Source organism: Artibeus jamaicensis, unplaced genomic scaffold (assembly GCF_021234435.1).
Source record: "Artibeus jamaicensis isolate MK-2021 breed Jamaican fruit bat unplaced genomic scaffold, CSHL_Jam_final contig_354, whole genome shotgun sequence".
NCBI lineage: Eukaryota > Metazoa > Chordata > Mammalia > Chiroptera > Phyllostomidae > Artibeus > Artibeus jamaicensis.
The window spans coordinates 39,348,940-39,421,028 of NW_026521803.1; the positions used below are offsets into that span (position 1 = coordinate 39,348,940).

The 72,089-nt window shown below is 41.4% G+C and overlaps 2 protein-coding genes across 5 annotated transcripts in view; both read left to right on the plus strand.

Annotated features, from left to right (window-relative positions):
- The window catches only part of SERPINB11 (serpin family B member 11), a 14,190-nt gene extending 7,674 nt beyond the window's left edge, over positions 1-6,516 (plus strand). For all 3 annotated transcript variants that reach the window (XM_053664298.1, XM_053664300.1, XM_053664299.1), the window contains 4 exons: positions 252-369; positions 3,241-3,383; positions 4,053-4,208; positions 5,668-6,516. In XM_053664298.1, coding sequence (XP_053520273.1) covers positions 252-369; positions 3,241-3,383; positions 4,053-4,208; positions 5,668-6,072 — 822 coding nt within the window. In that variant the 3' untranslated portion in view covers positions 6,073-6,516. The remainder of the gene's footprint in view (positions 1-251; positions 370-3,240; positions 3,384-4,052; positions 4,209-5,667) is intronic.
- A 34,241-nt stretch (positions 6,517-40,757) lies between these two features.
- Positions 40,758-59,198, plus strand: SERPINB7 (serpin family B member 7). 2 transcript variants are annotated; one of them, XM_053664382.1, is made up of 7 exons: positions 40,758-40,925; positions 45,607-45,657; positions 46,225-46,341; positions 51,486-51,603; positions 53,777-53,919; positions 56,599-56,745; positions 58,800-59,198. In XM_053664382.1, exons 1-7 carry the CDS (start codon positions 40,758-40,760, stop codon positions 59,196-59,198), a joined length of 1,143 nt encoding a protein of 380 aa, XP_053520357.1. The 2 variants fall into 2 exon arrangements, with proteins under 2 accessions (XP_053520357.1, XP_053520358.1); XM_053664383.1 differs by lacking the exon at positions 45,607-45,657.
- Positions 59,199-72,089: the final 12,891 nt, after the last annotated feature.

A 72,089-nucleotide genomic window follows, 5' to 3' on the forward strand; every position in this document is an offset into this window, starting at 1 on the left:
GTCATTTTGCTTGGAACACTTTAAAACTAAGAACGCCCATGATATGGCAGAAGTAGCAACCAGACACTTCTGAACACTCCATTGGGAAAGTTCTTTGATTTGACTGCATGTATTTGTACGGATTCTGCTTCCTTTCAGGTGTATGCATGCATTGCTTTTATCTGTTATGGTTTTAGACTACACCAACCTGGGTGTGTTTGTTTTCCTTACATGATTTTTGTGTTGTTATGCAGTAGTCTTTTCTTTTACAGCAATATTTAAACTGTTCGGAGAAGTTGTATCAAGCCAGGCTGCAGGCAGTTGATTTTCAACAGTCTCCGGAAGAAACAAGGCAAACTATTAATGCTTGGGTTGAAAGTAAAACTAATGGTAAGAATAAGTCACGTATGTGTCTCCAAACTTGATTCATGCCGTCTTGAACTCCCCGAGTCAGTACTAACGAGAATCCGGGTGAAGTCTGGGAGCAGACACACAGATTAACAATGGAGGAAATGGGGAATATGGTGGAATGTCCCTTATAACCACTTGTCCTAAATGATCTAGCCAAGTGACCCTGACAATGGGAACACTGTATCTATGCTATAGAGGTGTTATCATACAGTCTAACACTGAATTGAGTTCAATTGAAGTCTACCTTCTCCAGTTTTAAAATGAACCCTATATAGTGTTAAACATTTTTAAATGGAGCATTAAATATTCATACCAAAGATATGTTCATTTCTTTTTTTAAAATCTAGTCAAGGAAAAAATGAAAGAAAAAAGGAGAATAATACAATGAATTCTTATTTACACAGCAGTCTCACTTATTCCTCAAGGCCAATATTATTTGCTAAACCCATGCCCTTTTCCGCCACCCCCTTTCAGATTATTTATTTGAAGGCTCCTTCCTGATAGCATGTCTGTTTTTCTGTGTATGTATTAGTTTGTGCCTCTCAAAAATATAAGCTTTTTAAAAATATGACCACTACACCATCAGTACACCTAGAAAATTAAACAATCATTTAATATTAAGAAATATTTTGAGAGTTTATGTACTCCCCCAATTGACTCTTTATTTGTTCAAAGCAGACCCAAAATATGTTTCTATATTGCAACCGATGACTATGTTCCTTCAAGCTTGATTTTTAAAATAAGCTTGCAAATGTGTGTCTTGATGGACATACATGTACATTTAGAAAAGTCTATACATGTCCGCTGTTCAGTGAATTATCCCAAAGATGAATATCCTGCTGTGCCACCAGCCAGGTCAGGAAAATGAAACATTTGTTACTGGGAAGGGCACACCACGGACACCCTCATTGTTGTCCCAGAAACAAACCCACCCCGTCCCCAGATCTTAACACTTTTCTGACTTCTATTGCTATGTATTAGCTCTGCCTATTGTAAAACTTCATCTAATTGGAATTGATGCTTAGGTCCATTATTTCATTAGGGGTTCTAAAGTTGCCATATGCCAGTTTTTGCATTCCTTCCTTCTTATAAGCTGGAATATTTCTATATGAGAAACTTCTCATAAAATATTTGGTTACCCTAAGTACAGTTCATGTGATAAAAACAAAATGAAACAAAAAGAGGATGCTGGATTCTTTTTCTTCAACACAAGTTTTTAAAATAATTTTTCCTCTAGTATCCTCCAACATAGCCAATGAGTTTTTTTTAAAGTATCATCACAAATCCATACATTTAAACATTGCTGAGGTGTTTCAAGATGTCAAAGGTCAAATTGTTCCATTTAGCCAGGGGATGCATCTTCCTGTGGCTCCTGAGTCCATTGGGCATGGCCCCTCTAGAATATGATAGCATCTTTGCTTTCCGAATTGACCAGGTGTTCCAGGCTGATCCTGGTCACTTCCTGTCCTGGACCTAGACTTACCTACTCCTCCAAGGAACCCTGGATCCTTTCAATGCAAAATGATCTTTAGAGACCCTAATCTGGGTCAAAGAGTGCTCATTGCTACTGGTTTGATCATCATTTTTAGGCTTCTTCAATGGATAGAACTAGGAACTACATATATTTAGATGAAATATATTTACAAATTTTAATCTCTCGCTAATATCACCAACTCAAATTCAGGTTCATGGGATTTTTCACTTAACATGCACCTCCATTTTACATCTATTTCTCTTTTATCGCATGTCAAAAATTCCAGTTTTCAATGCCACCAATATCATTGCACAGTGACCTCAACCAACAATACACACAGTCTCAGAAACAGTGACACTAACTAATAAAACAATCAACCCTAGTAGCTGAAGACATTTTTGCAGTTCTTTTTGTCCTGAGGGCACATCCTGTTAAACATGTGCAGTCAAACTACCACATTGAAATAATCTCTCTGCGAGTTTGCCACTGACTCATGTACCATTAATTTCTGAAGTCTCAGAACATAGATAATCATATTTCCTGATATGGGAGAGAATTAATGTTACTAATCAACAAATTAAAATTAGAATGAAATAAAAGCAAAGCATTAGAGCTAACTGCATTTTGAAGAGTATGTTAGTAATATAAATTACTAGTCGAAGATAATCACTTCTCTGAGCATAAAGACCATATTTCTAACATACTTGTATCTATTATATCACTCAACAGTGGTGAGCTCTCAAAAGTATCTTGTCAATTGATGGATGTTATTCAAACCATGTAATAGGTGATCAGATTAAAATATGTATCCATTAAATTTTTCATGCTGTTAAAAAATGCATGGACAGTTCTGTACATTTTTAGATCTGTTAATTTACTCAGAACAGTAGGAGAAAATGTGTTTTACTCCACAGGCCAACCCTGGTCCACTGCCAGGGGCTGCCTGGCAACTAACTCTGTGTTGAGGAAGAGTCTAAGGCTTACACTAAGGTGACCTGGGAAAGTGCACAGTGGACTCACTGGGGTGAGAAGTGCACAGTGGTAGGGATTTTTGTCTCTTTAATTTAGTGTTCGGCCTTGGTTTAGTGTCCTGGTGCCTAGAACAGTGTCTGCACATAGAAGTATCTTAAAAATATTTAGCTTAAATGAATAGATTGATCAGTATTGTCCACCATGGGTGTGCATCAGGGACCCACATGCTGTGTACATATTTAGAGTGTTATTTTTATTTAATAATTCATTTATATATTTATTTATCAATTATATATGTATATATTATAGAGAAAGAGAGAGTACTTAATGTTAGCTATCGTGACTATCTGTTATCATTAATAAGTTCAAATCCAAATATATTATCTATTCTTTTTTATCACAAGGAAAAATTACAAACCTCTTTGGAAAGGGCACAATTGACCCTTCCTCTGTAATGGTCTTGGTGAATGCCATATATTTCAAAGGACAATGGCAAAGTAAATTTCAGGAGCGAGAGACGATGAAAGCCCCCTTTCAGCTAAGTGAGGTATGTGTCTCATTTTCCGACTGATAATCAGTTTTGGAGACGTCAATAACTGGTTAAGGACAATCAGAAGGTTTTAGTGACGATCCTGTCTTGATTTCCCTAGGTTCCTCTAACTGTGTGTTCTATGCATTTTATGCATAGAATACACATTCTATTTCATTTCTCCTTATGAAGTGACAGTGACTTTTCTCACAGGGCTGCTGAGCGGCCCCTTTGGCACCGGGCTGCCCTGTAATACAAGAAAGACTGTTTTTTTTTCCTGACTGTTCTCCTATCTGCGTGTTTTTTCAGTAGGCACTGTGGTTATTTGCTCTGGTGGCACAACACAACTCTACATTATTTTTCTCTTAAAAGGTCTCTAAGTGAATTAAAAAATGATCCTATAATATCATTTTTTTTTCATAGAACTCCTATTATTGGGAATCCCTGGCTTCATTTTTGGGGAGGCACATATATTATTGTTTTTATTGCTATCATTATTACTTGAACTATTCAGGCTCTAACCAGGACTTGTCTTGAAATAAAAGCTCATCGCCTTTGAGGAGGAAAGTTATAAGGGTCTATCTTGTAGTTTATAATTTACCCATGAGTTTAGACTGTCAATGCAGCTATTTATGTTATGCAAGGACATCCGTAACTACTATCTAATTACAATCTTTAAAAAAATAGGGCAAGAGCGTCACTGTGGACATGATGTATCAGACAGGGACGTTCAAACTGGCATTCGTCCGGGAGCCGCGGATGCAAGTGCTGGAGCTGCCGTACGTGGGCAACACGCTAAGCATGATTATCCTGCTGCCCGTGGGCACGGCCACGCTGGAGCAGGTAACGTTCAGGAATGCCAACAGCAGAGGAAGCACGTGTGTGTGCACCACGCGTGCACGCACTCCCCCACCCTGTGTGCGTCCCACGAGGTCAGTACAGCCCCTCCCCCAGCCCATCAGCCTCCAGGTTCTGTGGCACCGCCCCAGGGACTGTGAGGGGCCCTCCTGGTCCCTGCCTTCAGGGTAATGTATTTAGGGAAAACAATCTATTTTTATATTAAAAAGGCATGAGCGTGGTGTGCAAACATACTCACATATTGGTCCTTGGAATTTTGGGAAACTCTTTGTAATGAAATTATGATGCTCCCAGGCCCTGGAAAACTGATGAAGCCAGCTTCCTTTCAGCTTCATATCCAAAAGCAACAAGCTTTTGTGGGCTGACCTCCATTTTCGGCATCCTGGTTTTGTGGGTAAACGAGAGCCACAGGCACGGAGAAGAGGCCACGGTGGTGGTGGGAGTCTAACCGTCTCCCTGGCTGCGGTGGAAGCTGCCCAGCAGCACAGGCCAGGCAAGCCGCAGATGTGGAGGGACTTGTCAGGGCTCTGCCAGCCCGACAGTTGCTAGGAGACCAGCTGGGCTTCTGGGCTCTAGCGGAAGTGGGCCACACACACAGATGATGTTCTCCCCAGAGCAGAGCGCAGGTGCAAAGGCCGTGGAAGGACAAGGCAGTGAGATGGCCTTGTGTCCTGAAGTCATGGTGACTTGGCTCAGGGCACAGAAAGGCAGAAGGAAAAGATAGGAAGAGAAGCCACACGGATCTGCTATTTTCAGGGCGGCAGGAAGGGGGCAGAAACGTCTTCAACTCCTGTAGAAGAATGATGGTTTGACTCACCAGTTTGGGGAGGGCTACGGAGAGTTTCAAATGCCCAAGGACAGCAGTGTGAAGGGTTCTCAGAAACTTCTGGAACTGGGTGGAGAAGGAGAACTCAGCAGGGGTGTGGGAGCTGACTGGTTAGGTGGAGGCACCTGGAGGTCAGCTTCAAGAGTAGGGACAGGAGGAGATTAAAGCCAGTGGAACAGGGGGTCCTGGCACCATAGAAACCAAATGACTGGTGAGTGCAAGATGGAGGTTGCTGTTAAATGTGTCAGATGTGAGAGCTGAGGAGAAGTGCTTGAGTTCATTCAGAAAGTGAGAGCACAACTGCAGAGACATTGAAGAGAGTTTAGGTCAACTCTACACACCGAGAGAGTGAATTAAGGCAAAGACGGTGGGACGGATGTACATTGGACACGTTTAACTATGAAATATTAATGAGAAGTAGACAACAGACAAGGGAAGATGTAGAAGAATGCAAGAATGCAAGACTATTTTTTTTCAGGTAAAACCTGAGCACAGTTTAAAGATAGAAAGGAAGTTAGTGGAACTGAATCATTCACACTGAGAATTATACAACAAACAGCAATTAGTGCAGAGGCTCGTGCTTGGCTCATGCAGGTCCATCTGTGTTTCGTCTTTTAGGTAGAGAAGCAGCTGAATGTGAAGACATTTGACAAGTGGACCAGCTCTTCCAACATGATGCAAAGAGACGTTGAAGTCCACTTGCCCCGATTCAAACTGGAGATCAAGTATGAGCTGAATTCTCTGCTAAAATCCCTTGGGATGACAGATGTCTTCAACGAGATCAAGGCTGATCTGTCTGGAATATCACCAGCCAAGGGCCTGCATTTATCAAAGGTCATCCACAAGTCCTATGTGGATGTCAATGAAGAGGGCACCGAGGCAGCGACAGCCACTGGGGACAACCTCACCGTGAAAAGACTCCCCATCCGAGCCCAGTTCATGGCGAACCGCCCTTTCCTGTTCTTCATAAGGCACAGCGGCACCAACACCATTCTCTTCTGTGGAAAGCTTGCCTCTCCCTAAGCGCATGGGGGTGAGCAAGGCTCAGAGTCACAGAGGAGGTACAGGGACAAATCTGTGACTCAGAGCAGCTGACACCCCTCACACCTCTGTGCTTCAGGTTGCTTGTCTGCAAAATGGGTCCAAGATCTCTCCCAACTTATTCCGTGAGCTGGTGAACCCTAAGATTATGGTAAATGGGGAAGAAGGCATATTTACAAAAAAAAGCTTTTCTGGCTCTCTTATTTTTGGGGCCTCATCTGAGCACTGTTTGGGTGACATAATCAAGCCACTGAGTCTAGAGAATTACATTCTCTTGACTTGTGTGTATCTCCCTGTGAGCTCCTGAGTAAGGGACTGCTCAGCCTTTGGACAACCAACTGAAGGGCTTCCACTTTGGTTGGATGTGTTTAAATGGTATGATTTTCCTTGCATGGGTAAATGTACCATTATGAATTTCAGTTCAAAATTCTGTACTGATTCTAATAAATGCATGAAATACCTTAAGTTCTTTGAAGCCATCTTTGTGGAGTTTTTAGCCTAATTTCTGCCAAGCCCTGAATTGAATAATAGACTTCCCTTTTATCTCTTTCCACTGGTGGCACGTGCTTCTTCTTGGCATCAGCAGAGAGAGCAGAGTACCATGAGGCTTCTGGCTCAGCCATAACCAGACGTGAAAAAACACTTAGGCTTCCAGCCAACAAAACACCAGATTTGCCACCCAGGGTGACTGACCTTAAAAGATTCTGGCCATTTCAGTATTCACTGGTGTTCTGGTTCACTTCAAGCAGAAATATTGCTTGAGCACCTACTAAGTTCCAACATCATGTTAACCCATAGGTATATACAGTGAATAACAAAGGGTCTCAGCCTTTGTCTTCATAAGCTTGTAAGTCAGCAGAGAAGGCAGACTTTGGAACGGCCATGACAATGGCTGCTGTGCAGAGTCTGTCGTCAGCACGAAGCCACAAGGACGGAGTGATAGGCATGGGGTGGTTCCTCTCAGGGATGAGCCCTGTACTCCATTTCAGGGTGTGAGGGCTCTTTTCCGAGAAGGTGACTTGATTGGATTTGTATTCTAGGAAGATCACTTGGGCTTCCAAATGGCCATCGTTATGGGAAGGATGCATTATAAACTTCATGAAATAAATCACCGAAGAGCATTTTCCATGTCAATAATCACTTCAGTGGGCCTGGGGCAGCTTGGCAGTGGAGATATGACGCCTGTTCATGGTTTATTTTGGTTACACATAGATAGCATCTTCGACAGTTTAGGTGTGACAGCGGAAGGCGCCATTAGGATGTTTAATTGGGTGATGGAATTGTTCGGTAATGTGGGCATGAGTCAGAGTCACCCTCAGCATCTCTGATGCATCTATGCCAAGAATTCCCCAGTCCGGTCCCTGAGCACTTTTGACCATCCACGTTGAAAAGATCCTTTGTTAAGACATAATAAGGCTGTTGGCTGACATTTACCAGACTGGGATTTGGCAGAGTTTCCAAATTCTATATGCAATCTACAGATTTATTTTTACAATACTGCTTTCTGTTAATAAAAATCTTTGCAGGACTTTGTATAGTCTATGTCTCCCAGACTGCATGGAGCTAACAGTCTCCCCGTGGGATCTCACTGGTTACTGTGGGTCCTTCAGCATCCCATGCCTCACTACCCTAGTTCCACAGATTCTGTCTGGGGTCCCCACTCTTCCCCAACTCAGGGTTGGCTGGTGTGGAATCTGCTACCATCTCTCTGGTGCCACAGAGGGGTAGTAAAGCCTGTGACTTTGCCACCAGGTGTGTGCAAGTACTACCCTCTGTTGGTGCTGGACCCAGAACTGCACTGGGCCAAGACCCCCTGGGTCCCTGGAGTTTGCTGTTCCTGCCCAAATGGCCCACAGACTTGGTGTGGGAGGCATTTCAGTGCTGGAAGTGGGAGTGGGGATGGGAACTCTCTCCCCGCCTGTTGGCTCTATCCTATCCCATTGTTCTCAGGCAGGCCTCCAGTCTTGTTCAAGGTCGATGGAGCAGCTAGCTGAACTGTCCCAGGAAGGCTTTCCCCTCTGGGGCCCAGGCTTGAACATGCAGGTGGGCTGTGTGTACAGATGTCCTTTGTCTCCAAACCTGAATCCTGATCCTTGGGTCATGGACACCCTGAATTCCCTCTTGCTGAACACTTACCAGGATGGTCCTTGGTTCCTCATATAGATAGGTTTCAATGGGCTTCCTTACCACCCTTCACACACGTCACACCACCCAGATTTCTGCATGACTCCACCCTGTTTTACTCTTCTCATTAGCGCTCAGTGCTCTCATTATGCATTTTATTTATTTATTTTGTTCATGGAGTATGTGAACTTGATGAGGTGAGGACTTAAAAACATTTCTTTTTGCTGTTGTTGCCCCAGTGCCAAAAGTGCCTGGAGCATAATATATACTCAATAAATATCAATTGAATGAATTAAGGAATTAATTCCTTCAATACTTCAATGTTTTGAGTGCCTATTATGTTCTAGAGCTGAAAAGTGAAGATCATTGGTCTGAATAAGACATGCTGGAGATAAAGCAGTGAACTTGACCCATGGCAGAGTTCAGCTGACAATTCTTTTTTTTCCTTTTTAAATATATTTTATTGATTATGCTATTACAGTTGTTCCATTTCCTCCATTTATTCCACTCCACCCTGCACGCCCCCTCCCACCAGCATTCCCCCCCCCTTAAGTTCATGTTCATGGGCTGTACATATAAGTTCTTTGGCTTCTACATTTCCCATACTATTCTTAACCTCCCCCTGTTTATTTTGTACCTACCATTTATGCTTCTTATGCTCTGTGCCTTTTCCCCCATGCTCCCCCCTCCACCTCCCCACTGATGACCCTCCATGTGATCTCCATTTCTGTGATTCTGTTCCTGTTCTAGTTGTTTGCTTAGTTTGTTTTTGTTTTAGCTTTTTAGATTTGGTTGTTGATAGTTGTGAGTTTATTGCCACTTTACTGTTTATTTTTAAAATCTTTTTCTTAGATAAGTCCCTTTAACATTTCATATAATAAGGGTTTGATGATGATGAACTCCTTCCTTTAACTTGACCTTATCATGGAAGCACTTTATCTGCCCTTCCATTCTAAATAATAGCTTTGCTGGATAGAGCAATCTTGGATGTAGGGCCTTGCTCTTCATGACTTGGAATACTTCTTTCTAGCCACTTCTGGCCTGCAAGGTTCCTGTTTAAGAAATCAGCTGATATCCTTATGGGGATTCCTTTGTAGGTAACCCTCTGATTTTCCTTTGCTGCTTTTAATATTCTCTCCTTACCTTACTCTTGGGTAATGTAATTCTGATGTGTGTCGTGGTGTGTGCTTCCTTGGATCCAACTTCTTTGGGATTCTCTGGGCTTCCTAGACTTCCTAGAAATCTATTTCCTTTACTAAATTGGGGAAGTTCTCTTTCATTATTTTTTCAAATAAGTTTTCAATTTTTTGCTCTTCCTCTTCTTCTAGCACTCCTATGATTTGGATGTTGGCTATTTAAAGTTTTCCAGGCAGTTCCTAAGCCTTTCCTTATTTTTTTGAATTCTTGTTTCTTTATTCTGTTCTGGTTGAATATTCATTTCTTCCTTCTGGTCCAAACCATTGATTTGAGTCCCAGTTTCCTTTCCATTGTTCTTGGTTCCCTGTGTATTTTCCTTTATTTCACTTTTCAAAGCCTTCACTTTATCCTATTTTGTGACCATACTCTACCAATTCTGTGAGTATCCTGATTACCAGTGTTTTGAAATGTATATCAGATAGGTTGTCTACCTCTTCATCGCTTAGCTGAATATTTTCCGAAGCTTCGATCTGTTCTTTCATTGGGGTCACTTTTTTTTTTGTCTTAGTGAACCTGATAGTAGTAAGGGGCAGAGCCTTAGGTGTTCACTGGGGTGGGGCAACCCACATCACTGTGTTGTGATGCTGTGTGTGGGGGAGGGGTACCAGAGGGAATGATGCCACTTGCTCTGCTCTTTGCCGGTTTTCAGTTACTTCCCCCACTACCCACAAGCAAATTGGGCCCCTTGGGAGCTGATTCCCAGGTGGGTGGGTTTGTATACATTCTTGCACCCAGTGGGTCTCTCCAACAAACTTTCCTGTGAGGCTGTGAGTTTCTCCTGGTGCCACCTCAACCCCCACAGGTGTTTTCAGTCAGAGGTTTTGAGGCTTTATTTCCCCCTGCTGGAACCCTGGGTCGTGTAGTCTGTCTCACTCCCCAGTTGTTCCTCCTAGTTCATCCACACGCAAATGTGGGGCTGCCCGCTCCTTTGCCAGCTGCCGCCCATTCTTGTCCTCCAGCTACCACCTTGCTGCGAGTCTTCCCAGTCCCGGCTTCCCATCCTTGCCCCTCCTTCTGGTCTGGATGAATGTTTCTTCTTTAACGCCTTGGTTGTTGAACTCCATACAGTTTGATTTTCTGGCAGTTCTGGTTGTTTTTATTTTTAAATTTATTATTGTTGTTTTTGTTGCTGTCCTTCTTTTGGTCATGCAAGGAGGCACAGTGTATCTACCTACGCCTCCATCTTGGCCAGAAGTCCTCAGCTGGCTATTCTAACAGGATTATTCTATAATTAAATTAAGATGGTCTCAGGCTGTGCTGTGGAAAAAATGTTTTATTTCTACATACATATCTTTTCTGATGAAGGAGGTGAATGAATCCATATACTCCGACATACATCAGATGGCTTATGATACGCCTTGTATGGAGCTAGGTTCCCAGGACATCTAAGCTACAGTTTAGGAGAGTCAATGACCACTGTGGTCAGATGACCCATTGCCGCCATGGTCACAAGAGCAAGGGGAACTCCACCCTGTCTAACTGAATGCAAGGTGTTGATAACAAGGAGCTGAGCTGTTCAGTGTTGCTGGTTTGTTTGGACACCATCAAATCAAGTACAATTGTTAGGGATGGTCAAGGGATTTTGGCATCTCCAAACCAAAGCTTCAGTGCATTAAATAAGGTAACCAGTTTGGCCAGTTATTCAGTTTAAATCTTAATTCAGGTTTTTCACTGATGTTACCACCTCTGTGTTGATCAGTGTGTCTTGAGCTCCCCCTAGTGGGCGAGACGGTAACAGAGATGTATGTAATAAGGTAATCTGTGCTGTGGGAGACTGTGACCCCCTTAGCAATTAGAACTACCAGCGTTTGAGGCATTACCACACGCCGCAAACCATGTTAAGCATTTTACCAATTTGATCCCCACGACTGTATGTGATGCCACTTGGTCACTGAGACTGAGACTTAGAGAATGTCAGTAACTTCCCCAAGGCCACACTTAGCTGCAGAGCCAGACAAGATTTGAGCCCATGAAGCTTGGCTTTGGAGGCCACGCTTAATCCTCTGCGGTGTTGCTATAATGCTACTTCGCACATTTGTGGACCTCAGAGGGCAGATTAGAGTGGCAATTTAGAGACCCGGGCTCTAACTCTGCTTCTGCCACAGCTGCTTTTAAAATCCTATGGTCCCCAAACATTTAGAGCTAACTCAACGCTAGTTTAGAGCCTGATATATTACTGCAGTTCCTCATCCTATCACTAGATGGCAGGCTTGCTGGCAGGGGGGATGGAGGGTATGTAATTTGTAATTCTCATCTGGAATCTTACTGGTAAAATCTATATTTTTGCCAAGTATAATGCATACTCATGTTTTTGGCACAAACTTTCATGATAAAATTTTTAATTTTTTCAAATTTAATTAATTTTATTTAGTTATTTTTCAAGTACAGTTTTTTGTCTATTTTTCCTATCCCAGCCTCCCCTGCCCCTTGCTCCCCACCTCCCTCCCATTTCCACCCCCCCTTAGTTCTCGTCCCTGTGTCCTTCCTATTTGTTCCTCCAAATCCCTCCCCCTTTTTCCCCTTAACTTCCCTTCCTTCTCCCCTCTGGTCACTGTCCCCTTGTTCTCTATTTCAGTGTCTTTTTTTTTTTTTCCCTGCTTGCTTGTTTGTTTTGTTGTTTAGCTTCCTGTTAAAGGTGAGATCATATGGTATTTGTCTTTCAGCACCTGGCCTATTTCACTCAGCATAATGCTTTCCAGTTCCATCCATGTTGTTGCAAAAGGTAGTAGCTCCTTCTTTCTCTATTAGAATTCCATATGAAAATTTTTTTAAATTTTTAATTAAATTTTAATTTATTTACATTTAGATTCTTGTTTATCGTATTATAAAGGAATTTCAGCATTTGTTTTTGAACATATTACGGTACAAGAAATGTTACGTAACAAGTAATTACAAAACATAAGAACAGATACACAGTATTTTAGGTACTACCCTTTTATGATGCACACCCTTATGTTTCCCTCAAAAATTTGGGCAAACAAATGTGCGTTATACACAGCAAAATATCGTAGTTCATGGGCTATTTCAATCAGGCATTATAAATATCTATTAAATTTATACTCGTTAAAGTACTTCTACTTTGTACTTAACAGCTCAGTTTTGTCTTTTTTATTTGTTCAATATATACACGCAATATTTGCAAAAAAAGGTATAAATCAGATAGCGGGGAATTTGTTTCATTCATGACTATGTCTAGAACAGTATCTGGCCAATAGTAGGGACTCAAAAATATTCGATAATTGCTTTTCTTTCTTTCATGTTCTAAGCACCTAGTTTTGCAAATTCCTTATATTTTGAACAACTGTTGGTCTTATGGAAAATTCACATTGCAAAAATTTCCTTCGTATCTTTCACCCCATTTCCAGTAATGCTAACATCTTACATAAACACAATACGGATATCAAGAATAAAAAATGAACGTTGGCAGAGTCCTACTAATGAAACTACTGACTGTTGTTTTGAATTTCTACCCATTTTTTCTCATTAATATCCTCTTTCTGTTCTGGGGTCAGACCCAGGGGTTCATGTTGCATTTAGTTATTATTTCTACTTGGTCTGTGAAAGTCCCTTGGTCTTTCCTAGTCTTTCATGACCTTGACAGCTGTGAGGAGGCTGCCCCATTATTTACAGAGCACCCACTGCTCTGGCTCTGGGCGATGTATTCCAGTTGGAGGGGGCGATGCCCTTTGGGCAAGAAAACCAGAAGAGCGACCTGGTGTTTTCAGTTCACCATGTCAGTGACATTCACCTCACTTGGATAATTTAGTGATTGCCAGCTTTCTCCACTGTCAGGTTGCTTTTTTCCCCTTTTGTGGTAAATAAATACACTTAAGGAGATTTTTAAGATTATGCAAATCCTGTACCTCCTCAAACTTTCATCCACAAACTTCAGCATATATTGTACATCAACCACCTGTTGACTGCTTTGAGATAAATATTTTTTTACTGACATGTAATTATATCTCTGGACTGTATATCTCCTCACATATTTTTAAAGTGAGAACCTATATTCTAAAAATAAATTGGAAACAAATGTCAACAATAGTTAATGGAATAAGACCTACCCTCTTAAATCTATTTAAAATATAAAGAGACTTCGTATTTACAAAAATTTACCCAATGGTATAATCATTACAAATTATAAAGTATAAATCTTAAAGAAACAACTCATTACTAATTTTCCCCCTAAATGTTACCTTCTTAAAGTTATGCCAATATCCTCCCATAATTTTCCTATGTATACATTTATATATATATTTAAATTTCTATTTTAGAAAAGGTCATATTGCATACACCAGGTTAAGCTTGAGTTTTGGTCTGACCCTATCTTGGACATATTTCTGTGTGCATAACTATTCTCTACAAAGTAATTCTTAAAAGTCACACAGTATTCATTTGCAAGATACAGCAGGATTTATTTAAATAATTCTCATTATATATTTTTCCATTTAGTTTATTTTCGAAGTTTTAAATGCATCAGATGATAGTTTGAGGTAGTAGTCTCGGGGTTACTCTCCCCCTTGGTGCCTCCCGCTGACCCTCAGGACTTTCTATTCACCCACCTTCATGAGAGAAGTCTACGCTTGTGGGCCAAAGACATTGATGAGGTGTTTCGAGGGATTTTCTAGACAACAACCCTGAGATTCAAACTTGAACTTGCATATACCTGAATGTGAAAGAGAGTAGGGTCTTTGAATTTACCCAACATGGCACTGAATAGGCAGGGTGCGAACCACGAGAGGAGCAGAGTCTGAGGTCAGCTTGGGATGTGTTTCCGTTGAGCACATATACAGAGGCGTGAGGCACCTACAGCATGGTCTGGGGAATCAGCGTTAGTAGACACGGCCAGAGAGTGTCATTCCGAAGTGGGCTTTCCAGTGGATGCTTCACCAGCAACACAGGAGAAGTTCCTGTCCAGATCCTTTGCACACCTTTCTATTGGGTTGTCTTTCCTTTTGCTACTGATTTGTAGGACTCCTTTACACATTCAGATGACGGATCTTTGTCAAACATTTATTGCAATATGTTCTGCCAGTCTGTGGACCGTCTTTCCACTTTCTCGAAGGTGTCTCTTTGATGACTAGAAGTTCTTAATTTTAAATGAAGTCAGTCTATCCATTTTTTTCTTTATAACTCAGGTTTTTTTGTGATCTGGTCAAGAAATTTTTGTCTATGCCAAGTTAACAGAGATATTCTCCTTTGTCATCTTCTAGAAGTTTTAGTGTTTGTTTTCCATAAGACCTGTGATCCATCTGGAGTAAATTTATATAAATGCTGTGAATTATGGTTTAAACTTCATTTTGAAAGAAAAGAATGGCTATCCAGTTGGTCCAGAGCCATTTGTTAAAAAGATACCTTCCCTCCTCTTCCCCCACATAATGGTGCCTTTGTTTTAAGTCAAGATCAAATTGATCGATCTGTTCTTGGCCTTTCTCTTCTGTTTTATTGGTCTATTTGTCTATCCTTGCCTGCTTTTCATTCTGTTAATTGAGATTTTGGCATCTGCTAATGTGAGGCTGCAGCTTTATTTTTATACTTCAATATTTTTCTCTTCCCTTTCATATAAATTTTAGAATCAGCTTGTCAATTTACAAATACACACATATAAAAACTTGCTGGATTTTGTTTGGCATAGCAAAAAGATCTGTGGAAAAAATTTGGGGTAATTGGCATATTTACAATAGTTCTTCAATGCATAAACATGATACATCTTGCCATGTAAGTTTTCTTTAATTTCTCTCAATTATGTTCCTCAGTCTTTTATGAGGAGGTCTTACGTGTACTTTGATTTTTGGATCCCTTTATAAATATCATCAATACCGACATTTGCTAAGTTAGCAGTAAAAATGTCAGGGCTGGAGATGAGATTCGGAGTCATGGACAGAGCTGATGGGGAGAACTCACTTCTGTGATGTCACGCCTGTGTTTTGATTTGTGTGTGTGTGTGTGTGTGTGTGTGTGTGTGTTTGTCTTGTGGTGTTGGTTGTTTTCCAAATCCTTCAGCTGGTTCAAGAAACTAGGTGGCCAGGCACCAACTCCATTTTTGACTAGAATAACTGTTTTATTCACCAATTTATAACAAAGCCTCTTTGGGAAATAGACTCTTCTAAAATGCTGCCAATGGTGTATGTATTTTGGAATAACTTCTGGTACCTTTGGTTTTTCAGGGACCATTTTGTCAGGTAACTACTGACTCTGAAGAGATGTTTCATCATTTCAGGAAATCCACCTTCAGGGGCTTCCTGCCCTGATTGTCCAAATGAGTTTCTGTGTCCTACTCTGCCAGCAGGCTGCGGACACAGAGGAGCATCTTAGGGAACCACTCTCAGGTGGTCTTGCTGCTTCCCTCCATTACTGCCCTCTTTTTCATGTCCAGGAGTGAAGAGTAGGGTCACCATCCCTTCCACCCTGAAGGTCACTGCTCATGTGATTGATGGATTGGTGTATCTTTGCAAGTGAACTATTAGTAGTTAAGTTTTGGGTTATCAAAAGTTATATGAGAATTTTTGACTGCAGGAGTGAGTGCCCCAATCCTTTCAATGTTCAGAGTTCAACCGTGTATCCTGAGTGCTTTCTACATATTACCTATGACCCTCTCAACCATAAATGCACTAAAATTCTCTCCAGTTTTCAAATGAGGAGAGCAAGTCAGGGAGAGGCTGAACGGCAATGTCCCGGGTGGCAAGGCGAGGAGCAGGAGTTTCCTACTGCACCACACCTTCTGTGTTTTGCCAGTAAAATGCACTTCCCAGAAGACACATCCTGATGTTTGGTTCAGGGGACGTGGTCTCAGCTGTGTACCTGGCCTATCGGCCCTTCTCTAAGTGGCACACTGCCGTGTGTTGTTGACAAAACCATCCTTATGTCACCAGCTTATTGTGAGATCTGGGACTTGAGTCACTTCATCTTTCAGGGACACTCTTTGAACCCTTTCAGGAGATAAAGCCCAGGCATGGACCTCTGCTCTGGGTGGAGGACGGGGCTAGCTGACTTCTCCACCTGCTGCTTGGCCTCTCTCAGCTCTGCCTCACCCTCAGGTTTACCTTCTCCCTGCGTTCTGTTCTGCTGGCTCAGATTATTCCTGACTCTTAACCTATAACTGCCCCTTCGTCCAGATACACACAGTGTGGATGGGCATGTGAGAGGAGAGTGTTTTGAACGTTTTGCTTCTGTGGGCTATTGGGTTTGCTTCTTCGTGAACTGGTAGTAGGATGACTAACACCCACCACAGCACTGCTGTCTGCTTTCGGCTGAGCGGGGAAGACACCACGAGCCTTCCTTCCGCAGCCGGACACAGAAGCCGCCTGCTGCCTCTTCCCTGACTTGCCTCTGAGTGCCATCTAGGAGAGGGGCGGGACTTCCCATGCATTGCTGTTGCTGCTGCTGCTGCAGCTGCTGCCAGCCTCTCCCTTGGGGCTGAGCCAATGGGACGTCTGGGACATTTTTCCCAAACCTTGGCAGGGGTGAGCTGGGAGGGGTGAGGAGCCTTAGGAGGGAGGAGGCAGAGCACCTGGAGTCCGCAGTGAAGGCCTCCGAAGTGCCGTGGGAGGAGGTAAGTGGCATTCTTACACATGCTGGGTTATTCTTACATCTTCTAGGCTTCTGAGTGTTCTCAGGCTCCCCAAGGTTAACAAGCAGCCCCTGGAGCTGTCTGAGGGAGCATTCAGCTGCCTTCAGTAACAGCATTGCCCCTAACCGACATGGCTACAGCCCCTGCCTCACTGTCAGTCTCTGGGCCTGTTTTCTCCTCGTGGCTCCTGGGTGGGGAGAAGCTGGCTCTTGACGGTCAGTGTGCCCCCCTTGCTTGGTGAGACCATGGCCTCCTGCACTTCCTTGAAGCCATTATAAGCCCCCCTATCCCATCTCTCTTCTCTACACGCTTGTTGTAGAGTGATCTTCGAGGCCAGAGAGAAAGTGGGTGTCGGCGTCTATCACTACGGCCAACACATCGGATATGGGAAACCAGCACTGTTCTTTGCCTTAGGTGAAATACACCAGCCAAGTGCTGAACAAAGCCTGATGCTGACAAAAGATAACTTGCACGCTGAATACATTCAATGCTTGTGCCTGAGGTTTCTATTTTTGGGAGTCACAGCAATGCTGAATAAGCATGCATGGATGAATGAAATGAATGGATATTTACAAGCTAGTCTCTTCTATTTTTTTTAAATAGCAAATGAGACCTAAAACCCTGGTGACAAGTTATATGTCAACTCCTAGGTCAAAAACAAAACCAGAGACCACAATGGAATGGTGGTAATAGTCCCCCCAAGAGTCTGCCACCTGTGAGACATTCCCCATTGATTCTATTTTCATTATTATCAATGCAATTTGGCAACTTTAGCAGCAAAGGTGAGAGGTCCGAGTTTGTTGTCATTTTTATTTCAGTAATATTAGGCACTTCTGAGTACTTGATAAACTTATTCAGAATCAAAAGTTCTCCAAAAAAAGGGGGGGGGGCAAAGCTGGGCACAGCTGAGCTTTGGACTGTGTCTGGGCTGCAATCATCTTCTTCCACAATAGTCCACTGCCTGGATCTCTCTGCTTGTGTTCTGTACTCAGTAGCCATGACTGGGAGACTGGGCTTCTCATGGGACCCTGTTATGGAGCGAGACACAGAGGAGAGGGAGGCGGACTATTTCTATTTGTGAGGTCCTGGCACCTGTGGTGATTAGAACAGAAATGGTAGCAACGGGAAACCTTGCCTTTAATCACACTTTTATTTGGAATTTTATCTGGTAGGAATTAACTAAAACTATTCAGGATGATTTTCTTTTTTAAGATTTTATTCATTTATCTTTAGAGGGAAAGGGAAGGAGAGAGGGAGAGAAATATCAATGTATGGTTGCCTCTCATGTGTCTCCCACTGGGAATTGGCCTGCAACCTAGGCATGTGCCCTGACTGGGAGTCGAACTGCGGTCCCTTCGTTCCCAGGCCCGAGCTCAGTCCACTGAGCTACACCAGCCAGGGCTTGGGATGATTTTCTTCTAAAAAGGCATCAAGTCTCCGGTTGGTCTTAAAAGTGCTCTGGAGATGTGTGTGGGGCGGCATGAAAACCCGAGTCTCACCAGGGAAGTGCAGAGAAGGCCGGGTTTGGGTTGGCGGCAGCGCAAACCCAGGTTTCCTCTTTATTCTTTGAGAACTAATTAGCTTGTTTCCCTGTCTGTAGTCGTGTTGCCTCAGGTCCTGATGACCAGAACAGCAGTAAAGCTGTAAAAGTTCTGCAAGTGACACTTTGTAGGCATAAGTCCTGTGGTCTTAGAGGCCCCCAGGAGGAGTGAGGATTGGGGTCAAGGTTAATGATGGTCACAGGTGATTCAGAGAGAAGCCTGAGCCAGGAGAACAGCAGCGCTGGTGACTGTCTGCTCCTGAGCCTTCCCTCCAGCCCAGTGCACCTCCCTGAATTGTGTCCTTCCTTCTACCCGAGAAGTTTGAGCATCATCTGAACTCGAACGCCCCCTGGGGCTCTCCACCTCCCAGAAGCACTCCCGGCCATCTCTTTGTAGTCCAGTTTTCAAATTGACTTTTAAGTCATGGACTGCTGTGGGGGAGGGGAGCAGAGACAATTGCTTAGTAATTTCCTTGTGACCCACAGTGTTTAAACCAAGGCATTGAATTGAAGGTGGTATTTTAGGCCATTGTTAGAGGTTTCCATCCTCCCCCCACCTTTTGTGAAATGATGAAACACACTTTCTTTTCACTTTGTACTGTTTTTTTTTCTTCCCATTTCCCACTTGTTTTCAAACTTTTTTTTCCTGGGAGAAATCCTGAGAAATTTTGGGACTGGAGGAGACGTGAATAGGGACAAAAATTAGAGATAAAATGAGGCCATCCCAGAATCTTCCATCCCTTTTGTATGTAATTAGGCCCTTTTAAAGGCAGACACTGGAATTTGCAGGTTAGCTGAGTGAAATTCACCTGCAATAGCCTCACACTGAAAGGTGAGTTGAGAGGCAAACGCTGCTTCATGGACCTTCCTTTCCAAGAACTTTAACAATCCTTGTTTGGGTACTGAGGAGAATTGCATCACTTCATAAATGAAGAAGTATCCTCTCCATAAGGTTATTATTATGGCCTACCAATATGTTCTCACCCAAGGTGGAAACACACAGTAACAGATTTAGTGAGATAAATGAGCCTTACCCACGAACCTTTGGAGTTGAAAGCAGAGGGATGCTTTTTGTTTTTTCAACCCAGCACACAGGGATCTTATGTAATGAGCGTGTGCTTGGAGGGATGCAAAGTGCAGACCAGAGATGTTTTCTCACGTGTGTTTTTACCAGCTTCATTCTCAAGTATGAACTTCGCCGTGTACCAGGTCCTGTAACATCATCACGCTATCGCACCGTGTGGGGTGTTGCAGCTGTTTGGAATGCATTTGTGTGTGTGCCTGTGTAGCCTACAGTGACTGGGTAACATTAAGTGAGCCCCGGTTGGTGAGTGGTTTGTCCCCAGACTCGCCTGGGGGACCCACCGAGGGATCTAGTGACAACACTCAGATGTGACAATAAGCTCAACCCAGTCTCTTGTTTAAAGTTTTTAAAGCCACATAGCCATTCATTCCTACATGATGGGTGGGCTGGGGCCTCCTCTTGGTCCCAGTTGAAGTCAGGGTGGGGGATGAACAGGGTCCCTGCCTCCACGCTGGGCATCCTTTGAGGGGCTGGCAAGGGGATTCTGGGACATGAGAAGGCATCAATTGCCCAGGTCAATTAGACTTGCGCTGAGGCTTCCTCCCAGACTCCTGTTCTACATTTCGCATTTTGCCAGTTGTTTCCAGAGTCCTGGGGTGGAGTGTGTGTGCACATGTGTGAAAAAGAAAGAAAAACTTAGAAGGACCCTCTTTGTAGCTGGCATTATCGTAGGGTAAAAGCCTTCTTCTTCTTAAATTCTCTCTCTCTTCCCACATTACTTCCCACCATCATCTGGGAAGTTTCTGTTCAAGGTTAAGAGTCAGTAAACACCAAAGGTCCATGTTCCTTGACTAGGAAGTTCAGCTGGTCAGCGGCTACAGGACAATCTAGATTCTGGATTTCCCGATTCTTATAAAATCAAATGACTCTCTATTAAATTCATGTCATCCATTAGAAATGTGTACCTTTGCATAAATAATTGAATAGCTTGAAGTCTTAATTTTCATCTGCAAAATAGTAAGAATAATAGTAGAAGAAATAATGATAATATATTGGTGCTGATGAGGGTCAAAAGAGAGGCTAATTTGCTATTATCTTTTTCTAGATTTTGTTGGTGCAATAGTTTTAAGATGTAGAGTCAGCTACAGAACTGTCAAGAATCAACTGTGTGGTTTGTCGAAGCCTGTAACCCCATATTTGACCTCCCTGGTGCCATGTAGGGTAGGGGTTGGCAAACTTTTGCTCTTGGTTTAAACCTGGCTTGCCACTTGATTTTGTAAGTAGAGTTTTATTGGAACACAGCCACGTCCTTTGTTTATTTTTTTTTTGCTACATCTGCTTTCATGGCACAACTGAAAAATTGAATCGCAGCAGATGGCTACATAGCCCACAGCCCAAATCATTTGTTACCTGTAAGCAGAACGCATTTGGCAACCTCTGCTCTGGAGGGTTCCTGATGAAACACATTCTTGAAACTACAACCTATTGCTTTAACTTTCATCTAATTGTAAGCACTGGACACGGCACTGGGCGAAATAGCAATAGAGCTTCCTTTCAAGTTCACAGTCTAGTTTGCCTTCTTGGTAGGTTTCAGTTTCTGAGGGATCCTGTCTTGTTTGCTTGTCCATCCCTAACCGGCTCCCTCAACTACAAGTGGCTTTACCAGGAGGGTGTGTCGCCCTCATAATCTAATAATCATTTCTTCATACCTGGGGCCGCCATCACATTGCCACATTCTCGCAGCATCCCCCCTCCCTCTCTCTCTGTCTCTTCTTACACACACATGCACACACACACACATGCTTTGTACAAACTGCCATTATCGACTTCAGCATATAGAGCTGACAACAAAGAAAGGCATGACCTATGTGACCCCCACATGTTCACGAATATAGAAATCTTTAATCATATCATGGCCATGACTTAGCCCAACAGAATAGCCATGCCCACAACAGAACACCATCCGCAGCGATTAGCTCTTCCCCTCACACCCGTGTGCACTTCCTGGCTGGTGAAAGTGGCAGGTGGGACTTCAGTTTCATAGTGAACAAATGCTTTGCTGTCTAGAACAGATCAGTTAATACAAAGTGAAGCAGAAAGTCATGACCTCCTTTATTAAAGATGCTCCCAGGTTCACTGTCACATGAAAAAATCTAACCGCCGTCTAGAAACTGGTTGTCCCTGGCAGTGACTTATCACCAGTCTCAACTCTTCTGTGTCTGACCATTGGAGAGGTGGCAGTTGACCATGGAAGGATGCAGGGGGGACAGTTCTCTGGGGCCTGGCCCCTCCATAACCAGATCCTCCTAGTCTGAGTTTCTAATATACACAACATAAAGCTGGAAAGGAAACGGTCCCCGGGGTCCCGGTGCCTGTGTGGGAGGGGCCCACTCCTTTCCAGCACCTCTCCCTCTCACCAGGAAGATGAACACTAGGAGGAGTTGGCAGAAAGCCAACTTCTTCAAAGGCATCTTCCCAGGGTTCAAGTGCATTTAGTGCAAAGAGCAAGAACCTTGCTGAGGTCCGGGTCTGAGAGTGTGTGTATGAAGCCTTAAATATTTAAAAAAGATTTCAAAGGTATGCCAAGACTGGAGCAGAATCAGCATTAGATGTGAATCCACTTCTTGGTCAGTAGTGATCAAGTAATTTTGATCGTGACCCCCAATAACATCGTCACTGATCATATGCGTGCCCATGAGAGAACACCTGCCCCTCCTGCGAGCCGTGCCCCGGGGTCTGTTTCAGTCTCTGCATCTGCTCCGCTGTAACCTATTTTGTGCTATGTTATCATATTTTGCTATATTTCACTTAAGAAATGCTAGCATCCACCCGCTAAATTTATTTAATTTCTCCCCATGGCTTGTGACCTGAAGTTTGAAAAATAATGTTCTTCGTGATAATGAACAGTAGTGACTCCTGCCTCTTAAAACTGACAGGTGGGCAACAATATGTATTTTCCTTCACACAGAAACACGACTCAGGGGCATAAATGAGAGTGGTGGGCTCTCTGGGTATACTCATTTTTTTTCTTCCACAGCTGATTATTTTCAAATCTTGATTTCCTTTTTACTGCACCACCTAGCTCATCTCTTTCCTTATTTTCCCCCCATTCTGACTCTTTAATTTTATTTTTCAAGCCTTTGACTGCTAGCTCCATTGGTCATTTGAGGGGCGACCCTGTCCTCTGTCCTGAAAAGCTGCCTGTGCGGTATTGGCTGCTGTCTACTCCTCCAGGCCTGACCACGTCCAGCTTATCTCATGGGTCTCGCTTTCTCCGCCCCCTCTGGCGCTCAATGAGCTCTGTTCCTTGGTTGTTCAGACATCACCCCCCCCCCCCCCCCCGTGGCACATTTTGTGCTGCCTTGTAATTGCTCATCAGTTGAAGGAAGATACTGTGTCGTCCATACCGTAGTATCCCTAAGGTATGGCATCGGGCCCATCGCCTTGTTGACTCTCCATGTAAATCTGCTGAGTCAGTGAGTGGATGAATGTTGAATCAATGGTGGTGGAAAGATGAGGATTTGCATGGGCAACTTTGTTAAAATAAGTTTTAGTATAGTTAACACTCTTCTTTGGCTTTGTGTGCAACACCAAAATGTCTGTGAAATTTCCCCCTGAAATAAGACAGTGACGTTTTCCTCTTCTCTCTGGTCATACAGGTTTTGTACCCTGATTCAGGTCTCACCTGCCCAAGGCACGCCTCTGTTGCTAAGGCTGAGTTTCTGATGGTTACGTGTACCAGTGTGGGTCAGGCCGAGGAGACGTGGCAGCCTCTGCCTCTACAGGCAGAGAGGCACTGGGAAGAGATCATGCGTATTAAGGATGCTCACTTTAGGCACGTTCCTGTGTCAAGGATCTGATCTGCATGGTTGTCTTGGCATGGTTTGAACCTGTGTATCATGGCTGTCTCGGCCTGTTCCTGTGATTAGTAGGCGCATACAAGCCTTGTTCTCTAGGATGTCAAACATCAAAGAGGAAGTATGCTTCCTGATAATGGCATTTTAATTTTAAATGTTATATTGAGTTACTTGGATTAATCCTCTATCAATGGGAAGTAATTTAGCAACATTTTGTAAATTTAACTTTTCCACAGTTGATGAAATTCAGCTAACTCATCATGGGACATGACACTTCTCAGAATAGTCACCAACAAAAGGAGATCTTTTTGTCCCCTTTCATCTCTGTAATTTTATTTATTGAAGAACCATTTTTAGTGTCTACCATGCTACGATAGAAGTTCTCTTAGAGACACAACAGATACAGACATTGCCTTCATGGAGCCTGGGGTGTAACAAACAAACATTCAACAGATAAGTAGACACAATTAAGATCATATTCACATGTCCTTGTGGGGTAAGGATTAGACACATACTTTAGGGGGTATAATTCAACCCATTCCAAGAGTTAGGAGGGAGGAAACCATAGCAAGAGTGGAGAGATGACAAATGGGCAGAACTGAGATGTATTTTGGAGAAGGAATATGTAGCATTTGGCAATGGACTGGATAAGAAGCAGTGGGGATGTAGATGTCAAGGTCACTCTCAGATTTCACACTTGCGCAGCTGGGCTGACGGTAGTTCTGTTTCCTGAGAAAGGCAAATCTGGGGGGAACAGCAGGTTTGGGGAAAGATCATGGGGGCAGGCGAGACATTTGAGAGGTCTCTGAAATGTCATGTGGGCAGTGGAATAGAGGGGATAAAGGAGAGGTTGTGTCTGGAGATGCAGCGTTGGGAGTCCTCGGTGATGGGTGGTCTGAAAGTGATGGGAATGGGTGAGGTCTCTTGGAGTGAGAGTGGGAGGAGAAAAGGAAGCAACAGTTGGAGCATAGAGGGAACAGGAGAAGCCCGTGGCTGAGGCTAAGAGGTATGGGCTCTGTCTGATGTCCATCCACTTCTGGAGAAAACATCGTGGCCTTGGGCAAGTGCAGGAGACCTGAGTGTTACTGATACATCTCATGTTCACTTGATCTCTGGTTTTGAGCATTTGCTCTCTTTACAACCAAGTGCTATGAACACAGACTTTTTAAACAGGCATGTACAACAGCAGTTTCATTAATCTTTGCCTTTTTGTGTACCAGTACATAGGGAAAGAGTCATTTAATGTGATGACATATTTCACTACATTCAGTGACATATACTAGAGTGATCTTTATTTCTTAGTTATCAGGTATTTGGTCAAAAACAAGAGTTATACAAATATAACAAGAGGATGTTTTTAATTAGACATTGAATTAGTCTTAGACCCATAATATAAGCAGATAATTATATACTAAGAATTTGATGAGATTTGCTGGAGGTTAGGTTGTATCCTTATTTTTAGATTACATCAGAAAACCTTGGAGAATGTTGGGATTCAGCAACTGTGGTCTATTGTTAAAATTATCCCATCGCCTGGGGTCTGGGTGGGTCATGGTTAGTCCCAGACTGACTTTGTTTATGGAAAGAAATGGAAAAGTGGATGAAAGCCCTGCTCTAGGGAGAGACTGTGCAGCCTCACCTTTACTTTTAATATTGAAATGCTAATGTAATTTTTTCTGAAATCCTCTGGAGAGTTGTTGAAAATTTTGCCACCTTTATACAACTTTGTGCTTCAAACTTTTCTGCCACTAGTTCATTTTTGAGCAAACACGGATACTATGCTAACAAGTGAAAACAACTAAGACATCTCTCAGAAGGAACTTTGGTCACTGGAGTAAACTTTTGGTAGGGTTTCTGTTGTTATGACTTAAATATTTAAAAAATTTCAACTGAAAGTTGTTTTATATTTGAGCTGGTCTAACATTTATGTTTCTAAACAATGGGAAAATAATACCCTGTAAATTGATGAAGGGGTCTAACGTAGGCTTTTATTATTTTAAAAGAATCTTGGTGAAGTCCCAGTCAGAAGCTAAATCTGGTGATGCTCAAATTCATCAGATGCTTGACCTAAAGTATGACTACTAGCCCAGAATTTAAGTAGTTGATGTTAAGGCATTATGGAACTATAAAATGCTTATGAAGAGTATTTTAAATCACAGAAAGTCAGAGAGGTGATGAGGGGCTAACGCACTTGAACGAGGTGAGTTGTGGCCTTTACACTGATTTTGGTTGAGTGGCAGCAGAAATGACCGGCTATTGGGCAAAAACTACTGAAGCGGCTTTCCTTTGGAAAAGACCATGTCCTCTGAATGTACACTCACTAATTCCTAGACTAAGGACTCATTTTTGATGACTTCGATTCCAACACCTCCCTGTGCTGTACTTTGAGAATTCCATGACTCGGGAACATTTTCCAGGCCAAGGGAGCCAGATAGGAACAAGTTTGACCTGTGTGCCTAAGTGGGTCACTGTAAACAACTGCCGTGTAATACAATTACAATTGTGTGGTGTTCCCCAGTTATGAAAACAGAAACTCTGCATGCCATTTATGTGGCATGATGTAGATTGAAGGCAGGTCCGAGAGTGAAACTTACCCAACCTTCAGCGTAAAGGAAAAGAATTCTTCCAAGACTTAGAGTCCAGATTCGTGGGATTTAGATTAATTTTTCTCAATGACCTATGGACTCCATTAACTAATCTAAGAAGATGCTACATCTCTATTCTTTTCTAGCTCGTACCTCCATTCCTCTACATTTGGAGTCTCAAAGCCAAATTTACTTTCTCTCTGATTCATATTCAGGTAAACATTGAGTGACTGAGTGGTTTGGTTCTTTGTTGAAAGAAGTTGGGTCTGTACTTGTTTGAGTGCTGGATGTCTTCCTCCATCTTTCCATCCCATGTTCTCAATTTCCTGCCCCTCCCAGGCTGCGGGCTGGAGTGTCCGGAAGACCCTTTGTACCAGAAGGTGCTGTGCCGCTGCCCTGAGGCCCTGCTCCTTAAAGTAATGTGTGACTTGGCGTGGTTTTCAAGTTACAGAAATTGCTACCACTGTACTCTTTACTGGGATGTTTTTCTTGAAACATAAGTCTAAAAATTCCCATGGAAAAATTAAATAAGTGAAAATAATCAAGAATGTTTTGAAAACATGAAGCAGTTTTGAGGGACTTGTCCTATCAAATGCTGAAATAATTTCTATTAAACAGTTTTAATTGATTAAAAAATGGACCGATTAATGGAACAGAATATAGCTCAGAAATGTATTTACATAGTTACAATTTAGCTTGTGATGAATGGGAAGCATACATATTTGGGGGAAAGAGTTCAAAGAAATAATAGTAGAATAATTGATTATTACTCTAATTAAATATGTAGATTTTTACTTTATACCAACAATTATAGAAGGAAATAAAAATAAACCAAATTAGCAGAAGACATAGGTAGTTAGAAAATGGATCTCAGAGAAGAGGAGTTTATAAACATAAGAGCAGAAGAAGAAATCATATTTTTAACTGCACACAGATTTGAAATCGGAGTGGGAGGAGGGAGGAATGACTGGGTGAAGCACAGAGGATGGACATTCAGGGCACTGCAACCACTCTGTATGACATCATTTTGGTGGCTATGTGTCATGCATTTGTCCAGACCCCTGGAACGTACAACACCAAGAATGAACCCTAAGGCAAACCATGGACTCTGGATGACAATGGTGTGTCAGTGCAGGCTCATCAGCCCTAACAGATGTAGCGCTTTGATGGGGGATGTTTATTATGGGGGGGTAATGCATATACGGGGCAGGGGCTGTCAGGGAAATCTCTGTACTTTCTGCTGAGTTTTGCTATGAACCTAAAATTGGTCTAAAAATAAAGTTTATCGAAAGCTAAACATTTTAATTCTGTGAACTGCCTACTCATGTCTTTTCTACATTTTTGTTTCTACTAAGATTTGGTACTTTTGGGTTCCTCATGCTTAAGAGTTTTTACATAATAGAGATATAAGCCTTTATGGTGAGTGTTGTGAATATTTTCTCCAGTTGGGCTTGGTTTTGGTGTTTTCTGACATACACAAGTTTTATTTTTTTAAATTATATATTATTTTTCATTTTTTTCAATTACACTTTACATTTAACATTATTTTGTATTAGTTTCAGGTGTACAGTATGGTGGTTATACAGTCATATACTTTAGTGTGTTCCCCCTGATATTTCCAGTGGCCACCTGGCCTCATCCATAGTTGTGACATTATTGACTATATTCCCTGTGTTGTACTTCACATCCCTGCGACTGTCCTGTAACTACCAATTTGTACTTCTCAATCCCTTCACCTCCTTCTTCCAGTCCCCCAAATTCTTTTCCCTCTGGTAACCATCAGTCTGTTCTCTGAATCTATGAGTCTTTTTCTGTTTTGTTTATTTATATTGTTCTTTACATTCCACATATAAGTGAAATCACATGATATTTGTCTGACAAACACAACTTTTAATTTTTATTTTGTAGCAAAATTTATCAATCTTTCTTTTTTTTTCCCTCCGGATTTTGAGTCATAGTTAGAAAGCCTTTTCCTTCACAGAGGTTAAAGAGTAATTGACATACATATATTTTTTCTAGTACATCCATGATTTTATTTGCTGCATTGGATCCTTAATGCATTGGGAGTTTATTCCTAGATATGGGTAAGATATGGATATAACTTCATCTTTTCTAAATGGCTACCTAGTTGTCCCAGAGTTGTTTATTTAAATATCCATCTTTATGTGATTGATTTGAGATGTTGCCTTTATCACCTCCTAACTTTTCATAGGTGTTTTGTGGTGTAACTCTGGGCTTTCTATTGATTTTTGTACATTAATTTTATACCCATTACTTCACTGAATTCTTTTATTGACTTGCTTTTATAACTAATTACCTATGGTTTCCCAGGTATACTCTTACATCTACAAATACAGATAATTTCATTTATTATTTTGATTCACTCATTTTTTTCTGATTGACTTGCTAATATAGTCAGTGCAATGCTTAGTAGTAACAGAGATATCAGGCATCTTTTTATTTTCTTGCATTTTTAAAATTTCAAAATTATGAATGGGGTACTGAATTGTGTCAATGGCTTTTTTATCTTATGTTCAGATAATCATATGAAGCAGTTCCAACTGCTTCTTGTTTGAAAAAAGCACTTTCTGAGTCCTTTGGGAACGTGCCTTTCATGACTCTGGTGACCCTGTCAATGGGGTAAAATGACATGGCACAAATAAGTGGGAGTCAGTCAGGCCCCCATGATTTAGAGTTCTGGTGGAAAGACGTCCTAGGAAGTACCAGTGATTGCTTTCCTTTAAGTATCTGAGGAGAGTACTGTATCATAGTATTCATTGCCAAGTGAAAGCCAAGTTTATCCATTTCAAAAGTAGAAGAGAAGGAGGAGTGGAGAAGGTAGAAAGAAAAGAAAGAGAGGGTAAATAGGGACATGTAAATAAGTGCTGTAGACTGACCAAATTCCTTTATGCCCTACCCATCATGAAACAACAGAGAAAATGGCAAGAAGTAAAAATAGACCTAACATTCAAAGTATTTAGAATGAATTAACCATGACACAACATGTAATTAAGTCATGGAACTTGCTGGTACAAGATTTTATTCAAATAAATGACTTAGATGAGAAGGATTAGATCTCATAAATACAGTTTATATCCAAATTTCAATCTCTGCAATTCAGAATAAACAAACAGACACCAAGCAAACAAATAAAACATGAATGAATAACTTCAGCTTTCAGGGGGTATTCTGATCTATTTTAGGATGTGAAGGGAATTTCTCTCGACTAATGTTTTATTGTTATTCTTGTTGCTGGATTTTAATAATTATCTCCAACAACAGTGCTCCTGAATAAAGGACAGACATGAGGTAGTACGAGTACATTGCTTTTCAAAGGTGAAGCTCAAGAAAGTAGTCATGTGTGTATTTTAACAATTAATTTTCCTCCTCTTAATCATGCAAAGAGAAACTTCAGGGGGGGAAAGCTGGAAAAAAATCTTCCATCAACGCATAGAAGACAGTTTTGAGTAGTGAGAAGAGTAAGAATCTTGGAGGCCAGCCCATCTTTGTTTCCGTTTTCCCACACTCTCACACTCTCGATTCTGCCTCTCCATGCCCTTCTTATGCCTTTAAACGTAGGGATTTTCCCGGGAGTCTTCCCAATGAGTTTTTCTGCTTTTTGCTCTGGATTCTCTGTCTGGGAATCGCATTTATGGTTTTAATGATAACCTATGTGTGAAAGGCCCTCAAATGACCATCTCTGCCACCAACTACTTTTATATAGAAGCCTGAATTTGCAGCTACTTTGTCCAGCTGGACGTCCTGTGGGCATCTCAAATTCAATACATCCAAAATGGAGCTTAGTATTTCTCCTCCTTCTGCCATGTGGACTTCAGCTGCTGAATTCTCTGTCCCAGTTAATACCATCCTCATCCATTCAGGCGACACAGCCTGATGTACCATCACCCCATGACACTGCATGACTGGGTGTTTGCTAGCTATTCCCAGAACACAGCATGTACGTGAATTCCTATAGGTTGTTACTGATGCTGTTCTCCCTGGAATGCTTCTTGTCTTTATTTTCCAAGTTCCAGATCAACTGCTCACTCATCAGTGGGGCCCACTTCCAATTAATTATGACTTCCTCAGTGCTTTCATTGGCTTGCCTTTCTGTTGTGACACTTATTTTACTCTGGGTCCTAATTTATTCATTCAATAACTTTTATTTAGGCTGACACTATCATATACATGGGAGAAGAAAGGGAAATAGGTCTTGGTTTCTGGCTTGAAGGGGTCTCCTAGTATCTAGAATACATACAACATATATAAATACATGGAACCCCCATGTTAAATTTAATGAAATATTTTTTAATCTTTAAAAAAATGTTCAGGTAGCTTCAGAACTACCACAAAAAATAAAAATAAGGAAGCTTTCTGAGCTTGGCAGTCATGACATCTAAACTCTGTGGGAAAAACACCCCTTTCCTTGTAGAACGTGATCATGAGAAAGCAGCGTTGGCACCAAACACTGGGGTTTCCCCTCGTTACTTAGAAAATCATCCCCTAGGGGTGTGGGACACCCGCCGTTTGGAGCAGAGAATGACTTCGGGTCTAGGTGGATGATTTTGCTTTATTTCCTGGCCTTTTTTGGGGAAAGGGTGAACATTTTTATTCACTGTATATTATGCCTTTAAAAAGAAGATATGGCTAGTGGTTCATGTGAAGATAACAACAGTAAAATACATTTCAAATGAAACCTTTATAGAAACTGTTAAAGATGGAAAATTCATTAATAGTAGAGAAAATGGGTCATCGATGGCTTGGTAGTGTCCCAAAGTGGCTATTTACAGTAGTAGTCCACTTAATTGAGGCAAGGAACCTACAAGAAAGATATGAACGCTTGAGTCTTGGTGGGTACAGTGGACGAATGAAAGGCCACGAATGAAGGGCCACAAGAGAATCTCTGTTATTATTTGCATGGTCTCAAGGATGAGCAGCAACCAAATAAACCATGTAGATGTTAAGCTCTGGAGGCTGTAGGTGCAGCAAGCATCTCTGCTAGATGCTGGCAGTAAGCTATGAGGATGGGTAAGGGACATTCTTCCCATTTCTTCATGGGACCAAACGAAGGTGCTGACACCCTGCTTGGAGTCCGTGATGGCACCAGGAAATAGTACTCTTTGTGGGGACACTGGTGCTCTCTCAGTGAGCACCAGAAGCAGTGACAAAGGTTAGGGAGCCCTCCAAGTCCTGGGGATGAGGATGTTGATTGAGAGTCTCTGTGTGGGAGAGAGACACTGAAGGCCTCTGTGGTGGCCACAGGGGATGAGCAAACTCCACAGCAAGCATCAATTCTGGGCAAGTGAGGACAGGAGATGATCAGATCAGCTTATTACAGTGCATGTGGCCCTATCCATACTCACAAACTGGTAAGGGCCTTGGAAATTTGGGTTATCATTGTGTAGGGAAGGAGAAGAGTGTGTGTGAATACTAGGCCCACGGCTGAGTTTCCTTCTCAGACTCATGCCACTTTGGGATTGGTAAGTTGGGAGGAAACTATGGTAACCACAGCAGTGGGAGGGTTGTCTAGATTTAAGTGGAGGGAAAAACGATGGTGACAGGGACCTTAATTACAGCTGGCCCTGGTTGTTCCAGGAGGACCTTCCGGTTTGTATGTCACTCCGACTCCTTGCCTTTTACCTACCGGTCATTTCACCACTTGGAAGTCCTTGACTCCTACTCTAGGAAGTTTGTGGAAAGGTTGTGGATTTAAAAATCTTGCAGTTCCCTCTAGTCAGTAATAAGTACAATCAGAATACAGAGAACTGGAAATCCATTGGTAAGCTTATATTTTTCACCAGAAAACTGACTGCCACCGCTAAGTCAAGATTAATTTTCAGACATTCTTTGTGACTTTATTTTCCTCTATTATTATATTACTCATAAACCATCATGGAAGTGAGCAGTAGCTGCTCTATTTGATTTTGGGTAAGGTCTAGGGGTCCTCTCTGCCCTGCAAAGCAACTATAAGATGATGGTGACTACAGATTCCAATAGCTTTTCAGAGAAGAGTGAGCGCTGGCTATGCTTTAGAAAACATTCAGCCAGAAGAACCAGGCCTGCTCTTCTGTCTGTGCATGGCAGATGCAGGCGGGTACAACTTCTAGCATGATGATGTGATGCTCGAGCCAAGACTGGAAGGCATGCCCCCGTGTGGCATGTTCTCACGGCAAAGGTGTCAGTAACTGATTGGTCCTAACCTACCTTTGCCTGCACCTGGCCACTTTCAAGGGGAAACCCTTCTGAGTGAACTCTGGTCTGTACCATCCAGCAGGGAGGGTCTGGGTGTTGCAGATGTGACTTGCAACTGCCAGATCAGAAGGGTGGGGAAGAGGCTGGCAGGGTAACAAAAATGAACTAACATCTCAAGTTTCAGCTCCTATCTGAAGCTGCTTAGTGCAGGTAAGCATCCAGGTGAGATTACTAACCTGACAGGTAAGTCTTTGGAAAATTCCAGGTTAGAGAAAACAGGGAACAAGATGGAGTTGGGGAAGGATGGAGAACAGTTAAAAAGAGAAGTCACAGTCCCAATAGTTCAGGGTCACGATGGACATCTGAGTTTGAGGAATGATGAAGATATCGTATGAAATTCTATTTTAGGTCCCTGTGCCAAGCACATGCATACAGGGCAGGGCTGGAAGGAATTAGAGCCTGAGAGCTCAGTGATACATTGCAGTAAAATCTCACACCAAGCTCAAAGTCACTGCTGTCTTGCTTTGATCTGGTGATGCTCCCACTCACAGAGGGTATGTGCTGAGACAAACTGATAGACACTGAGGACCATGATGTCTGTTTGGCTACATTAACCCATTGGGATCGTAAAGAACAGAGATGGGCAAATTACCTCTTCAAATCTGGCTCATACAAAAAGAACAACCCTCATAATAACCTCCTTAGATACCAGTTTGAAACCTGGTACAGAGGCGAAATGATCATAAGCTTCTTTAGGGGCAACACTTGCTCCGAGTTGCAGGGAAACCATCCCAGAAGCTGGGTCTAGACATTAATAAGCAGGTATTCAGGCAGGGTGTTGGCTGTACCTAGGGATAGCCTTTAGGACCTTGTTCTAAGGATTTTAGGGGAAAAATAGGTTTAGAAATGCTTGCTTGGTTTCACTAGCTGATGGTTAATCGGACTACCACCTGGCTTTTCACTGGACTCCCCAAGTACGTGGGCAAAACACTTCTTCTGTGAGTGAGAAGGGATCACTTTGGGAAAGCAGATCAGATTTGCATCATTGCTTCTACCGGATACGGTGTGATTACATTATTGATTTCCATATTCATACAGACTTCTCCCCTGTCTCCTGCCTTAGGTGAGAGATAAGCTCACTACTGAGTCTGGAGAAAACCAGAAAATGGCCAGTGACCACAGGCAGAGGCCTGAAATCTCTCCAGGGGCTTCTCTGGAGGGGTTTGCCCTTCTGGGAAGGCAGCCTGTGTCACACAGAATTCTCATCAGGCTTCGGAGTTGCCGAAGGGGACACCGTGAGCCCTGGTTTCTGCCATGTGTCCTGTCAGTCAGTACAAAGGAAACCTCTTGGTTTTATTTGGCATTTTATTCCTGAGCTCACTGCCATGGTGCTTACCCTGGGCTAAGGTCCCAGCCCCCGCTCCATCCAAACCTGTTCTCAGGAACAGATCAATGACTAGTTATGTACAAATGCTATGATCCTATCTCAGAGGCACCTTATTTCTTTATATTTTTTATTGACTTTAAAAAATTATGAGTTCTAACTTGGATATATCAAAGTACATTCAATATACACCTGCATATTAACAAATAGAACACTGCCAGGCCCTCTGAAGCCTCCCTCCCCCATCTGTCCCCACTGAAGGTAAGTAGAGACGATCATCTCCGTAACATACCCCACCCATCTACATAAGCATCCTTGAAAACACGATTTTGCTCGGCTTCAGCTCCTCGTGAGGGAACCCTTCTCTGTATTCCTTTGTTCTGACTTATTTGGTTCCTACGCCTGATTTCTGACTGTGGCATGGGACCCCATGTCTCCCATCATGGCGATTTCTGCTATCAGTGAGCAGATGGGGACATATTTTTGGGTGTCAGGAATACATTCTGTGTGCTCTGTGACAGTGAGGACTGAATGACCATGTGATGGTGAGGAGCCCAGATTTGGGGTGCCCGAGATAAGCAATTGTGTGGGGAAAGCTCTGGGAGCTGTGGCGGACGGGAGGATGCATCCCAGTGGGCATTTTTCCAGGACCGAGGGGGTTCCCAGGATGTGGGACTTGCTAAAACCAGGAATGTCCACGGCAAATTGGGTCACGTTAGTCACCTCAATCTTTCCCTCCACACATCAACCGCCATGTTGTCAAGCCCTCACCTCTCCTGGCTCTTGTCTCTGAGCTTTCATTCATGCCTGCTCTTGACTCCTGCTATGAAAATGTGCCTGATGAAGCTGGACTGTCATTTGACTCAGAGGGATGGAACTATTACCCTAGAGGGTTAGTAGCAATAAAACCCCAGAATCTGGGAGGTAAACACTGTATGAAAATGGCTGCAGGGATCCAGCATCTTATGCTGTAGGGTGATAACATATAACACAATATAGTGCAGGCCTGTGGGAATGGAGGGCAGGTGTGAAGGATGAAAACCATTGAAGGCCTATCCTGCACCGAACACCATGCTGGTGATTATATACTTACATGCATACTTACATATAGTATATACAGACAAGTATGTAAAATGAGAATATAATAAAATTGATCTGAATTCCTTTTTTATGGATGAGAAAATGGAGCTCTGAAAAATGAAGTTACTGGGTTACACAGCAGGTAGAGTTGCTGAGCTTGGATTCAACCCCCATGTCGTATTCCGTCCTTCATCCATTTCAAGTTATATTACATCTGACCTACAGAGCGAGGAGTCCAAACGAGGCTGAGAAGCATATCGTCTGAAACAGCAGCCTCCACCCACCTCCCACTATGCCTCCCACTTGACGGGAAGAGCAACTCTCAATTGCTTTTTTTAAATTACTTTTTGGAGATATGATTGATTGGTGGTGATGGTTCACAGGTGTATACTTATCTTCAATCTCAACCGCTTTAAAAATTCTTCCTCCAGACATCTAAATAACATGCCAATGCTGCTCTTTCTTTGCTTTTTACTTTTGGAAACTCACTACAGACCTCCTTTCCTGGAAGGACCACGTGCCTCTTGCATACTCTGTACCCCCAACCCACAGGCTCTTCCTCAGACCACTACAGAGATATATTGTAAGTTTTGTTCAGCTCACTACCTAATATTTAAATCATTACAACTAAGAGAACATTATCCACAGTTGAACTATAATGGGTGGCATGATATACATTTCGCTGTGTAATCTCTGCTTCCCCTGGAGTTACTCATCATTTTTTCATTGTTTTGTTTTCATTTTTCCCATCACTAATATGCTTTTTCCAATGGAGGCAGAGGGCTCTCTGGGTGTCCGATGTGGCTAACACATCTGTTCCTCTTGTAGAACATTCGTCTTAGAGAACTTCAAGTGGTCAGGACATAAAAATATAGTATATTTTTAGCATTAAAACACACAGTTAAGGACAGGGTGAGCAAATACTTGTGGAAAGATGAGTGAGGTAAAGTCACAAACACCGTGTAAAGTAAAACCTATCTCTTCTGAAAGAGTCAGCTAACATATCTCCTTCAAATCCAATGGTCCCCAATTCCCCAAACAGAGCAGGGCTTCGCCACGGCCTACCCAACCCCCTGTTCCAGTACTTTGCTCTCTCTCCTTCTCTAGGACTGCCCTGAAGCTCCTCTGTGATAGTTGCATTCAGACATGTTGCAAAAGGAAACCTGGAAAGTGAGGCTGTGATGTGTTCCTCCTCAGATACCAGAGTTGGAGGAGGAGGTAGAGGAGAAGGAGGAATTGAACAAACAATAACAAAAATCAGTGATTGGATTGTAAAAACATACCTTTCCATATGTAAATGCTAGTTGTACCACAATGTATGTTATCGACACACCCTATGTGAAATTACTTTGTGATGCTAATATCAAATTAAACACAATTTTGTGCTGAAATTTGACTTATTAAAAATATCTATTTTGACTTCTTTGAATTGGATCTGTAGCTAATACTTTACCCACTTCTTTTAATTTGCTCTAGGAAGGGTCTGAACCACAAGTGTGTCTTAATGACATTACTTAGAACTACCACGGCCATCACAAAAGGCAGCAGGGAGTGTCTGAGTCAGAGGCTTTATATCTCAGAGCAGCACAGGGTGCTCCGTCAGACTTACCCAACCAGCTGCCACCTTCCTCTATGAAGAGAGTCAGGTAAATATTTCTAAAGCCCGCCACTGAAAGTCTGGCCAGACACTTCTGAGAGAGGGAAGTGAGTGAAGTGTGGGTGCTTCTCTGTATCTGAGAGTCTAAACTCTTCAAACCATATCAAAATTGCTGCCTGGTCCTGGTCTCAGGTTTTCTGTGTGACGGCTGTGTCTATGGCTGTCTCCATGCAGTGACCCAGGGAGGCTGGTGCACACACCGGGTGGGGGTCAGAGACCCAAGGAACACTTCGTGGTGCATTCTTGGAATGATGAACAGCATTTAGGGAATGATGTACAAATCTTGAGTCTATAGGTCCAGTGTCCTTATTTAAGGCACTGCAGATAGAAATATACTAATTTTGAGATTAGAATTGAACTCTTTTAATTACATAGTAAAGTGCACATCTCATTAAGGATTTATCAATATTTGAAATGGTATTTTTTAATAGAAATGAAAAGATTTGAAAATATTTCTATAAAGGAGTAACTATAGCATTCCACTTAACTTACATGATGACAATAAAAATAAACACGTGAAATAGTAGTTATTCATTTTTTCCTCTAATATGTGTATTTTGGGTTGCTACGCAGGAGTTATTTCTCCATCAGTAATATGTTATGAAATACGATTATTTTTCTTTATACAGACAAAAATATTCTAGGATTAGATAATACCTTGATCAAATATTTAAGGTATATAATATGATTTATCAATTAAGAATACTATGCTTGGGTCCATGAGATACTATCATTATAATTTTGTTTTGTTGAATGTGTTTTGTCCCCGGTTTTTCTTAGGCTTTATTTAAAAATCACTTTTCTTTCCTTTAATTAGACTTTAAAAAAGTGCTTTAGTGAGAACGTATTTACCTTTTGTGTTGACGACAGGGAGGAAGTGTAGCACATTTCTGAGACTGAAATACACTGTAGACTTCGGGCTTCTGTGGGCTTTTTGGTCCTCAAGTGTCTTTGGGACTGAAAAATCTTCATGAGTTTTACTAACTTGAAAGTTATAAATCAACCACATATCAATATATTAAGCTAAAAATACCTACATAAGAAACACGAGAATATAGTATATTTGGAGTGAGATATAAAATTAGTTGAAAGCCAAGTTTTTACCACAGGAAAGGAATTTTTCTTCATTGCTAAGTCTGAACAACGGCATACCGGACAATATCATGCCGATATTATTTCTCTGGCAACAAAACTTACTTTCTTTTTTACTTCCTTTAGTTATTTAGCCAGGACCCAAGTCATCGTATAGTTGTTGATGGCTCATTGTATTTTGTTGTTCTTGGTTTTGAAGAGTTGCTGGGAAAAGAAATTATAAGAGAAAGAAAAATCCCAGTTTTGGTGTCATGTAAATATTTACTCATCTTTCCCCCGTTGGAAATTAAGTCAGGGTTGAATTTGTAAACAAGAGCAGGCAGGAGAAGGAAAGAATCTTGCTCCCATTTCTGGAACCCGCAGCATACCTGCACACAGCGTATAAAATCAATTATGTGAAGTGAACATACTTTTTGGTATTTATTTTCAACATGTGTGAACAAGAATGCTGAAAGATGTGTAATCTAATGCCATTTATCACGTTAGAAGCCATTGCCTGTGAATGGATGATGGTCTAGGAATGTCTAGGTTCCTATTTCTCCATAATGATGATTTTTCTACTGTGGTTTCTCTGCTGAAGTGATAACAAATATGTACTTGAAGCCTGAACACACCAACTTATGTGTAGCTTCTTTTCTCTTCAATATTTTGTGAAAGGCACCAGGGTGACTAAAGAAACTGAAAATGGGGGAGTTAGCCCTGATGGGGGGGGCTCAGTAGGTAAGTCAGAGTATTGTCCCAGACACCAGAAGTTTTCAGGTTTGAGCCCTGGTCAGGGACATATCTAAGTTGAGGGTCTGGTCCTTGGCTGGGGTACACAGAGGAGGCAACTGATTGATGCTACTCTCTCTCTTTCTCCCCCTTCTTCTCTCTCTAAAATCAATTGAAAAACATATCCTTTGGTGAGCATTAAAAATTGTGACTTAAAGAATTATTTGGCAGAGTTTTTTCACCCTAGGGAGTAAAATACTAAAGCTTAAATTTGTAAAGCAATAAGACAAGTTGGAGCGTGACCAAAGAAAAATGTATCGAAAAATGTATTTTTGTGCTTTGGGAATGTGTTACTACCAAGTAGCTTCCAGACCACATTGGACCAAACAGGTCTCCAAACAGGGTCATTTAAAAATCTTTCAAGTCTCACTCTGAAGATTCTAGTCCATATTATACCAAATGTATTAAAATACACCCACAATTCTCCATTAAATATAATTTTCACTGTAAAAAGTTTAAAAGGGTTATTATGATTTTGCATTTAAAGTTACTTTTCTAAGAGTGATTAATTTCACTTATTATGATTTTCAGCAATCAATACAAAGTTTTGGAAAGTGTTTTAAGAGAACCTAGCTCACATTTTCTCTCTAAAATTAGGGAACTTTTTATGACTTCTAAACTTAATATAAAAACCAACTTGTGCTTCAGTTTGGTGTATTTACTGGTATATTTATTAATTTTAATCTTATAATTTTTCCATATTTTTAGAAATAAGACTTACTTTTTTAGATGTAAAATATGATTTTGAACCCCTGAAAAGTTTGGGGGCCACAGACAATGCTAATATTGCCCACTAGATTCTGTATGAAATCAGTTAAAATTTTTCTGAATGGCTATAAAAAATGTAGATGTTCATTCTTAAAGGGTATGTGGAGTGTGAATGATTTTCTCACTCTGTGTTCTTGGGGGTGTAGCTGTAGAGTAGGACCCATAGTGAACTGAAAGGTAGCTGAATTTGACCTTGAAAGACAGTCTCATTTACAGCCTAGTGCCTCCATGATGTTCTCAGTGTTTGGAATTCCAAAGTGCACAATATGGGGTCCTTAGAACACTCTGTAAATATCTAAGTTGATGCTTTGCAGGACAGAGTAGAGACCAATGACTGCAGCAGCTTTAATCCACTGACCATCTACAATGGGTCAGGCATTATATAGAGTTGTTTCTCAAGTTCATTGTTAAACTCAAGCTCCTATTTGGTAAAATAGAATTGAAAACATATTTTAGTGTCATTTTTAATTTTGCAAGTCATTACGTTTCTGTGACTTCACTGAAATAAGTATGATGACAGTTTTAGAATATTCTCGTTGCAAACCACAAATATGTCCCTTCTCCTGACTCTTTTTTAGTTTCCACCCCGTGCTCTGACACCTCACCCCAAACGCTCTGATGCTGTGGTGTGGCCCTCTGACAGGGGTCAGGGTGGAAGGATACATGTTTTTCTGTCCTTTAAATTGATTATCTCACTGAAGAATGTGAAACTTTGAAACTCAGAGAAGTTAAAGAATTGACCCAGATCACACAGTTACTAGCCACAGGCTTGGCGTTAGGACTCGGTCCGTTAAGGGTTCACATCTCTTGGGACCTGCCACACCATAGGGTGTGATGACACAGAATATTCTAGAAGAATAATTTGGAGGATTCATGTTAATTCACATGGACTGAGATGACTTCTACTGTGGTACTGGGACCTATTGGAATATTATGTAGAAAGTCTGCAAGAAAAAATACCAAAACAGATTCCTGAAGAATTCCATTGGGGGGTGGGCAGGAACACCATTAAGAATTTAAGGATACTCTCAATTTCATCTTGGATTCTAAATTTGCTTCCATACCTTAGGTTCTCTAGTAAGAGAAAGACTTCTGTATTTGGAAAGTCTTATGCATGTTTGTGATACATAATGTGACCATTATATTTCCATTCCCAGAAGAAGCAGAAAAAATCTTGAAAATAATAAATATACTTTATAGGCCCAAAGGTACATAATATTGAAAATTAGGATGTTCCCCCCAAAGTTAGGATGTATGATTATTCTAAAAATGTGTATGCAGGCTGTAATGGAGAGAATGACTAAGAAAGTGCTGTATTAAATCTCCAGGACTAGAGCCCATTTAATAGACTGTCTAATATTATAATATTTATTTTACTGCAAACAGTACTTTTGCTTTATTTCAGCTTAGACATCTAGGGTGATTTTAGAATAGACCTTATGAATGTGTCTGTTTAGGGCTTTAAAATGAAACTATCAGAGGCCACTCGATAGAAATGCCACATCAAGAAGAAATGGGAATATGTGCTAGGTATGAATATGAGACCATGGGCAGAATCATAAGGACATTGCATTAGACCATATTAATGTAAAAAACAAGTGTATCATATTCTTTTTGCCAGAAGAGAGAGTTTTGGCATGTTGGCAACAAGAATGCTGGAGCAAAGGAACATTTTTTTTGTTCTAAGTTATTTATGGTTATATCCAAGGCTGAAGAACTAAAGCATTTAGAAAGTAAAAGAATATAAAACCCATGACACTGATGGAAAATGTCCTCAAAACCCATTTCGTGTCTTCATTCTTCTTTAGGTGGCACTCCGTTTCACGATGGCCTCCTTTGCTGCAGTGAATGCAGACTTCGGCTTTGACCTCTTCCGAGAGATGGATAACAATCAGGGAAATGGAAATGTATTCTTTTCCTCTCTGAGCATCTTCACAGCCCTGGCTGTGGTCCGGTTGGGCGCACGAGGTGACTGTGCTTCTCAGATGGACAAGGTCAGTCTCGACCGTGGCTTCTGCAGTTAGTCCTCAGGGCAACTAGTTCTCACCCAGAAACCATTCGATGGCACTGGTCCCAGGGCAGTGAGGGCATGTCTACCAGCCCCTCTTCAGATGTGAAGAATGCACACAGCTGGCAGGCCTTGTTTGGCAGCTGGGAGATAGCAAGAATATTTTCAGAACTGCAGCTTTGGTCCTTTTCCTTAGGACAGGTTCTTGAAGTGTACTTCCCAGACCAGCACCAACAGCATCTGCTGGAGAGCTTGTTAGAAATGCAAATGCTTAGGCCTCCCCCAGACCTACTGAGTCAAAAACCATGGGCTGGAGCCCCGCACAATCCTGGTTTTGATAAACTCTCTAGGTGCACAGAAAAGTTCGAGAACCAGTACTTCAATAAATATGGATGAAAAGAAGAGTTCCAAGGAGATACCAAGGAAGTCCTAGTTTAAGCTCTGGTGACTGGGCACAAATGGCATAATAAAACATTCCAGATAACAGCAGCCTGCCTAACCACCAGATCGTCACCACCACCTTTAGAAAGTACCTGTTCACTCACTCTTGTACACTGCCCTGAGCCAGGCTGTACGGGGAAGTGAATGGTCACCATTTCCCTCTCTTCTCTCAGGAATTTGTCATCGCAATTTGGTAGCAGTAGAGACACCAGGTCCGGGATGCATGTGGTGGCCGTCACCACCCCCTTCACCCAGGGACCCCTCTCATTATGGCTTCCATCTATATGTCTCTTTGAAGCACTACCATGGGCCAAGAGACTTCTTTTCTTTTTGATGCTCACATGGTCCTGGGTGGGCCAGTCCGAATCCCTTTAAACTAGCTAAAGAATATATATGCATATGTGTATGGCCCATGGACACAGACAAGAATGTGATGTAGGTGGGGGTGGGGGACGGGGGCTTGGTGGAGGGGGGTGGCAAGGGGTGGGGAAGGGGGAATCTAGAATAGTGTCAACAATAACAAATACATTTAAAATTATTAAAGTAAATCAATTCTTCCAGATGACTTTAAAATACCTTTGCTTACAGACAACAAGATGTTCTAGACCTGTCTTGAATTTTCTTGGCTCAAGGAGGGGTCAGCTACTCTCTACAAAGCATGTGGTTTGTACACTCCTACAAAGGAACCAAACCACACTACATGGTTCCTTTACCAGATAATAGTGTGAAAGTCCAGAGTTGGCCTGAGTAGTGAGGTTCCACAGAGTCAAAGGGAGCTGGGAGCTGCTTGCCATCTTGGAGAAAGAATCAGAAAAGTATATTTATTTACAAGGTTGGGAGTTCAGGTGTATATTTTTATTTAGCTCTAACATTACTGTACATTCTGGTTTTTGCATCACATTTTTAAAAATGTATTTTTCTTTTTCTGAGCTTCCTTCCCCTCTTTTCTCTTTCATATGACATTCCCAATGAAATAGAATACATCATAAATTTGTATCCTAAATGTTTTTCATTATAACATTACTTAAAAGTTACACAAATTTAAATTTTCTAAAACACAATTAGGTTATACGAAAAAGATCTGACTTATATGTGACTTATATGACATACGACTTGTAATATATGGGTTATTCTACCACCTCTGTGGGAAGATATGATGGTTTTGACATTTGGCATGAAAATGTCGGTGGAAGCCCACTGGGACACAGGTGACTCACAGTTTCTGTTTTTACCCCAATCCTAATATCCCAGAACTTCTAACACCGTATAAACCCCTAATATGCCTCTTTTTGCCATCATCTGGGTATGTTACCAGATATTTAACAAGAAAAAGAAATTTTAATTTTTCTGCATAGAAACACTAGGGCATATGAAAGTACAGGATTCCTAGCAATTTGGATTATGGTAGATATACCCTTTGAAATTTCACTTAATATTTATCACATTTAAATATTTACTAGTATCATTATTCATCTTTAGCTATGGTAGTTTTATCATTTAATTTATAATTTCTTAGAATTTAAAAATATATAAAAATAGATATGTATCACCTTGTTATGGTACCAGTCTAGTTAAAGTCAACTAGAAATGTGAGAAGAAAACAACAAAATTAATACAAAAATGGAATACAATTAGAAATAATCAAAGAGTGCTGTTAAATATTGATACTAAAGCTTTTCTTAAAGGTTAAGAAGAACGATTTCGGGAGATTCATATAATTTTTATAATATTGTCTGGGTTCCATGAGAGTTAGCTCAGAAAAGACATTTGGATCTTTGAATCCTGGCACATTATGGTGGAATCTTATTTTTCTAGTAGATTCATATAATTCCAAATACCAATCTATCCAATGGTAACTTCAGGACATTTTTTTTAAAGAAAACTACAAGAGATTTAAAAAGTTAGTCTGATTAAGGAAAGATTTTGGCTAAAAGGGGGGAAATTTTTTTTCTTTTTACTAGGTTTCACATTAATTATTAGCTTCTCATGAGAAGATAGTGAATAAGATGTTTAAAACTCTGAGGAGCAGACATTGTTCTAGAGGTTTTCCCACAAAGCCATTGATATTTTACTCATGATTACATATAATAACCATGACTCCCAATGTTTTCTCGGCTTTCTTTTGGTTAAATCTTTCTCCCTGAGCTGTTTCAAAGCTCATAGAACTAGATCCTCCCACCCCCAACTCCTCATCTAAGGGAGGAAAGACACATAAGGACCACTCAAGTTCAAGCTCAAGTTCAAGTTCAAGGGCAGCATCTGGCTAGCGCTTTTCTCTCTCTCCTTGCTATATTGAGGTGATCATTGGTGATAACTTCCATTTGCAACCTTTTCATTTTCTTTTTTGGGGTGCTGAGAGGTAAATTTCATCTGTTTCTAAGATAAATGTTATCATATAAAATGAAAAAATTATGATGATATTGTCCAAGTTATAAGGACTCATTCTTTTATTTCCTCTCCTTGTAACGACAAGATAAATGATTCCATGGAAATGAAGGGTCCCTATTGAACCTTCCTCTTTTAATGACAAGTGACCAACTCCATGTCCACCAATAGAGGGGTCATAGTCACAATGAAATTGACCACAAAACTGTCACAACTCTATCAATGGGGAAGAAATAATTACAGCATTCTTTAAGTTGTTGCAAATCTCCATGTTTCTCCAAAGTAAAATGAAAAAGGGGGTTGATGTTCTTTAAGCTTCACAACATCATTGAATTAGAGACAAAAATGACGCTAAGGCTGCCAAGAAAGGTGCTTTGATGCCTGCAAAGACCACACTTGTGCTTTTAAATTAACTTCTAATTTGTATATTAAATTGCCTTGTTGATTTTGCCTATGTCTCACTTCATCACACATTATTACTGGAGATTATGAGGATTTAGAAATGAAGTAAAATCTCTGATCTGGTAAGGGTAATAGTAGTACTCCTGGCCCTGTTAAGTTTTCCTATCTCTTTCTGAGCTGTTCTGTTTTCCCATAGCCAATAAGGTGGTGTTCTAAATTGGGGATCAGAAGTCTTGACATCAAAAGCCCCCACAGAGGCACTGAGGGCAAGGCTGACTGGCTTAATTAAATTTCCCTCTGCCTACCCCCACTGCTCTCTATAGGTGTGGTTCAAATATAGCATACAGGATCCCTTAAGGAAAAGCCTCATACTGTATTTCTACAAAACTCCAACTAGTAAGATCCTAAGAATCACAAACTGAGACAGTCGACCAAAACACCATTGCCTGGTGGCTACCGAGACTGTTCCAGCAATTGGTTGGAGGAACATATGTTGAGTGAGTCCATGATTATCTCCGTGTCCTGTCCATCCATGCCTGAGAGACAGCACACACGTTGTCTGGCCTAGTCACTTGCACAGGTGACTGTCATATGGGTAGCACACTTTTGTCACTCCCTCGTGATGAGTTTTTATTTTAGATCCTGTGGACATAAGGATTTGAGGGGTCTTCAGATAAAATGCAACAGAAATTCAAGACTTGGGCATAGGGCAGTTATTAGACTGGCAGGGCTGTGAGAGCCGCCATGGAAAAGGAGAAACGTAAAACTGCTTACTTTCAAATAATTGCAGGGGCAGAAATTGTACCTCCCAAGTCCCAAGTTAGCTCAGCTTTAGGAATTTCTAGATAGTCAGTATCGCCTTTGTTTTATGCTTTGGTGCCTATGTGGTTAGCCTTCATTTTGCCTCGTACCTAATTAAACAAAGTTTCCATTTTTTATTTGACCCCTTTTTATCCTTATCTAGGTTTAGTTAGTGAGTAATTATTTAATTACTCCCCCAGAATGAAGAAACTAAAATAATTAAACACATTTCATTTGCAACCATTGATTTTACTCTCCCAGTTTGTACTTTCTCCAGTGAGCTGCCTGTTTCAGCCAAGGAAGTAGGGCAGCCGCACATTTCATTCTTGCCCGGTGGGCCCACACACACTCACACACACACTCTGCCAATGAAGTTCACATTCATTCCTGCCCCAGGGGCTCACACACACTCACACACACACTCAGCCAATGAAGTTCACATTCATTCCTGCCCCAGGGGCTCACACACACTCACACACACACTCCGCCAATGAAGTTCACATTCATTCCTGCCCCAGGGGCTCACACACAGTCACACACCCACTCCACCAATGAGGCCTCCACGCCTTATTTTATTTCGCCAGGTCCCTTCCTGTCCAGCGTGGTCTGCTAACTGCTTCCTTTGAACCTGTTTGCAGGTCCTCCGCTACAACAGACTCTCAGGACGTGGAAACTCTTCCAATGCTCAGGTAAAGACCATGTTTTCCTTTGAAAAACAGACCGCAGACTAGATTTAGAAAAATTCTTGTCTAGTTGATATATTGAATTATGCGCTCTCCTTTAAAAGCAAAAGAACATGTTATATTCAGATTTTCATATTGTAAATATTTCAGACATAATTTTTTGGTGATTTCTTTGTTAACTATTAATTTACCAATATTTTACTCGTGTGCCAGCCAGCTTTGGGCAAGATTATGCAGAACTAAATATTTTACTTTTATCTTGGATATTCACAGCCAACTTACATTGGTAAAATGAATTATTCAGCACACATTGTAGTCAAATTCATTATCTTCTGTTCATAATTTTATTCAAAGGCTAATCATTTATTTTAGTAAATCTTTTAATTCTCTTTGATTACAGATACTATTGTGAGAAAGAGAAGAAACTATTGATTTATGTAGCATTGTTTGCTGCTTCTATAGTGTTCTTATTTTTCAATTCTTTCATAATATGATATTTTATTTTCTACATAAATAAGAATATGCATATATTTGCAGTACAAGAATAAATCTTATACATCTTTTTAATAACAGCAAGGACTCCAGTCTCAACTGAATAGGCTTGTCTCTGATATAAACACACCCCACAAAGATTATGAACTCACCATGGTCAATGGCGTTTTTGCAGAAAAAGTGTTTGACATTCATGAGGTAAGTTCAGTCTCCTGTCTTAGAAGGTTATTACCACTCTGGTCCTGAGTCTTCTCCAATCCAGCATCTGAATAAAGACTTGCATCTTTCTACTGAGCCATTCAAAGTGGACTTTTTCCTGTTATTACTGATTATGTTCTCAGGTGTATTCAAAATACCATCGTTTGTTTTTAGGGTATTACTTCACCTGAATGATCCACATATTCAGAGTCCCTAGGTGGGCAGCCTCCAAAACCAAAGAGAACTTGTCTCCTGGCCATGTTGTGAAGCTGTCATTTGGGTGGAGGAAGGACACTGCCCACTTAGGGTGTCCATGGGAAGGAGGGGAAAAGTCTGTCCACTTTTTCTCTGAGCTTTGTGTCTAGTGGGGTAGTCTCATTTCTCCAGTGTTGCATCCACCTCCTTTTTTTCATTCGTGGCCTTTCATGTCTCCTTGCAGCACTGAATTACTTATCTTTTCAGTAAGATCATTTATGAAGTGTTCCCAGTAAGAGACCTAGCCTGAGGAGGCCAGCCATTGGCAGGGGAGCAGCTCAGGCTGGGCACAGAGGTGGGGAATAGGTTCTGTTGAGGTCAGCAGACTAAATTGCAGCGTTAGTATGTGGTGTTTGTATTATCAATTCATTTACCGCAGTACTGTGATCATCCAAAGACCAACAGACCAGAATGCACTGTGCATGTTGCCACGGACAGCACATGCTTTAGAACCATTGTCGCTGTGCCAACCAACCAGAACCTGGTGAGTGCAGTGCAGGCAGACACAGCGGCCATGATTCTCTGGGCTTGTTTGTCCTCCCTTTCAATTCTCCAATTCAGAGACAACTATTCTGTGACATCTCTGGACTCATCGCCACTTGCTCTCTGGGTTCCACCCAGCCATTATTGTCTCCTCTGACTGTCACCCACTCACATTCTTTGCCCCTTCCCACACCACACCCGAGTCCTTTGGCAGCTTGCCAGTTAGGAAGCATTAGGGCTCTTTGTTTTGTGATCTTCCCCAAAGAATCCTAGATAAGCATTACAGGGGCTACCCTGTACATTCGGCTCCACATGTTGTGTCTCTATTTTGCCACACATACTGCTGTGTCCCTGAGGGGCTGCCAACTCTCTTACATTGTAAGTTGATGTGTCTATCATGCTACTATTTATAGTGGACTCGCATGGTCCCTTGTCTGGCCCTTGGTGTGTGTGCAGAGCAATGCACCTAGAAGCACCATAAAGCACAAGAACCGGGAAAGTGGAGACAAAATCTGCTCATTGTTTATTAACATGAAGATGATTAACAGTGAGGTTGATAGAGCAGCTGGTTCTTACAAATCAAAAGCCATGTGATTTATCTTCATCAAATGTCGAGGGAACTGAAGGTTAGCATGCAGAATTCACCCAAGTGTTTTCGCTTCAAAGGGCACTCTTCTCACTACAACTTGAAGACCATCAGATATTTTCAAAAGTGAGAGATAAGGAATAGTCTAAACATCATGATACCATAATGGAACTTTGATTCAAGAAAGCCATTTATTTTAATTTTTTTTTTAAAAAGAGAAAACTTTTTCTTGGTCACAAGATGGGGAAATCTTAGCCCCCTCTGCTTACAGGGACACAATAGTCAAAAAATTTTAATTCAACAACTCAGCCAGGTGACCGCATCCTTGCAGAGCCCAGAGAATAGTACCACCCAGACCACTGACAGTGGGGGACAGCCCCTGAAGGGGAGAAGGAAGAACCATAGCCTGTAGGAGGACAAGAACTGTCAGAACCACTCTTTCCAACCTGATGTCCTATGGTGCTCTGTGTAACCAAAGGGTCTGTCAAATGACTGAGCCACAGATGCACTGTTTTAAAGGCATTTGGGTAGAGGAATCAAGAGACTGCCAGGTGGAGAGTCGAGTTTACCCAAGTCCTAACACTGTCACTTTACTGCTCTTCAGTCGTCAGTAGATGTGTCCAAACCTCAGCTCCCTTGTTGATGAAATAAGAGAATTTTACCAAATAGTCTTTATGGCTCCCAACTTTTATGGCTTAATTTGTAATTTTGAATCTTTGATGTGCATTGAAAATGGAAAGTATGCATCATTCTGCTGTGGCAGCTCAAATTAAAGTGGCGTTAATGTACCATCTTCAATCAGTACTCAACAGCTATTTCCTGAGCATGGACCAAGAGCCAAGAACCACGCAGATACAATGGGGAGACAGAGACGACTGTGAGATTCAATGTTGAGTTCACATTTAAAGACCAATACATGTAATTCACAATAGTGGGAGATTTCCATAGATGCAGAAAACAAAACTGTCACAATCTAGAAAGGGAATTTTGTTTTTTAAAAATAATTTATTTAGTTTTAGAGAGAGGACAAGGGAGGGAGAAAGGGAGGGAGAGAAACACTGATGGGAGAGAGAAAGATCAATCGGTTGCCTTCGCATATGCCACCACCAGGGACTGAACTCGAAAGCCAGGCATATACCCTGACCGGGAATTGAACTGGAGACCTTTCACTTTGCAGAATGATGCTGAACCAAATGAGTCACATGGGTCACGGCTAGAAAGGGAATTTTCTATATAAAAATTCTTGGTAAAATGACAGATGTTTCTGCCTTAACACCAGGAGCAAGGAGAATATGTTTTCTGCAGTATCACCATAAACATTTTACTGAAGTCATAACAAGTACGAATATTGAACTGGAGGTCATAGGCAGGAAGAAAAAAAAGTAAGATGTATTTGGATTGGGAAGGAGGAAGTAAAATGATATATTTTTCACAGATAACTATTGTGTATCTAGAAAATCTAAAAGATTTTAGAAATCAGTTATTATATTTAATAGTGAATATAATAACTGTTTAGCATATAAACTTATTTGTATTTCTATGCTTTATTCATAATTAAAAATAAAATAAAATATAATAACATCTACAGTGACATTAGAAAACATCAAATACCAGGAATAAATCTAATGGAAGATGTCCGTAAGACAAAAAAGCTGCAAAGAGAAAGAAGAATTTAAAAACAAAGGATGTCTCTTGTTTATGGATAGAACACAATATTATAAACATATCTATTTATTTATATATTTCAAAGCAATTGATTTTGGAGAAATTGATGAGCTGATTTTAAAATTTACATGGAAATGCAAAGAATTAAGAAAGGTTAATGGTGAAGAAAAGGAAAAAACTCAGATGACTTATATTACTGAAAAATTAAGGCTTAAAACTACAATCATTAAGATTTGTGACATTTTTGCAAAGATAGACAATAAATCAGTGGAACACAGTGGTAAATCCTAAAACAGACATATACGGAGACACTTGAACTGAAAAATCAGTTCCAGATGGATCATATATATAAGTGTGAATGGTGAAACAACAAAGTGTTAGAAGATAAATATTATTCTAAAGACCTTGGAGAAGCAAAGATTTTTTAAATCCTTATTTTAGGATACATAAAGCACTAATCATATAGGATAAAGCAGACAGGAGAGGTGGCATTAAATTAAGAATTTATTTTCATTGAAAGACATCATGAAGAGAGTGAAAAGGCAAACCACAATGGTTGAACATATTTGCAGTTTGTAGAAGCATGAAGACATTGACGTCCAAACCAGGAGCCCCTATAAGACAGTAAAAAAAAAAAAAACACAAACAGCCAGGTAGAAAATCTTGAATATACATTTTATGAAAGAACATCTTTAAAAGATGAATAAACATATGGACTGACAGTCAATCTCAATAGTTTGATTCCTTGTCATTTACGTTTCATGTATCTCTTTTTAGGGAAATACGCAGCGGCACTTGAAGGAGATTGGCAAACCTACTGGCTGGGCTAACAAAAATTATGTGTATCTCACGCACACACAAATTCTTGATGGCTCAAAGTTCGTCTAGAATTTTGTGGAAATGCTGACACTCTGCACTCATCAACTTCTCTGGCCAGGGACTGGTTCTTAATACTCTTTGTAGCCAGTGTCAGAGTAGATGGGCAGGTAAATGGATGGATGGATCAGAAGATAGAAAGGGCCTTATTCATGGAAACTACACAGCAAGCCTTCTTTATGGAGGTAATGTCATCCTGCAGGCAGAGTGTGAATATCTAACCAACCCTCAGGATCAGGGTTGGAAATCCTATAAAATGTATCAGGCTCTCTCTTGACAATACACATGAGAGTATGATTTGCAATGAATCTTATTTTGCCCAGTTATGAAAATATTTCCCTCAAAATGTATATGTCTGTGTTTGTTGTACTGCTGGTGTATTGCCAAATTAGCTCGCTATGATGTCTTTTTATTAAAAACAATAAATATTTTTTGAGCCCCAGCTCTGTGCAAGGCAATGTGCCAGGGGCCAGGAATACAGTGATAGGTAAGATGCACACGGGCCCGACTTCACTGAATTTCCTGTGTTGTGAGGGGCTCCAGAAATCTCAGAGGTCAGTAAGATGCAGTGTGATAACAGCTGGTGAGAAAATGAAGCTCAAGGATTATTGGAGGACACAGGGTGGGGGAGGCCCAGGGAAGACTTCTCTCAGGGAGAGGCATCTATTGGAACTGGCAAATGAGTGAGACAGAACCATGGGGACAGTGCAGCACTCCAGACAGGTGGATGCCATTCAAAGACCTCTGGAGAGATAGGACGCATGGCCCTTCTGAGGAACTTCCTGCAGCCGGCTCTGGCCAGGGAGCAGAGGATGAAAGGGACAGTGGCCAGAAGTGAGGGAAGTGGGGTGCAGATCAGGAGAGCCTTGCAGGCCTGGTCCGGGGATTTGGGCTTTATCATAAGTGCAGAAAGCAGCCTTGACACGTTTTTGGTATGAACGGGGGACATAAGTTTGGAGGCTCGTGAAGCATTTATGCTAAGAAAGCAGCAGTGAAGGCAAGGGGTGGGCATTGGCCATTATCCCTGTTGGTCCTCCCCACTTCGTTCCAGACAAACTTAAATTCAGCTGGGTGCTTGAGCTGTCCTATTCCCTGCTAGCCAGAGTTCCCTATTTCCAGTGGTATTTCCCTCATCTTTGAAGCAGGAATAAATCCTGGAGTAAAGTAGTAAAAACAAAGAGGCAAATTCAAGAACATATTCTTTATATGTTTAGTTGGTGATTTGTAAACTTAAGAACTGCATATTACTTACAGAACTGTATATTATTTGTATTTATAGGACTATATTAAGTGTGCCGAAAAATTATACCATGCCAAAGTGGAACGAGTTGACTTTACAAATGCTATACAAGACAGCAAATACAAAATGAATAAATGGGTTGAAAATGAGACACATGGTGAGTGCAACGCTTGATTTTTCTACAAGATTTGTCAGTTACATGTGAAGGTCGAGAGCTGTCAACGTTCAAGTTAGGAGTCTCTTGTACATAGAAGGAACTGCTCTTTCAATCCAGAGTAATGATCATTGTTATCCAAAATTGCTTTAGTATTTGTCTGCAATGTGGTGTTGGTATACTTTATACTTCATACTTTATCCTGGTATACTTTATACTTCATACTTTTAAGAAGTCTTGGCTATTACATTTTCCCATTTGATTTTGGAATAATCTTGGGAGACAAAGAGATTTTATGATGACCATTTCATAAATTGGTGATAAGTTAAACTAATTTACTCAGTTATCCTCAATATCTTATACCTGGTTAGGGAACAAGTTGAAGAGTAGGTTACAGGACATTATTTTTAATGACCACAAAGTAGTTTATTCTAATGACTAATCCTGCATCTTGCTGTTCCTTCTTGGACTGAAGGATCTTATTAAAATATGGCATCTTGCTGTCTAAGAAATAGATTTCATATCATTGCTTTTTCTAAGGATGCATACTTTATCTTTCATTAAAAATGTTTAAAATCAAAATAGTATATGTTGCATACATAGTACCTTCAGGAAAAAGTACATCTTTTTGGGGGTGACTTTTACAACCCAACATTGAGTCACAGATAATGTTCTGTACAAAGCAAATAAGGAAATCTATTCCTTGTTGTTTGGTTCACCAACTGACTCCAAAGCTTGCCATTTCTCTACCTAAGGCTTAGCTTTGTTCTATACTCTGAACAATACATGTGTATTTGGTTACCTGGCTCTGTGTTAGAAATATGACACATGTGATTTGGACAGTTAAATGCAAACATTCAGCAGGATGCAATCGGCCCTGGGAGCAAGAATACAGTGTCTCAACTTTCTTCTTGCTCATTAGTTCATCATAACATCAGTAGAGGGCTACTTTGATCATTGCCACCACACTTTTTCAATATCTACTATTCACACATCAAGAGAAACTACAAAATTACCTTTCTAATAACTGAAAGGGCTTCTATTTACTCTTTAGCACCTGAAGGTATCAGATTACTAACACTCTTTTCCCTGCAGACCATTTATTATCTCTGTTCCTTCTTTTTCCATGTTAACATATATATACATATATAATTATTCTCACTTTGATAAGCATGTATACTCAATACTCATTTGGGGAAACACTTCAGATTTTGGCAGTATTGAAGCAAAAACACCTAGCTTTTGTCCCCGTACCTCTCCCCTGCCAATCTTCCACACACGACAAGAACCGTCCTCTGGAAATGCAAATCCCATCTGTCATTACCATGCCCTTTTTTGGCTTCCAATGAATCATGAACAACAATTCTCCGCTGTCTTCAGGATCATCCAAAATTCTCACCAGACACTGAAGGCTCTTCATTATTTGGCCCCTGCCTCCAACTTCTTCAGCTTTGCTCTTCCTGTAGCGTCAGGCTGTCCACAATACATTTCACTCTTCCCAGCTTCCAAGTCTTTGAGCAAACAGTCCCTCAGCTCAGCAGGCGGCCCACCCAGAGAGGGCGCCTGTGGCCCCCAGCCCACCCCACCCCACCCCACCCCACCCCACCACGCACTGAGTGTGCCTGCTTTTAGCGTGCTGCAGCTGCGTGTGGGGTGTGCGCCCACAGATGGGACAGACTGTGTCTTTCACTGGTGTGACTCAAGTACCCAGAATATGTAGTGCAAAACATTTAGCAAAAATCTCATTACTGTGGAATAAAGGAAGGAATCAGCTCTTTCAATGTGGTAGAGTGCTGCGGCCTCATTCGAGAATAAAGGTTTTCTGGTGCCCGTGAGCAGGGAGAGGTCTGGGAATTGTCTCTTGGATGCAAATCCCCTCGCCAGGACTTCTTGCTGTGGGACCTTGTACAAATCACTTACCCTCTCCCTGCCCAGTTTCTTGGACAGGAACCGGAAACAATTACCCTGCCTACTTCACAGGGCTTTTGTGACGGGTAAACCAAATATTGCACAGAACGCATTTAAAAAGCGCTGGACAGAGTCCCTGTGCATAGAGTACTAAGGACATAGTCATTGTTATAATCCCATGATAAGAGAAATACGCTCATGTCCTCTTAAATTTTTTAAAAACTTACATTAAAATGTTCACTTTTTCCCTCAATTCATTTCCCAAAAGGCAAGATCAAGAACATCATTGGCGACGAAAGCTTCAGCTCATCTGCAGTGATGGTGCTAGTGAATGCGGCGTACTTCAAAGGCCGGTGGGAGTCGGCCTTCCCCAAGGGCGACACCTTGCATTGTCCCTTCAAGTCTCCCCAGGTATGGGCTCCACTCCATGCAGGGAGGCTTTTTGCTGATCGTATTTCTTTACAGCAATTGTGGTATTTAACTAGGCAAATGCTGAGTTCGCCCATGTTTTCCTACTGTATTAACAGTGTCATAGGCACAGGGGGTCCAAGCTGCAGGCTGGCCCTGGGGCCCCATGCAGCCCAGGTTGGCTATGAAGGAGGCCTGACATAAAACCATAAATTTACTTAAAACATTGTAAGATTTTTTCGTGACTATGTTTTGGAATATATTTAATGTGTGGCCCAACACAACTCTTCTTCTTCCGGTGTGGCCCAGAGATGCCAAAAGGTTGGAGGCCCCTGTTACAGACACGTGTTTACAAAAGAAACTTTCTGTTTTCCTGCTAATGCAGGTTATAGAAACACACAAGGGGAGGCATCCTGTAAATATGATATTTCTTAAAATACATTTGAAATTAAGGAAAGTAATAATGCATGAATTTATCTGAGGATATTCCGGCAGGGAGCCTGTAAGAAGAAAATATGACAAAAGTGTAAGTTTTATTTTTCATGAGTCTAACAGCAGGGTACACAGAGTCATTTACTATTGACAATTTTTCCTGAGTCAAAGCAAATATATGTTTTCTTTTACAAAACATAAAATTATGTTTACTGAAGTTATCCATTTCTAAGTATCAGTTATATCCACGTCATCATTTATTTCTCTTTGACTTAAAACCACCTTCATAAAATAAATATTCTTTTTTTCTAAGCCAATTTGTACATAATAATCTTAGTATAGTAGGAACATCAAAGCCTTGGAGTCAGAAATACCACAGTGGGGTCCTCGCCTTGCCTCGTAGAAGCTGCCTTGTCTTGGCGTGTTCACTCAGCCACTGCAGACATCACAAGTGAAGCAAAGGGGTCCCATTAATTCTCGTCTACTATGCCTGCCCATCCCTCAGTCTGTGATGTTGAGGCAGAGAAGTTCAGATTTAACTTCCATACTCAGTCTTATTTTTCAAATGGAAAGTGCTGCTGAAATGCTCTCTCTGCGTTTCCCCATGCCGGAAGTTTAAGACACATGAACACTGAGGGCTGGTGTAAATGAGAGGTCACTGGGCCAGTGCGGAGGTGGGGCATCAGAGGCCACCTAGCAGGTGGAACCACAGGAGCGTGGCAGGAGCAAGGCATCTGGGAGGTATTTGAGAGGAGGGAGAAGAGACTTGAGTGAAGAGTAGACAGGGACCAGGGTGACCCTGAGGCTGGCTCTGGCGACTGCCCCCTGCACCTTCTTGCATGGACGACAGCCAGCTCTGCCCCGAGTCCCTGTCAACAGCAAGGTCCCAGGGACAGGCCTGAGGAGCAAGTTCACCATGCAGGCATCTCTGTGGGAGTAAAGAGAGGAGCACAGACATGTTTTTAAGGTATAATAAATCCTAATAAAAATGCAGCTCTGTCTTTATCTATATACAGACATTATCTGTATAACTGCAACAGGAAGGACATTAGGCTGTGCTGGAATTTTAGGGACAGGGCTGACCTTGTTAACAGAGTAGGCTGCATTTGTTGATTCATTTGCTCTGCTGAAGATGCGGCAAGCCTGTCCTCTGCAGTTTGTAATAACTGTTTAAAATGATTTCCCTGCCTGTCTTATGTCCCTTATATTATAGTTAAAGTGCAGAGCTTCTAATAGACCATAGACTCTACATCAATGACGTCAAATGACCTCTTTGCCAAGAAGCCTTGTTCCAGCCCCTTCCCAGCATAACTCCACTGTGTGGTTCTTGCCCGGTGTGGAAATGCGAGACTGGGTCGTGCCATGCCAGGCCCTGTTTGCACCGGGCTCACTGGGCTGATCTATCTCTCCACGCAGGAGCCGTTTCCCCTCCAGCACTCCAGCTGTGTTCTTTCCGAGGTTCCAACTCTTATTCAGAAAGGAGGTCCTTTCCAGAGGGAGAAGCCTCTGGTTCCAGCACAGACAATAATCTATCCTCCTGCTGTGGACCTTCCTGTACTAAAGGGAGATGGGACAGGCAAGGCGACAGGCTTGCAGTATCACACCATCTTTTAGGAAAAGGATGGCTTATCCCACCTCCATGGTGTTTCCAAATCCACAGATGGTGTCCTCAAGGTTAGAGCTATTGTGTTTCCTCCAGGTTAACTTGAGCAATAGTGTCAAATATTTTATAAGAATTAATTTTTAAATAAGACTATATTCTTAAATTGTGTAATTTTGATAGTAGTGGTCTGTATTCTACCTTGGATAGAGTAAAAATCTAGAGCATTCGTTTTCAATTGTAATGCTATTTAATGATTACTGATTACTTATTATATAGACATTTTCCGAGGTAACACTCAGTGCAAAGCAGTGTTCCAAGTGCTAGCTAAAGTATTAGCTCTCACCACCCTTACAATGATCTTGTGCAGTGGAGACTGTCGTTACACTCATTATACAGATGGGACATGGAGGCACAGAGAAGTGAAGTGACTTACCCAAGGTCACACAGCTGGGGAATTGTAAGCTCGGGCAGTCAAAGTGTGTGCAGTTACCACTGAGATGTGCACCAACCCAACCACTATAGGTAACTTGTCAGGAAAAACCTGCAGGAGCAAGTGAACAGAAGCTGAAGTCATTCTTCCTTTCATCCCTGGTGAATGAGTGAAACAAGATGGGCTCATTAACGTGTTCTTATGACCTGACTTCCAGTGTCCTGGGAAAATAGTCGCCATGATGTATCAGGAGCGGAAGTTCAATTTGTCCATCATTCAGGACCCAAACATGCAAGTTCTTGAACTCAGGTATCATGGGGACGTAAGCATGTACATAATGCTGCCCAAGAGTGACCTCTTCCAGGTAAGTTGCCACTCCCACTTTCACTGGTAGGGGTGGCTTTTAGGGTATTGTTAATTGTGTGTTCATCCATCAGCTTTAAGATTTCAGGTTATTGGAATATTAGAGACTGACCTGCTTGCTCATTTATTTGACAAATATTTAAGGAATATTTACTACATGCCAAGCATGGTTACAAGTGTCAAGATCACCTTATCCCCCCAATTAACATAATTTTATTTGAATAGTTGTAATATCGGAGCCCTCACATATCTCAGCTATGGCAGGGAAGGGGTGTGAGTTTCTGTGTTCTTTGCCTTTGGCCATGAAAACTGTCCTTTATGTCTATTGAAAGTGTGACAGACTAAGCATTTTCAGGCAGGAATGATGTAATGGAGTTTTGAAGTCCTAACCCTTTAAGAATGACAATGTGTGCTCTCACTCTGTGCCACTGTGTCTCTAGGAAAAGCAAAGGTTAGGGACTGCCCTGTGACTGATGTAGCAAAAAGCAACCAACCAGCACAGTACAAGGGGCAGACAGTGGTGGCTGCATGAGCCGACATCATCTCTCTATCTCAGATCTCCATATTCTTTCAACCCTTTGTCCCCTCCTCCTCATCATGAGTTTGACCACCTCAGTCTGCAGCCTTCACTCCTAGAAGCCTACATCTCATCTCCCTGCTTTGTACTTCCAACCAGAAGAACTATCTATTGAGCACCTACTATGTGCCAGGTTCTTCAGTTATATTATCTTGTTTGAAATGAAAAGCAAGTGAAATGTCATAATCTAACACTTTAAAATTGAAAGTGTGATAATATAAAGCGTTGGTACTCTTATTAAATGATTCACTGGACAATCTTTATATCCATGAGATTTTAGCACACATCAATTATTTTAACTTCAAATATTCTGCAATAATAGAGAAAGGAGCCTAGATAGAACAAGCAGTGGGTAAGTCAAAAGATAGATTTATCCTGGTACTGACTGCCTAAGTTGTCTTTTTCTGTAATAGATTTTGCCCAATGTGTGGGTCCAATGAGTACTTGTGCACATGTCTGCATAATCCTCCATTACTAAATAGTGCTGGGGAAGTCGGCTTTGCAGCGGGCTAAATGAGAAAACAACTCAACCTCAAAAAGTTATGACAGATTAACTTCAAACTGGATAATTTACACACAGAAAATTTGAATGGGACTAAATTTGATTACACAAATTCAGGTTCTTGATAAGAATACGGAGAAGGTTGAATAGCTATGAGAATCTGTTTAGGATTCCAGCGAGCCTGCTTTGAGAACAAATGCTCATATATAAGACCTGCAAACAGTGTGAATGAAAAAAAATCTTCCAATTATATGTCTGGAATAATCTATGACTAATTCTCAGGAGTTGGTGAATTTAATATGTGAGTCACTTAAGGGCAGATGCTGTTGGAGAGAGACATGGGCTCCTCGCTGTGTTGCTAAGTTTCCTAGCTGTGCCCATGGGCACATCTCCCGGAGTTGTCTGGAGTTTCAGTCATCCTGTGTGGAGCCAGAGCGTCCATTTGGAGCCCTGCCTCGCTGACAGGGTGGGTGGGTGGGTGTGCTGGGAGATCATGATCGTCCAGGTCCTTGAGGCTACAGCTCTGTGTTCCTTGCCTCGGGTCATCTGGGGCTTGTTCCATTGGTTTACTCCTGTGAGCAATGCAAACACTACCATTTTCTGTGTTCGTGATGAGGATACAGTTGGGCAGCACCGATTATAATGACTGACTTCTTAGCTCTTTTCTCCCTCTGATGGTCTCTGAGTCCTGAATTCTATACCTGTTCCTTTGTGGGCAGAGAAGCGAAACTCCCTGGAATACGATCATACAGCCACACGTTGTCATAGCAGAAGACATAAAACATGTGATTCATTAAAGAGTGCTTACAGTATGTTTTCATCATTTCCCATTTCCAAACACTCTAGGACCCAATCACATCCTTACACATAAATACAGTACCCAGGAGAGGATCATGGTGGGAAACCATGTCATTGTAGTTCTCTCATTTGTTTCTTCACCGTCTGGTTCTAAAGTGCCTTGTACATGTTCCTACAGATTGAAAACCAACTGACATTTGAGAATCTAATGAAATGGACCAATCCGCAAAAAATGAGCCAACAGTATGTCAGAGTGTTTCTTCCTCAGTTCAAGATGGAGAAGGATTATGAAATCAAACGCCATTTGAAAGCCTTGGGGCTGACAGATATCTTTGAGGAGTCCCGAGCTGATCTGTCTGGCATAGCTTCAGGGGGTCGCCTGTATCTGTCAAAGCTGGTGCACAAGTCACGCATCGAGGTGAATGAGGACGGCACCGAGGCAGCGGCTGTCTCCGGAAACAACATTGTCGAAAAGCTGCTCCCCGAGTCTACAGTGTTCAGAGCCGATCACCCATTCTTATTTGTCATCAGGAAGAATGACATCATCTTGTTTAGTGGCAAAGTCTCTTGCCCTTGACAATCAATCCCATTGGTCTCTCTTATGATAGTCCCATCAACATCAAGGAACTGCCACCAGCGAATAGATATAGTTTAATGGGAAGCATGTGGTGTTTCCTTTCATTCACTTTTTTTTTAAACATTGGTCAGCAGATGATTTTGGTAACTCGACTCTTCTCAGACACCTGGTCGATTATCCCAATCTTGCTCTTAGCATTTCTACCACCATCTGCCTCACTATTTATGAAGTCATTGTCTTTCTGCCCGCTCTCGTTTCTACCAGTCTGCCCCATAGCTGCTCAGGCACGCATCTGGGCATGGCATCTGGGAACGGTGGCCGTCTGCTCCATGGCTCATGGCAACAGGGAGACAGCCCTAGAGATCTTCTCTGAAACTCTGTAGGTATCGCAGATAGTCTGGTTTTATTGGAAATGATCTAAGAAGTAAGCCCTGCTGCTAGAAATAAGGGTGAGGGATAACTTTTCCTTGCTGACCTAAGAAGACATTTGAGTTGCTTTGATGCTGATTTGAAATCAGTCTCTAAATGCCAAAAAAAAAAAATAGGGATTTGGGGTTGGGGCCAACCAAAATATTTCATTAATAACTTCAAGTGAGTGAATGTGTTTTGGCTTTTCCTTGATGGAGACTTAATATGTACATAGTTTTTTCAAATATTAAAATATCTTTTATCTGTTGTCAGTTGTTATTTACAATATATTATTTCACATGCTGTGTAGCTTACATGTGTTTTCTCCATTTACCAGAATAAAGAAATGCAGCATAACTGTATTGGGAGATCATTCTCCCATGACCAATGGTGAGACTGGCAGCATTTTTTTTCCAGGCCAAGCAAGGAAAAAGAAAGAATGCTTTCCAAATATAAATCTGATTTTGTTGAATGTTGTCCATTTACTACACATGAAAGTTACTTTTACAGATACTTACATTGGGCTGATGAGCTAGTTTTGAATACTGAAATGTCAATTCATATGAGGAAAGGATTAGCATGTATGAATATTTATAGTAAGTCACAGGTAGCTTTACAGAACAGATGGAAAATAAATTGAGAATCAGTAGACCATGCTGAACTTCCTAATAGCCTAAGGCATGGCTCTGTGGTGCTTTATCCTGGACTCGGCAGATACTTGACTTTCAACAAATATTGTGGAATTCATGACTATGGCATGAACGAATGAATGAATGTGAGACATAATCTAAAAGATGTAGAGAAGCTGCTTACAAAAATAATTTGGTAACTGAGCTGCCATACCTGAAATGACTATGATGTCTTGCAGAGATCTTTGCAGGAATGTTTTGGGTGGGAAGAACCTGGTTTTCTGATTAACTCCATCCCTACTGACTGCCATTCAAAAATAACATGCTCCTAGGCCCTGTTCTTAGGGAGACTTCAGTTCCCTCATTTGTAGGATTAATTTGGGAACCTGATAGTTTTCTTCTCAAGTCTCTGACTCTTACTTAAGTTAAATCCATAATCCCTACAAAGGTGGGGGAAAGACGGACATTACTGAATAATTTTTCTGTTTAGAGTCTTCATTTTCATGATCACATTGAACACACCATCCTTGTCAGGTCTCTATTATTAGCCCTATTTTATAATTTTCATATCTTGCTGTGTGTAATGTGCATTTTTTGCCCAAATTTTTGAGGGAAAAATAAGGATGCACATACATGGGTAGCCCTAATTCTGCATCTACATAAATGTTTTAAATTCTTTTATTTTACAGGAACAAGTATAAAGGACATATGGACAAAAACTAAGGGGGTGGAAATGGGAGGGCGGTGTGGAGCACTGGGAGGGTGGGCTAGGATGGGAGTAAAAGATAGAAAACTGTACTTGAACAATAATAAAATAAAATGTTTCTAGAAAGCAATAACAATATCCACATGCAAAATATAATGCCCTAGAATATGATAGTTGGCTTTGTTTCTGAATATAAATAAATAAAAACCTGAGTTAAATAATTAAAATAAAAGATTTTTTTCCTGAAAGTTTGGGCCAAAAATGTGGGTGCACATTATACACAGCAAAATACCGTAGGTTCAGAGAGGTCAAATAAGTTACTCACGTGTATGACAAGAGGCAAAGTTCACATTAATACTCAAATTTGTCTGATTTAAAAGCTCTCTGTTGTAAAGACCCATGGTAGGTTATTTCAACTAGCTGTCCTTCAGTGGAACAAACGTGTTTTTTTGGACTCTCTGGACCCAAGTAGAATAACCTGATGTAGCCGGAGGAAGGTTTTTGAGTGTGGGGCAACCATGTGAATTACCAGAGGACAGGCTTCCTAAACGGCTGAGAAAGGAGGTAGAAAACCCGTGGGTCAAGTGCTTTGTAGACTGAGAAGCAGGTCTTGGTCTGTACATTTGCTTCTATTTTCTTGTGAACTTGAATTCATCTCAGCCCCATTTCTTGCCCACTCCTTACTCCATTCTCAGTTATCTGACAACAGGCAATGGAAATACACCAATGTCTTACAGGATTTGACTTCCACGTCAATGTGAAGAGATTGATAGCTTTCCAAGCAAGTGGCAACATGTCTATAAAACGTGACCCACTCTGCCAGCCAAATGATTTGAACTTGCTCCTGTGTAGGAATTCTTCAGGCTGCTTTACTGCAACCACACCCTTTGGCCTGGAGACGTGGCAGTTGGGTCTCCGGGTACTGGCAAGATACTCTATAAGTTACGTCAACAGAAGAAAGAATTATGACTTTTCTATTTATGTTATCACTCAAAACTAGTTAGTTACAAGTTTTTCTTTTCAGATGCTCCTCAGGAGCCTCACCACATAGAGTCCCTTTCCCCCTTTAGAACATCAGGACAAACAAGGCATTTTCCTAAGGCCATTTGACCTCCCCGAGACTGAGATACTCTGTTTATGCCAACAACAGACAGGGGGAGAATTTCACTCTAATGCCAATAACTTAATAAGCCCCTTAAGAGGTCTGAAGTGCAATATAAGACAATGGCACAGCCACCCAAATATAGACTTTCAGCTTCCTGACCAGGTACCCCAAGCAAGGTCAGGAGTAAGGTGAGGCAAGCCAAGGTCCAAAGGGAGCAAAATTTAAGGAGGCACTAATTCTCAGGAGTTAGTGTTTGTATGACTTTGAGCACAAGTGCTTCCTTAAATTTTTCTCAGTGGGTAGCTTGTTCTTAAAGAGGTGCTCACTTCCAGGTTCAGGGTTGCAAACCATAGAGTCAACACTTAAAGTGAGAGCTTCCTTAAATTTTGCACCCTAGGGTATTCCTTCATCCTAGTCCTAGCATGAATCCCTAGAGGCCATCAACTCCAGGTGGTTCTTCCAAATCAGCCCTCACGGGAAGGGCGGTGCAGGATGTGATTCTATGGTAGCAGGGGTCCCATGGCCTGCCTGCCTGCACCAAACAGCAGGTTGAAAAAGAAATGCTGATCTCTATTTCAGTGTCTTTGTTTTTATTCTGCTTGCTCGTTTGTTTTGTTGTTCAGCTTCCTGTTAAAGATGAGATCATATGGTATTTGTCTTTCACCACCTGGCTTATTTCACTCAGCATAATGCTTTCCAGTTCCATCCATGCTGTTGCAAAGGGTAGGAGCTCCTTCTTTCTTTCTGCTGTATAGTATTCCATTTTGTAAATGTACCATAGTTTTTTGATCCATTCACTTACTGACGGGCACCTAGGCTGCTTCCAACACTTGTCTATTGTAAATTGTGCTGCTATGAACATTGGGGTGCATAGGTTCTTTTGGACGAGTGTTTCAGGGTTCTTAGGATACACTCCTAACAGTGGAATTGCTGGGTAAAAAGGCATATTCATTTTTAGTTTTCTTAGAAAATTCCATACTGTTTTCCATAATGATTGTACCAGTCTGCAATCCCACCAACAGTGCACTAGAGTCTCCTTTCCCCCACAACCTCTCCAACACTTGTTTGTTGCTTTGTTTATGATAGCCATCCTGACCGGTGTAAAGTGGTATCTCATTATGGTTTTAATTTGCATCTCTCCAATAGCTAGTGATATTGAGCATCTTTTTATGTGTCTCTGGATCCTCTGTATGTCCTCCTTGGAGATGTGTCTGTTCAAGTCCTTTGCCCACTTTTTAATTGGGTTGCTTGTCTTCTTAGAGTGGAATAGTGTAAGTTCTTTGTATATTTTGGAGATTAAACCCTTGTCTGAGGTATCATTGGGAAATATGTTTTCTAATACAGTTGGTTCTATTTCTATTTTAATACTGTTTTATTTAGCTGTGCAGAAGCTTTTTATTTTGATGAGATCCCATTTGTTTATTCTTTCCTTTATATTCCTTGCTCTAGGGGACACATCAGTAAAAATATTGCTGCATGAAATATCTGAGATTTTCCTGCCTATTTTCTTTTCTAGGACTTCAATGGGGTCATGGCTTATATTTAAATCATTTACCCACCTTGAATTCATTTTTGTGTATGGAGGGAATTTCAGGGGAAAAGGGGAAGGAACAAGTATAGAGGAACAAGTATAGAGGACACATGGATAAAAACTAAGGAAGGGTGCAAATGAGAGGGAGGTGGGAAGCACTGGGGGGTGGGCTGGGATGGGAGCGAAAGACAGAAAACTGTATTTGAAAAACAATTAAAATAAATTTTAAAAAAAGAAGTGCTGAGGTTTCCCTATTATCTTGTAGCCTCATTCCCCTAAACATTGCCCAGGGCAAAGGAGGGTTAGTGCATGAAAGAAGGAAGGAAGGTGGGAAGGGAAGACTACTGCTTCTTCCTTGAACACCCTTTGGAGAGGCTCCTGAGCCCTGTGTGGCTGTGGACAAGCTCCTGCAGGCCCCAAGCCCAGGTGAGTTCTGCCAGCCCCACGGATGCCAGGACAGGAAGCTTTGTCTTTCCTGAATAGATATTGGAGAATGATTTCATAGAAGAAAGTAAGATAAAAATTCTGTAGGATTCTAATGTGCTTAGCTACATTCCTAACCCTCATGCTATATATATATATATATAAAGCAATGCTCTCCATTATATATGTTAACGGCAATGCCCAGCCGTGGGGGAGACGTGCCCTTTGACCTGTTTCTGCAGTGGGGGCAATGGGCTTTGCCTGCTGTGTCCTTACCCTCTTGCTCATTCAGTTCTTTTGTGTGTTTTTGAAAACTCAGAGAGGTCATGTGTCCATTAGAATTAAAACTATAACCTGGTACTTTTTGTTATTATCTAAACCAGTGAAATTACCTAGGCTGACAAAAACAAGAATAATAATGAAAATACTCACTGATGTGTTTGACCACTTACTGAATGCAGCCACAGTTCAAACAAACATTACGAACATTACGTAATTTGATGCTCATCCTAGTCTTATAAGGAACCTATTACTTAGCCACTTTTGCAGAATAGAAAATAGAGACTAGAAAAATGTAAAAAAGTGGCCCATGGTTATAAATATGTGGCAGAGCTGGAATGCATTTGATTCCGAAATCTGTGTTCTTGTTGCTTCCACGAAGCCTCATTTTGACCATTTTAGATTTTACAAAATAGAAGTAACTTTTTCTAATTTGAGATAGACTGTTAAGTGGTAGTATTTTGACCTACGTTTTTGTTATTGTTGATTGCTTTTGTGTTCCAGGGCCCAGGTAAAGAAGTGGGCTCGCTCAGTGCTGCAAATGCACAGTTCTGCTTTGACATCTTTAAAGAGATGATCTCTGAGCACATAACTGAGAATGCCTTCTCTCCCTTATGTCTACTGTCCACCCTGGCTGTGGTGCTCTTTGGGACTAGAGGAACAGCTCATTTCAGATAGAAAAGGAACATCACACACTTGTAGTTGTACCTGGAAGACAATCAGGTGATGGTTTCAAACCTCTCTCGTTATGGAGATTTCACAGAAAACCAACTCTAAACATGAGAGAATATTCACTTTCACTTCAGATGACCTATCACACTGGCCCTTTAAAAAATGGGGGATGGCTAGTTCCACCACCATCAGAGGGACCTGGGAGTGTAAAAGACCAAACCAAAACTATGGCTTTCAGGTTGGACGAGGTAGTCTCATGATTTAATTTGTTTTTCTCTTAAAGGTTATCCTCAAAGTTTTTTTTCCTAAAAATATGTTAAATTATTTCTGGCCTTGGTAGAAAAATTAATTTCTAAGTGATTATTCTTACATAATCAATAAAATACAGATTTGGATTTACAGGACATTTAAAAAATATTGAATCTTTACAACAAAATTCTCCATGGTATTTTTTATCCTATTTTGAAAGTAGATGCGTTGTTTTTTAGGTCTCTAGTTGTAAAATGAAGGACAATGTAAAATATAGACCTGGATAAGCTTTTCCAGTAAGTTTAGGCTTTGGGCTAAGCTTAACTCATCATGAGGTGATTTACTTACTGCAAGCTAGAAATAAACTCAGGTGAGGGGGAAGACCTAATAGACATTCCTGGAATTAAGAGGCAGGCCATGAAACTAATGAACTATTGGATGTTAACTGTAATTGAACATTTTTTAATTTAAAAATATTCAGAAAAAATATAGGCAGGTTATTTGTAAAATGGGTATGATCTTATGAAACAAATCAAAGCTGGCAAAAAAGCTTCCCAGTCAAAAGGAAAGGTTCCAGGTAGGCTCTTCCCATCACCCCCCAGTCTTCTGACTTCTTTTCTTAGTGCCCCAAGGGTGCTCAACAGCAGGCTGCAATCCGAACAAAACGTGCCATTTAATATGAAAGAATGGATCTGAACAGTACAATTAAGTCCCTAAGCTATCAAATGTATTCACTCTCTTAACTGTTTTACCAACAAACGCTTCAAATTATCAGTTACTTTAAAATTTGTTATGGTTGATTGTAAAAATAAAGAGGGTTTATTCTTGTAAATTAATACTTTTTCACACAAAAGAAATAGTGAATGACTTTAAGGAAAAAAATGTAATACCCTAGCCAAACACAGTAGTCACATCTGTAAGTATCTAGAACTATCCTTCCAAAGAATATTGCCATCATATATTGAAGTCATAAGACAAATAACAAATGTAGCATTTTTTAAATTGCTACACTTAGAGATTTCAGAGCCACATTCCCAAAGCTTTAGATTTGCAAGAAGTGCTTGAGTGTATTCATTTTTAAGTAGCCCTTGTAGGTCTGTTGAAGGCCTACAGTTGGGAGGCCACAGTATAAGGAAAATGGAGTGAGACATTTTTAGCTGGGTTCATAGAGAGATACTTGAAGGGGTAAAAATAGCCCACAGCAAACGGACTTGCTAGAGGAAACAGTTAATAAAACAGAATCTTTAATTTCACAGCAAAATCTGGTCTATTTGGTTGACATACACAATACTGATATATTTAACCAGTTAACCAGCCTTTCAAAGAGAAAAACATGAAATATGGTTGTAGTCATAACTAAATTTCCTTAAATGGCCTCATTGTGTAGAACTCAGCACTTTGTCACATTTTTAGCTAATTTTTAATCTGCAACTCAATGCGGGCATCCTGGTCTGATTCTACTGAGTTGGAGAGATTCCTAAATTATATTCTTGAAAGGACCTATTTGACTTTTGAAAGTGGTTATCATGATGAGATCTTGCGGTGCATATTTCTCAGCTCTTTGAAGTGAATTAACAGCTTGTGGGAATCAAAAAAAAGGACAGTTGAATAAAAACAGAATATCATTTGTACTTCAATAGCTACTTTGTTTGGGCTCTTCCCTTTTAAATCATCACAGTAATGATGGTATGAGATTCTGTGAGAAGATGAATAGCTTTTGTTTGGATCACTCAGTGTGGGCAATTTGGGGGGATGGCTATAAATGTGAATTTCCTGTTTTACATGGGAAAATAAGAAAGCATCAGCTTTGTTGTTTCAGTTTTCACATGTAGAGTCCCAGAGCAAAGCTGTGGGGACAACGAGGCTGCAAGAACCCTGGAAACTGGGAAGGAGCCGGGGCTACAGGTCCTTGAGGTGCCCATGCTGAGGGTGCCCTGAGTATGGTCATCTGCTCACCCAGAGAGGACGTCGGACATTGGACATCAGCCTGGGACAGGTAAACCTTTGCAGCCACAGCCACAAGGGAAGGCTCTGGGCTTGAGAATTAGGAAGGCTGAAAGCTAGAGTATTTAAAGTAACCACTCACAGCCTACTCACTGCAGTGCAAATGTCCACTTAAACAATGAGCAGAACCCCTAAGTAAACACCCATGTACTAGAATGTGTTTCTTGGGCTTGTAAAAGTTTATGACTTTCAAAGCACAGCCATGAACTTCCTCTTTTAGTCTTACTGGTTGGTCATTGTTGTTTCTGTGTTACTTCGATATAAATTCAATCTCTGTGGATACCCGATGAAAAGGGGGAAAGTTTGAGTTGAGTTGAGGTGAACCGTTATATTGGACCGTCTGGAATTATTATTTATGTTGTCAGAATTGGAGGATCTCAGGTTCCAACAATGTCTTTTACGTATTATTATTATTATTAATCCTCACTGAAGGACATGCCAATGGATTGCAGGGGGAGGGGAAGAGAGTGGGAGAGAAGGAGAGAAGAAGCATTGATGTCAGAGGAACACATCTACCTGTAGCCTCTCATACGCACCCCAAGTGGGGATTGAACTAGCAACCTTGGTATGTGCTCTGACCTAGAATCAAACCCATGATCTTTCATTTTACAGGATGACTCCAACCAACTGAGCCACACTGACCAGGGGTCAAAGATGTCTTTTTATGTGGCCAACAGAAAAGGTTGGGCACTTATATAAAGTGTACAGTTATAATTCATAAGTTGAGCAGTTTATAGAAGAATCACAGGAGGAAAAAAAGTAGAAATGATAGGGGACTCAAGAGTTGGAAAATTTTAGTTTAAGGTAAAAAGTTGTAAGGCAAGTAATGTATATGTTAAAGCTTTTGTTTCAGGTACTACAGATAAGGCCCATCCTGGCTCCTGGGAAAATAGCTGACCTCCTGGGGCACTGCTACAGATGACTGCCTGGGGACAAGTTGAAGGCATCTGGGCCTTTGTGTTCCAGAGAGAGACAGAGTACCACTGCCTCTGGGAACAGCTAACTGCACAGGACAGGGATGTTGCAGCTTCTTTCACCTAATCCTTCCTGAATCTCAAAGCCCTCACCACACATCGTTTATTCTCTGGTATAAAAACGTCGGCCTGGAAAGAAAAGACAAGGTGGTCTATCAGGGTATAAACCTGCCATCTTCTCGGATCGCCAGCCATCTGAATAAAGTGTCCATAAAGATTCAGTTGCTGTCATCGCTTATTGTGCAGTAACAGGCAGCCCAAATGCTGGTGTCTTTTCTGGTTTCAGAAACCTTACATGCTCATCTCTGTATTTTTCTGAGTGGCCCTTGGATGGTGTGCCAAGGTCATGCCTGGATCACAGATTCCAGGGCTGTGTGCTTCGACTTTGATTCCTGCCCATGGCCAAATTTTCCCCACTTACTCTGATAGCTTCTGCTTCCCAAAATGAGAGTGAGAGGTAGCCTTCCCCATTTGTAACCTCACATCTAGCCCTTAGGACCATTCATGATTTGGTATGATTTTATCTTTCTAAATATAATTTATTGATGTGTTGCTTCTTGCCTTCTGTCCCATAGGCTGTCAAGGAGCTCAGGGGAAACTAAAAAACTGGCCAGGCTCAGCCAACATGGAAGACACAGCTGTGGTTCCCCACCTGCCCCCACTGCGACTTGATGCATGTCATGGGGCTTTGACTCCCATACTGGTGCCTTTGGGAAGGACTGATGTCTTTGACCACCAGGGCTACCTTGCCTGGCATACCTGCCGAACTAGCCTTGTGGTCTCCAAGATACTCTATAGGCTGTGATGGAGATTATCCAGGGTGACTCAGAGTTAACCCCTACTACTGAACCAGCCGAGTGAGAAGCCCTCAGATCTTCAAGGTGGGTCACCCTTTCCTCTTCCTTATCCTTCCCAAGGAGACTAGTCTTTTCTATGGCAGAATTTTCACCCCTTAAGCAAGAAACTGAATGTATATGCTGATGACTCTGTGATTCTTCAAATTAGCTGACCTTTACTTGTAGAAACAGGACAGGTGCAACTGAAAGAGACAAACCAGGCTTCTTAGCAATGTCTTTATTTCTCTACTATCCCACAGAGACTGTCTGTCCTTGCTTTGGTTTGCATTGGTTAAACAATTCATAGCATGCCATTAATTGTACTGGCTACAAAGCTATGATCCACACCACTCCTTTCTTAGGTTACCTTCCACTTGCTCGCAACCTCATTTAAAGGTTGCTAAACCTCAGAATGCCCTTTTTTTTCCAAAGGAACTATGTTATTTAGCAAGAGTGGAACTAAAGGTACTTAATGAGAGGACCTAACCTTCCCTGGGGCTGAGGCATGTACTGGCACTCACGCTGATGGCCTAATTTAATTTTCACAACCCCCCCCCAAACCAGGAATTATTGTTTGTTTTTTTCCATATTAAAGACGGGAAACTGAGACTTAGATTTAGTTTTTTAACACACAAGTGACTGACTAGATTTTCAAACCCGGAAAGTCTGATACAAGACCCCAACTCTTAGCTATGAGCTGGGACCTCCAGGGTGGAAAATGAAATGGGAAGAAAGCAGGGAGTTTTTTCCCTCTTTTATCTCACAGATGAATGAACACGGGTGAGAAATTATACTGGCAGAGTTTTTCAAGTTTACAAAGTTCACACTTGCACTGATTTCATAGGAAAATGTGTTTTTATTTTATGCTCTTTTGTGTGTGTCCCTCCCCACTTCTTAATTCCCACTTTCTGATCACCAAGCCTTTCTAACTCCTGGCCTCCTGCGGGGTCATTGTGTCAGTCTCTCCTGGCCTCAGGAGATCTAAGCCGAATGAATATCTGAGTCCTTTGTGTCCTTAGTTGGTGACAAGCTTGGGTGAGGCCCTCACATCTGAGGGCTCAGTCTTCCTCTCTGCAAAGTGGGCATTCCAATCCTGCCCCCTTCCTGAGGCTGCTGGGAGATTCAAAAGTTAACAGCAAAGGAAATACTTGATAGTTGTTAACTTTATAATCACACGCTGCCAAAGTATACTGCTGTTTACGGATACGGCAAAGGGGCCCCTCGAGCCCTCCTGGGGGGGGGCATCCCTTCCTTTGCTGGCCTCTCCGTCTTCCTCTCTGCTTTCTCTTGTGGGAAGAGTGTTACTCCTTTGCATTGTTTTGGGGCTTGTTAACTGCCAGTTATATTCCCTGGGGTCTAATTTTGCAATCATTCTGCATTTTTATTTTTATCAGGTGGCAATGATTCAGAGAAATGGTTTTGAGCATTTTCCCCAGATCTGTGAAATTTGAACCCTAGTGCTCCCTTTAAGTGAGTTCGGGACACACTCCGCTTCACAACTAGTTCAATACCTCTGCTCATGTCAAAACTTAAATGTTTGTTTTTTTAACATTCAACTTTGAATGAACTGATACAATAAATCTGGTATTAACCACTTCTCCTCACTCATGTGTTTGGAAACTTCCATCAGGCAAACCACTCTGACGATGCTGGCTTGTTGTAATGAGACAATTTCTCAAGCCCCACTATCTGAGAATTTAAATTTTTAATGACTTTATGTTGGATACAGCAGTTATGCTTAGAACGGAACAAAAATGCTGTAATCGTAAATGCTGATAAAGTATTGGTAAAATGGTACTAGTAAACATTTACCAGTCGCCTGGGGGACTTTGCATTGAGTCACTTTGCATGCCCTGTGCAAGGCCACTGACGGGCTCCTCCCAATAACACAGTCCCAGGGCTGGTTGCAGATACCTTCCATGGCCTCCACCGACCTCCAAGTCCCCGGCTTCCAAGTGCAGCACTGCCAGGAGCAGCCAATTACCGCCTGTCAGGCCAAGGGCGTCAAAGGAAGGTGAAGGGCAAGGGCAGGTACGCCATAGGTTGAAACATTTCAACTTTACATTTTGTTTTATTTTAATGCTGGGAATTTTTCTGATTAAGTTGTTACATTCATGCCCCTTGCTTAGCGATGGGGAGGGGAGGGACAAGAAAGAAAAGAAAAAGAAAAAAGAAAACTAACTGGGGAAAATGGAGCTCAAGTAGTTTGGGGAACTTTTCTGTAAAAATAAAGTTCTAAGAGTCTAATCTAGTTCAAACACAGTGTACGCAGGCTGCATTCTAAACCAGTGCATCACTGAACTAAACGAAACAAACAGCTCTCTTCCCCAGAGATTTCCTTGCCAGGGACCAGTTTCTGGAGGGTGTGGCCGCCTGCTCTGCCCCAGGGAGCCCTTAGTCATGGAATGGTAGCCTGCTCTTCTCAACGAGTAGAATCATGAAGCTCCATTGGCCATGATTTCTCATGGGCTGCCTTGGCTTCTGCTAATTTAAAAAATGTGATTGATTCAAAATAGATATGTTTAAGTTGTTTTAGCATTGTTTTTTTTCATACATGAATTACTAAATGCCTGGATTTGTCCCGGACTGAATCCAGGGATTCTGCTTTCGGAGCCTCTATGTTGGGTTACGTCATCAGTGATTTGATCAGGTGCCCTGTGCCCTCAGTAGAACTTTTTTCTCTTCTAAAATTCAGACCATTGCAACTTTCCCCCTAGACTTGCATTTCTATATTAATTAGATGATGCAGGTGCTTGATTTCATCTTTATTGACATGTATTATCTTCTTCCTCACAATCCTCTGCCTTCTTCCTTAAAGAATCACGTCAACGCTCAGAGCACACATTTCCTGGCTCTGCCCCCCAAACCACCTTCTTCCCTTCTCACTCTTCCTTTTTATTCTTGTGGCTGTGTCCATTCTCTGCTTCTCCTTGGGGAAAGAGAAAATTCACTGGGTCCACTGGAGTACTAATTATTTCCTTAGAGACTTACTTCCCCTAAAAACATACTGAAGTATTGCTTAATAAAACTAAATGAAGCCAAACATTATGTAAGAATCAGACATTTTTCTTTACA

Coding starts and splice junctions, on each gene's coding strand:
- SERPINB7 (XM_053664382.1), top strand. CDS start 40,758: ATGGCCTCCTTTGCTGCAGTGAATGCAGACTTCGGCTTTGACCTCTTC. Junction 40,926..45,606: donor GTGCTTCTCAGATGGACAAG/GTCAGTCTCGAC, acceptor ACCTGTTTGCAG/GTCCTCCGCTACAACAGACT. Junction 53,920..56,598: donor GTCCCTTCAAGTCTCCCCAG/GTATGGGCTCCA, acceptor CCTGACTTCCAG/TGTCCTGGGAAAATAGTCGC.